Source organism: Ambystoma mexicanum, chromosome 8, assembly GCF_040938575.1.
Source record: "Ambystoma mexicanum isolate Mex_15411 chromosome 8, UKY_AmexF1_1, whole genome shotgun sequence".
Lineage (NCBI taxonomy): Eukaryota > Metazoa > Chordata > Amphibia > Caudata > Ambystomatidae > Ambystoma > Ambystoma mexicanum.
In genome coordinates this window covers 54,134,639-54,203,238 of record NC_090929.1, presented here as the reverse complement: position 1 = coordinate 54,203,238, position 68,600 = coordinate 54,134,639, and the positions used below count along the sequence as shown (strand labels likewise).

The window sequence follows — 68,600 nt, the reverse complement described above, 5'->3', positions numbered from 1 at the left end:
CGAGGCGGGGACTCTGCGTGCATCGGCACCACATGCCCGCAGAAGTGCAGGAACGTGCAAGTGTGAGACGACATGGCCGCAGAAGTGCAGGAACGTGCAAGTGTGAGACGTTAGGGCGAGGCGGGGACTCTGCGTGCATTGCCACCACATGCCCGCAGAAGTGCAGGAACGTGCAAGTGTGAGACGACATGCCCGCAGAAGTGCAGGAATGTGCAAGTGTGAGACGTTAGGGCGAGGCGGGGACTCTGCGTGCATCGGCACCACATGCCCGCAGAAGTGCAGGAACGTGCAAGTGTGAGACGTTAGGGCGAGGCGGGGACTCTGCGTGCATCGGCACCACATGCCCGCAGAAGCGCAGGAACGTGCAAGTGTGAGACGTTAGGGCGAGGCGGGGACTCTGCGTGCATTGCCACCACATGCCCGCAGAAGTGCAGGAACGTGCAAGTGTGAGACGACATGCCCGCAGAAGTGCAGGAACGTGCAAGTGTGAGACGTTAGGGCGAAGCGGGGACTCTGCGTGCATCCGCACCACATGCCCGCAGAAGTGCAGGAACGTGCAAGTGTGAGACGACATGCACGCAGAAGTGCAGGAACGTGCAAGTGTGAGAAGTTAGGGCGAGGCGGGGACTCTGCGTGCATTGCCATCACATGCCCGCAGAAGTGCAGGAACGTGCAAGTCTGAGACGTTAGGGCGAGGCGGGGACTCTGCGTGCATCGGCACCACATGCCCGCAGAAGCGCAGGAACGTGCAAGTGTGAGACGTTAGGGCGAGGCGGGGACTCTGCGTGCATCGGCACCACATGCCCGCAGAAGCGCAGGAACGTGCAAGTGTGAGACGTTAGGGCGAGGCGGGGACTCTGCGTGCATCGGCACCACATGCCCGCAGAAGCGCAGGAACGTGCAAGTGTGAGACGTTAGGGCGAGGCGGGGACTCTGCGTGCAACGGCACCACATGCCCGCAGAAGCGCAGGAACGTGCAAGTGTGAGACGTTAGGGCGAGGCGGGGACTCTGCGTGCATCGGCACCACATGCCCGCAGAAGTGCAGGAACGTGCAAGTGTGAGACGTTAGGGCGAGGCGGGGACTCTGCGTGCATCGGCACCACATGCCCGCAGAAATGCAGGAACGTGCAAGTGTGAGACGTTAGGGCGGGAACTCTGTGTGCATCGGCACCACATGCCCGCAGAAGTGCAGGAACGTGCAAGTCTGAGACGTTAGGGCGAGGCGGGGACTCTGCGTGCATCGGCACCACATGCCCGCAGAAGCGCAGGAACGTGCAAGTGTGAGACGTTAGGGCGAGGCGGGGACTCTGCGTGCATCGGCACCACATGCCTGCAGAAATGCAGGAACGTGCAAGTGTGAGACGTTAGGGCGGGAACTCTGCGTGCATCGGCACCACATGCCCGCAGAAGTGCAGGAACGTGCAAGTCTGAGACGTTAGGGCGAGGCGGGGACTCTGCATGCATCGGCACCACATGCCCGCAGAAGCGCAGGAACCTGCAAGTGTGAGACGTTAAGGCGAGGCGGGGACTCTGCGTGCATCGGCACCACATGTCCGCAGAAGCGCAGGAACGTGCAAATGTGAGACGTTAGGGCGAGGCGGGGACTCTGCGTGCATCGGCACCACATGCCCGCAGAAGTGCAGGAACGTGCAAGTCTGAGACGTTAGGGCGAGGCGGGGACTCTGCGTGCATCGGCACCACATGCCCGCAGAAGTGCAGGAACGTGCAAGTGTGAGACGTTAGGGCGAGGCGGGGACTCTGCGTGCATCGGCACCACATGCCCGCAGAAATGCAGGAACGTGCAAGTGTGAGACGTTAGGGCGGGAACTCTGCGTGCATCGGCACCACATGCCCGCAGAAGTGCAGGAACGTGCAAGTGTGAGACGTTAGGGCGAGGCGGGGGCTCTGCGTGCATCGGCACCACATGCCCGCAGAAGTGCAGGAACGTGCAAGTCTGAGACGTTAGGGCGAGGCGGGGACTCTGCGTGCATCGGCACCACATGCCCGCAGAAGTGCAGGAACGTGCAAGTGTGAGACGTTAGGGCGAGGCGGGGACTCTGCGTGCATCCGCACCACATGCCCGCAGAAGTGCAGGAACGTGCAAGTGTGAGACGACATGCACGCAGAAGTGCAGGAACGTGCAAGTGTGAGACGTTAGGGCGAGGCGGGGACTCTGCGTGCATTGCCATCACATGCCCGCAGAAGTGCAGGAACGTGCAAGTGTGAGACGTTAGGGCGAGGCGGGGACTCTGCGTGCATCGGCACCACATGCCCGCAGAAACGCAGGAACGTGCAAGTGTGAGACGTTAGGGCGAGGCGGGGACTCTGCGTGCATCGGCACCTGCTGTGCTGGGAAGTGTAGTTCGTGTGAAGAGAACAAGGATGCGAATGTGCATGTTGGCCCTGTAGGCACCTCAGTGGATGGTGCAATCCCTGCATCACATGTTCAAATGCCAGTGTGCATTTACAAGAAAGCATTCACATTGCCACTGAACTGCCACAGCAAACCCGTGCCACCACGAGATATCAGGGTACTTGTGCATGCCAATGGGACTTTGGTTTTACGCCTACAAGAAAATCTCATGCAGGATAGGAATGCAATGCTCTCCTGCGACCAGAGGAGGGCAGCAAAGCTGAGATAATGGCAGTAGAGCCAGTCCCAGGCGGAGCAGGACGATTAGGCGCGGCCAGTTCGGCGCAGGAGACAATTTGGCGCGCCCAATTCGGTGCTGCGACATTTGGGCGCGGGGATGTTTTTTTTGGGGGGGGGGGGGGATTTGTCATTGTTTTGCGTCGTTCAGTATTTTTTATTGTGAATTGCCCAAAAAAAATAATACAGCATTTGATATGATATGATAGTTTATTCATATAGCGCCATGAAACACATTGTGTATAGGCGCTATATAAATAAACTATCATATCATATCATATCAAATGCTTTATTATTATTTTTTTTCTTAGACTGTTCAATCATGGGAGTTAAATATGTAACTTTTGCTGCCCCAGGCACAAGGCCAGTTTGGTTTTGAGGTTAAGTTCCAAGCCTCACAATCTTGCAGGCCATGGTTCGTGGCTGGGCTAAAGCTTTTAATTTTATTCTATTTGCAAAATATCACATTATTTTTTTTTTCAAATAGAATAACATTAAAAGCTTTATCCCAGCCACGAACCATGGCCTGCAAGATTGTGAGGCTTGGAACTTAACCACAAGACCGAACTGGCCTTGTGCCTGGGGCAGCAAAAGTTACATATTTAACTCACATAATTGAACAGTCAAATAAAAAAAATAGTAATAAAGCATTTGGGAAAATCACAATAAAAAATACTACACTTCACGCCAGTCACTTGACCCCAAATTATTTTCAAATGCAACAAGTTGTCAGGCACAGTTCCTGTCAACGTGCTGCATTTGAAAATAATTATGCTTTTAAATTTGGCGTGAGGGAGTTTAGATGTGGCTGCAATGTCAGCCACGTCCAAACGTCCCTCGCGCTAAATCGGCGGCGCCAAAAAGGCTCCCGCGCCGAACCGGCCCGCGGCGAAATGGCTGCGCCAAAAGGGGGTGTACCCGTCCCAGGGAAGCAGATCACTCCGCGCCATAGAAAGCCCCTGCACAGAACGAGGCACACGCCTGTTGCCATGATAGGGTCCAGAGGGAGAGGAGGAGGGCCTAGCCTGCCAAGAAGAAGAAGTATCAGCGAGACTGAGAAAGGGAGGGGCGGGGGGATAGGCAATTTAGGCCAAAGATTGAGAGAAGGCAGGTTAAAGGGTCAGCCTACTACGAACCTGGGCCCAAAGACAGACAGGGGCCGACCCATGAACAAGCATTTGGTGCAAAGACAGCTAGAGGGAGGAGCTGAGGGGGGCGTCTAGCAAGGCAACTAGCACAAAAAAAACAAGTCTTTCAAACCTTTCAAACCTCAAGCACGGAAGGATTAAATCCTACCCAGAGGTACTCAGGCATGAAGAAAATGCCCACCAGTATTCACCTAGCAAAAGCCACGAGAGGGGTCCAGTACAAGGCTTGCACGGGCAGTTCCTGGATCGGTAGTCGCCGTGTCCAGTACATGGCTTGCCCAGGTGCTCCCTGTGTCCAGTACAGAGCTTGCCCAGGTAGTCATCATGTCCAGTACAGGGCTTGCCCAGGTGGACCCCGTGTCCAGTACAGAGCTTGCCCAGGTAGTCGCTGTATCCAGTACACGGCTTGCCCAGGTAGTCGCCGTGTCCAGTACAGATCTTGCCCAGGTAGTCGCCGTGTCGAGTACAGGGCTTGCCCAGGTAGTCACCGTGTCCAGTACACGGCTTGCCCAGGTGGACCCCTTGTCCAGTACAGAGCTTGCCCAGGTAGTCGCCGTGTACAGTACAGGGCTTGCCCAGGTAGTCGCCGTGTCCAGTTCAGGGCTTGCCCAGGTGGTCGCCGTGTCCAGTACAGATCTTGCCCAGGTAGTCGCCGTGTCCAGTACAGGTCTTGCTCAGGTAGTCGCTGTGTCCAGTACAGGGCTTGCCCAGGTAGTCACCGTGTCCAGTACAGGGCTGCCCAGGTAGTCGCTGTGTCCAGTACATGGCTTGCCCAGGTGGTCACCGTGTCCAGTACAGATCTTGCCCAGGTAGTCGCCGTGTCCAGTACATGGCTGCCCAGGTAGTCGCCGTGTCCAGTACAGGGCTTGCCCAGGTGGTTGCTGCGTCCAGTACAGGTCTTGCCCAGGTGGTCGCCGTGTCCAGTACAGGTCTTGCTCAGGTAGTCACCGTGTCCAGTACAGGGCTTGCCCAGGTAGTCGCCGTGTCCAGTACCGGGCTTGCCCAGGTAGTCGCCGTGCCCAGTACAGATCTTGCCCAGGTGGTCGCTGTGTCCAGTACAGGGCTTGCCCAGGTAGTTGCTGTGTCCAGTACAGGGTTTGCCCAGGTGGTCTCCGTGTCCAGTACAGAGCTTGCCAAAGTAGTCGTCGTGTCCAGTACAGGGCTTGCCCAGGTAGTTGCCGTGTCCAGTACAGATCTTGCCCAGGTAGTCGCTGTGTCCAGTACAGGGCTGCCCAGGTAGTCACTGTGTCCAGTACAGGGCTTGCCCAGGTAGTCGCCATGTCCAGTACAGGCCTGCCCAGGTAGTCGCCGTGTCCAGTACAGATCTTGCCCAGGTCGTCCCCGTGTCCAGTACAGGTCTTGCTCAGGTAATCGCCGTGTCCAGTACAGGGCTTGCCCAGGTAGTCACCGTGTCCAGTACAGAGCTGCCCAGGTAGTCGCTGTGTCCAGTACATGGCTTGCCCAGGTGGTCACCTTGTCCAGTACAGATCTTGTCCAAGTAGTCGCTGTGTCCAGTACCGGGCTGCCCAGGTAGTCGCCGTGTCCAGTACAGGGCTTGCCCAGGTGGTCGCTGTGTCCAGTACAGGTCTTGCCTAGGTAATTGCCGTGTCCAGTACAGGGCTTGCTCAGGTAGTCACCCTGTCCAGTACAGGGCTTGCCCAGGTAGTTGCTGTGTCCAGTACAGGGCTTGCCCAGATAGTCGCCGTGCCCAGTACAGATCTTGCCCAAGTAGTCGATGTGTCCAGTACAGGGCTTGCCCAGGTAGTCGCCGTGCCCAGTACAGATCTTGCCCAGGTGGTCCCTGTGTCCAGTACAGGGCTTGCCCAGGTAGTTGCTGTGTCCAGTACAGGGTTTGCCCAGGTGGTCCCCGTGTCCAGTACAGAGCTTGCCAAAGTAGTCGTCGTGTCCAGTACAGGGCTTGCCCAGGTAGTCGCCGTGTCCAGTACAGATCTTGCCCAGGTAGTCGCTGTGTCCAGTACAGGGCTGCCCAGGTAGTCACTGTGTCTAGTACAGGGCTTGCCCAGGTAGTCGCCATGTCCAGTACAGTCCTGCCCAGGTAGTCGCCGTTTCCAGTACAGTGCTTGCCCAGGTCGTCCCCGTGTCCAGTACAGATCTTGCCCAGGTCGTCCCCGTGTCCAGTACAGGTCTTGCTCAGGTAGTCGCCGTGTCCAGTACAGGGCTTGCCCAGGTAGTCACCGTGTCCAGTACAGAGCTACCCAGGTAGTCGCTATGTCCAGTACATGGCTTGCCCAGGTGGTCACCTTGTCCAGTACAGATCTTGTCCAAGTAGTCACCCTGTCCAGTACAGGGCTTGCCCAGGTAGTTGCCGTGTCCAGTACAGGGCTTGCCCAGGTAGTCGCCGTGCCCAGTACAGATCTTGCCCAAGTAGTCGCTATTTCCAGTACATTGCTGCCGAGGTAGTCGCCGTGTCCAGTACAGGGCTTGCCCAGGTGGTCGCTGTGTCCAGTACAGGTCTTGCTCAGGTAGTCGCTGTGTCCAGTACATTGCTGCCGAGGTAGTCGCTGTGTCCAGTACAGGGCTTGCCCAGGTGGTCGCTGTGTCCAGTACAGGTCTTGCTCAGGTTTTCACCGTGTACAGTACAGGTCTTGCTCAGGTAGTCACCGTGTACAGTACAGGGCTTGCCCAGGTAGTCGCCGTGCCCAGTACAGATCTTGCCCAGGTGGTCGCTGTGTCCAGTACAGGGCTTACACAGGTAGTTGCTGTGAGCCTGTCAACTCGTCCTAAAGTCCAGGACAAAGTCAATAAACCAAACCCCCAATCAAGGCAGAGACCCAGAGCAAGAACTAACCCCAAGATAATGGGACTGGGGAAGAAGTGAGCTGGACACTGCACCCCTTGGAGGTGTGTGACTGGGGAGACGGCCCTGAGCAGACACCCCAGAGATTGAAACATAGGCTGCGGGTGGACGCTGGACATTCAGTTTAGGATAAACACTGCATTTATCGTATCCCCTCCCCCTCTTCACACTGTTCTGCTGAGAGGCGTTCCCGTTCAGGTGTAACTCCAGCAAGTGCCTTTCAGAGCTATGGAACTATACAGCACAAGTGTCCTGTTGCGTTCCGACGATGTTCAGAACTTATCGTAGCACGAAACATTCAAATAAATCAAAATCACACAATGAGACGCGGGAGCCCGGGTCATACGATCTGCTTTCATTTATTGTCGGCGCCGAACTGCCGTCGGAGGCGGTAGCCCCGCCTCTTCCTCTTCTCGTGGCTACGCCACAACATTTTCACAAACAAGAAGAACGGACACAAACAATAACGGTGAACAACGTGTCCATAGAAATAGGACACAACATCTCCCCCCCACTTAAATGAGGAGCGCACGTTATTTCATTTCTTCTATCCACCTAGTGGGTCGGCGAATGGTCCTTTTGGACGGGCTTCTCCGTGGTGTCTTCTCCCAACGCACGGGTGTGTCGCTGTTGCTGGCGTCCGCATCTCGTACTTCCATCTGGTACTCTGACTCCACATCTGATGACTCATAGTCAGTCCTCGAGCGATCAGTGATCTGCTCGGAGTGTCCCTCAAAGTTCTTGAAAAATGATGAGTTTCTCGTAATGGTCCCTTTGGGACTGGCTGCTGTTATCATGGAGCCGTTGACGTGCGTCACTTCTAACGGTCAGGTCTGAACGCCGGGGTGTCCTTGGTGTTTTGTTCTTGCCTAACTAACACCACGTCGCCCACTTGAATGTGACAAGGCTTGGCCTGTCTCTTTTGATCAGTGTATGCTTTTGTCATGTCTTTGCTCCGCTTGTCTCTTTTGATGGCGTCACCAACGGCGGTTGGCGACGGTTGGGCATGGGGATTGTGAGGCAGTTGCGTTCGTATGATGCGCCCGAACATTAACGTGGACGGACACACCCCTGTGGTGCTGTGTGGAGTGTTCCGGTATTCACGTAGGAGGGTGCAGATGGCCTGCATGAATGAACGATTTGTGATAGAGCATACTTGGAGGGTTCTCTTGAGAGAGCTCATGAACTTCTCAGCCATTCTGTTTGCTTGTGGCCACAGTGGTGTGATTGTTCTATGCTGGAAGCCAAGGTGTTCCGCGAACATTGCAAAGTCATGACCACTGAATGGTGGGCCATTGTCTGACTTTACTATTGATGGTATGCCATAATCAGCAAAGGTCTTGTCCAAGGCAGGTATGACAGCTTGGGCACTTGTTGAGTGAATGAGATGTACCTCCGGGAACCGTGACATTTCGTCCACAATTACCAGCACATATTTCCCGTTTGCCAGGGGTCCAAACATGTCTACGGCCACTCGGTCCCACACTTGCGGAGGCATCTCTGACGGTTGGAGGGGTGCTGGGAATGTTCGGGGCCCCACCGCTTGCCAGGTGAGGCAGTTACCTGGGATCTGTTCCACTTGTTCATCCAGTTTCGGGAACCAGACCTTTGTTCTCAGTTGTCTCTTGGTGGACACTATTCCGCGGTGGCCAGCGTGAGCTATGTCCAATATTTGTTTCTGCAGGCTGGTGGGGATTACAATTCGGTTCTCTTTGAGAAGCAAACCTTCTGGAGACACGGATAATGTGTGACGTATCAGTTTGAAAACACGAAGTTGAGCCTTTTCTGCTTCTGTCAGTTCTTTGACATGCCACCGGCCCGTTCGCAGACACTCTTTTATAATGGGCATCAGCTTGTCTGCAGATGTGGCATCCACAAGTTGAGCAATGGAGACATGCTTTGGGAGTGCATTGTTGACTAAGAAGTTGATGTATTGGTTTGCTTTTGTGGACTGTCGTTCCACTTGAGCTGGTAGTGGGTATCTGGAGAGAAAATCAGCAGGGTTGTTCTCTTTCCCTGGGCGATGTATGATCTTGAAAGAATAATCTTGTAGACGCAGACCCCATCTGGCAATTCGGGGTGGCATTTTGGCAGTGGGTTTGCCATATATCGTGGTCAGCGCTTGGTGATCGGTCACGACGGTGAATGGGCGGCCATATGAGAAGAGATGGTAGTGCTCACACGCCCATACAACTGCGAGACTTTCCTTTTCAGGTTGCGAGTACGCGCATTCTGCCTTTGACAGACTCCGACTGGCATAGGCTACTATACGCTTGGGTGAATTGGGTGGTGCTCCCGGTCTGGATTGAGCTAAAATAGCACCCAGGCCTACGGGACTGGCGTCCACTGTGAGTTCCGTGTCGTAATCAGGGTCGTAGTAGGCCATGCACGACGCTGATGATATGCGTCGTTTGATTTCCTGGAATGCCTTTTCGCATTCTGTTGTCCATTCAAATTCCTGTTCTTTGCCGGCGAGAACCCTTAACGGGGTGCTCACTGACGCAAAGTCTTGAATATATCTCATGCAATAACTTGCCATGCCCAGAAATGATCGTATGCCCGATGATGAAGTGGGAGTGGGGGCATCCACCAGGGCTTGTACCTTCTCTGGATCTGGACGCATGCCCTTGTTTGAAAATATGTGTCCAAAGAACTTGAGTGTGGTCTTGTTAATCTCACATTTTTCCGGGTTGAGCGTGAGGTTGGCATTTTCTAGCGCCATGCAGACCCTTCTTAGCGTGTCATCGTGGCTTTCTTGGGAAGTGCCGAAAATGAGAATATCATCACTGTAATTCAAGCAGTGTGGAATGTGTTTGATTATTTGATGTATTTCAATCTGAAAAATTTCGGCCGCGGATGACACTCCAAAACTTAGTCTCTTGTACCTGAAGAGTCCTAAATGAGTTGAGAAAGTGGTTATATATCGTGATGACGGGTGAAGTTCAAGTTGATGGTAGCCTTTATTCAGGTCGAGCTTCGAGAAGATGGTGGCCCCATGTAGGAGGTGTATCATGTCAGTCATGCGTGGAGCCAGATGTCGCTCTCTTTCAATGGCTACATTTGGAGCACGCATGTCTACGCAGATGCGTATCTTGGAGGTGCCATCTTTCTTGGGTACCGGGACTATTGGTGAAACCCATGGAGTCGGGCCTGACGCTGGTTCGATTATGCCTTGTTGGAGTAGTGAGTGAATTTCATCTTCTACTTGCCGTTGTATATTGAGGGGAATGCCCCGATAATGTTGAGCAATGGGTTTTACTTGCTGATTGATGTGTAGTTTGATTTGCTTATCCTTTAAGCACCCTAGTCCTTTGAAGAGTGACGGAAATATCTTTTGTATCATGTCTTTGGCGCTGGAGGTGTATGCAGACATGATCTGATACATGATGCTAATTAGACCCATTTGTATCGCTGTACGGAAGCTTAGGATGCTTCCTCCCGGAACTTCACCTTTGATTACATATATTTTTACTTTCTGGCTCTGCTCCTTGTAGTGACATTGTGCGTTGAACATTCCTATGCAGTCTAGCGGTCTGTTGGACCCGTAGGGGTATATTAGCGTGTCGGCTTTCCTTAAGTCTTTCTTGATTTTCAACGATTTGTATATTATGTCATTGATGACATTCACAGTGGCGCCTGTGTCCGATGGCATGTAAGTATGCTCGTTTTCTTTCTCCACTGGATGAAGATGACCTGGTTGTCTGTCTCTCCTGAGGCGAATCATCCACATATCTGATCCTCTGTCTTGTTCTGCGGTGCGGGGAGTGATGTCTGCTCTCTCGGTGGTTAGACGTTTCTCTCTCTCTCCTTTCTTCACGCCTCCTCGAGGATGGCACGTATTCCTTGGCTGAGCTGCGAGAGCGCCTCCTCCCATGCGTGGGGCCTCGATGTGAGTATTTGCACGGGCTTTCCCGCCTGGAGCGTCCACCTTCTTGTCTCCCGGCTTCCCTTGTGCTTCCTGAGCCTTGGAGGAATTTGATGTTCTTGCAGACGGACTGGAAGTGGTTTTCCCCCCCGCATTTATCACATTGATGTCCAATCGCAGGGCATGGGCCTACATGGGGAAAACGGAAACCACATCGATAGCATTTCTTTTGTTCTGACGGGCCAACAGGCGTGCGGATGGGGCAGAGAGAGGCTGACTTGGCATTTTGCGTGATGGAGATATTGCCTAGAGACTCAGTTTGTAGGGTTAGTGCAGCGTCTGCTCTTGCAATTTGAAGGATCTCTTCCAGCGTCCTGCTCTTTTGTAGCAATTTTCTGCGAAAGTCAGGGGAACCGCACCCTGCGATGGCTTGTGATTTTAGTGCCTCTTCAGTGGAATATTTGTCAAAGTCGCAGTACTTGGCTCTTTTCCTTAGCCTCATGATAAAATTATCCATGCTTTCATCTTTGTCTTGCGTCATTGTGTGGAACACATGTCTCTCGTAGTCGACATTCCGTAAGGGTGCGAAATATGCATTTAATGAGTCAATTATGCCTTGAAAGGAGTTAGTGTTGGCCTCAGGCATTTCGAACACGATGTCCCGCACCACGGGACCCAGGGAGTGAAGCAGGATGCCTCTCAGACGGCGTTCTTCTCTCACACCCGAGGCATCGATGTAAATGTGGAGTTCTTTTAGCCAGCGAGCCCATCTGGGTGCCAGGCTGTTGGTATCAGTCATGTCAAAATGAGGGACTGCTTGTAGCTGCAGAGATTCAGAGGAATTGTCCTCTCCATTACTGGCTGCTCTCGGAGTGGAGCTGGCTTGGGGGCTCTGTAGGCCGCTGTCAGTATTGTCTGCCGACATGTTGGTAGATATGGCTGGGCTGCGCTGCTCGTGACTATGTGCGGTGGAGCTGCGCTGCTATGGCACTCTACTCACTGGAGTGGCGTGTGCTGAGGGTCCACCTCCACTTCCTTCATCAGCAGGGCCTCGCCGGCTGAACGTAGCAGCTAGCGGTGACCTGGTCTGCATGGGGCGTCATGAACAGCAGGCGGCCCTTATTTACTGTGCTGCGTAGCTTCCCTCCTGCTGCATGTGTGAGTTGGCGGGAGCTTTTCCTCCACCGCCACTACTGCATGGCGTGGCGCCGACGAAACGAAATGATGTGCTGTAGTGCCTGAGGCTGCGACGTTACTTCGCGGCCCACACGCGACGCTGGAGCTGCTTGCGGGTGGGCGTGGGCGGGTCGATGATGTGCTGCAGTGCCGGAGGCTGCGGCGTTACTTCGCGGCCCACACGCGACGCTGGGACTGCTTGCGGGTGGGCGTGGGTGAGTCGTCCTCGTCGCCAATGTTGAGTTCTGACGATGTTCGGAACTTATCGTAGCACGAAACATTCAAATAAATCAAAATCACACAATGAGACGCGGGAGCCCGGGTCATACGATCTGCTTTCTTTTATTGTCGGCGCCGAACTGCCGTCGGAGGCGGTAGCCCCGCCTCTTCCTCTTCTCGTGGCTACGCCACAACATTTTCACAAACAAGAAGAACGGACACAAACAATAACGGTGAACAACGTGTCCATAGAAATAGGACACAACATGTCCTTCCAAGGGACTCGTCGAAGGTGAAGGGTGCCAGAACCCCCCACCCACTCCCCCATCCGCCCCCCCCTCGCCCGCCCCCAATCCCCTGGAAACGGCTGCAGCCTGGACGCAGCTCCCCCAGCCTCCAGCAGGTGGCAGAAGCAGCCCGCCATGCTGACAGGCTGCGCAGAAAGTGCCACCTGGCTGCCAGGGGAAGGAAGGCTGTGCCCTGAACCCGCCGATGCCTGTTCATGGAGAGCCCGGCCCCATCAATGCACACCCACGTGCAGGGCCAACTCCCGCCTCCTCGAGCCCCATGCCCCCTGCAATGGCCTTCTCGGTGTAGCTCCAGGCTTCTGCTGGCGGGAGTACCCCAGCCACCCAGACTGGCAAGGGGGCATCCGGGCGGGGTGCTTTCAGGGAGCAGAAGGGGCCTGGGGTAGATATTGCCATGGGGAGCTGGCGTTCACTGCAGAGCGGGGGGCCCACTGTCGTGGCAAGCAGAAGCTGGGGGGAGGGGGGTGGGGGTGCGGGGTCCTGCAGCGGTGGTATAAGCCAGGATGGGGCGAAGGCGAGTGAGGGACTGGCACGGGTCGACTGTGAAAAGGTCTGCTGGGGGCTTTGCGAATTGTGAGGGTCTCTTTAGAGAGTGTATGAGGGTCGTGGCTCCACGGAGGTCCCTCACTCTGACACTAACCCATATTACTGGCACCAACTGCGTGGTGTCTGGGGCAGTGGTCGAAGTGAGCGGGAGCGGTCGGGAGCGGTGCTCCTCTACTTTTTTAAATTACCTTTTACAGCTCCTATACTTTTATTTTAAAAAGAAACCATTCCGGAACGGTTTCGTTTTAAAATAAAAGTGTAGGAAGAAGTTGAAACTTGCCCTTTCAGTGCACTGCACTGAAAGTTCCCTTAAACAACAGATGCAAGTGTTTGGTGGTGTGTATTGTGTGTGGGAGGGGACGTGATGATGGGGTTTGTGGGGAGGGGGTGCAGGCCAGCAGGGAACATAGTTCCACTACTTCTTTTCACACACTTCGATCACTGGTCTGGGGGGAACTAAACGAGTACATGCTGGAATATAGAATGGGAACATGTGTAATTTGAAGCCTAAAAGAATGCAAACTACGCAGCAGACGCTCTGGACTCCCAGCCAGGCCTCTTCGCTTGACCAATCTGTGTGATCCTGGGCAAATCATTCCTTTGACTGCCGACACCCGAGTACGTCAAGTGTGAGCAACATAAGCGCCTCATTGGCACAGATGTTATGTTATGTTAAAGGTACTTGTATAGCGCACCGTCACCAACGGAATTGGTCCCCAGGCACTCTGGCGGATCTGTAAACAGGGAGGACGGGTAGGGTTAGTCGGGAGGAGGAGAGAAGGAGAGTGGGAGAAGTGATGTGCTGTTGGTAGATTCAGCTCGGTATACACCGAGTGCTGGGCTTTGGTACTAGTATCGGATCGGGCGAGGCCTTGAGTGCTGTGGGTGATGTTTAGGTGTTGTTGATGTGGTGACGTAAAGTGCGTGCAGATTGCTGGGAGAGAGATGGTTGTGGGGCTTTGTGTGGGTTAAGTAAACAGAGGATTGAGGGTTGGGTTAATGGTGTCTGTATCCTGATTCAGGTGCTATGGTTCCGTTAGAGTTGTATATCTGTGGGATAGGTTGTTGCTGGTTCCTCGTAGGCCGAATAGCTTTGCTGGTGCTGCGCTGATCCAGCTGTATCATGGTGAGTATTGTTTCGTTTGGTAGGTGCGTCGGAACCTTATCTTCGGGTGTTGGACTAGGTAGGTAATATCTATTCTCAAGTTATGTAGTGTGACACTGGTCGGTCTAGGCTTTGAATGGTTCAGGGTCGGAGTGGTGTTGATGTGGCGTCCTAGTGCATCCGTCTTGGTGAGCTTGTGTATTCAGTTGTTCATTTCCTTCTGTCCTGACTGTCTTTCCGTTGGTTCTTTGGTTTCCGTGGGGTGGACAACCTTGGGGCTATTGTTTAGTTGTAGTTTTTTTGTGTGGTGGGGCATTGTGCTTCCTGCTGTGTATTGGTGGACTGTGTAGTAATGAAACATTCTGTTTCTCAACCACTGGATTGGGGCTCGTGGTGCAGTGCTTCCCTTCCCTCTCTATATTTTGTCCTTAGCGCTGGTAGAGATGGTTATAATTTAAGGTCATGGTCCTCTTGATGATTCGTCCTAGTGTTTGTGTCTTTGACTTGCAATGTTTATGGTCTTTGGTCGTATTGCGGCTGTCTCTCGTTCGGTCGTTTAGTATGTCGTGGGCTTTTTACCTTGGGTTTTTCCCCATTGATTGATCGGTGTGTATCAGGGTCTCTCTACGTTCATTGATGTTTTAGTTGTGTGTGTGCCCCTTTTTGCCGGTTTTTCTAGTTATGACATGAAGAGCCAGGTTTTGAGTCATTTCCTGAATAATAGGTGGTTTCTTTTGTTACTTATGTATTTTGGAAGGTCGTTCCAGGTTTTCGGGGCTTGGTGAGAGAAGGAGGATCCTCCAAGTTTTCTTTTGTTGTAGGTTTTCGGTTCCAGGTGGATGTCCATGCTTGATCTGAGCGTTCTTGTTGTTTGATATAGGCGCAGTTTGTCTCTTAGGAACTCAGCGCCTTCGTTGTGTACTGCTCTGTGCGTAATGCACATTGTTTTGAATTGTATTAATTGTTTTATTGGTAGCCAATGTAGTATTTTCAGCGCTGGTACAGTGTGTTCTCTTCGGGGTAGTTTCAGGAGTAGTCTGGCTGCCGCGTTTTTAATGCGTTGTAGTTTTTTTAAGAGTCGTTCAGGCATGCCTAGGTATAGGCTATTGACATAGTCTACTTTGGACATGACGAGGGCGATGATGGTGGTTCTTTTGTTGGCGAACGATAGGAACGGTAAGATCCTCTTTGCTGCTCGCAGGAGGAAGAAGCATTTCTTGAGGAGAGCGTTTACTTGTGGCTCTAGCGTGAGATTATCGTCCATTAGGACCCCAGGTTTTTTACAATCGGCGAGGGTGCTGGGGTTGCCCCGAGTTCCCTTGGCCAAGAGATGAATTGGTTTTCTCCTCCATTTTTTGTAACTATCATTATTTCAGTTTTGCCTGGGTTAATTTTGAGGGAGTTGGAGTTCATCCAGAAGAATACATTGCGGAGGCAGTTTTCTAGGGTTGAGTCTATTTCCGGGTTGTCTTGTATTTTGAAGATTATTTGTGTATCGTCAGCATAGTTGTAGCAGGTGAGGCCGTGGCTTTTGATGATTCTGATCAGTAGATACAGGTAGATGTTGAATAGTAGCGGGGAGAAGGATGATCCTTGTGGTACTCCACAGGTGGAATCTCTCGGGCTGGATTTGAAGGGTTTCATCCATACGGTTTCCATTCGGTTTGTTAGGAAAGATTTGATCCATAGTAGGGCTGTGTCTGTTATTCCAAGTCCTTCTAATCTCGTTATGATGGTGTCCTGGTTGACTGTGTCGAATGCTGCCGATAGGTCTAGGAGTATCAAGGCAGTGCTGTTGTCCGAGTCTGCGTTGATTTTTAGATCGTCCCATATTGAGAGTAGAGCTGATTCCATTCCTCTAAGTGGTCTGAAGCCAACTTGTGCCTGGTTGTCACGACCCTCACCCAGAACCCCCTCTGGCAAACCCATTGGCCAGGTGGAGTCAGGACTCGGGCCCCTAGAGCCTGGAATCCTCTTCAAAAGCCCTCATGGGGCCAGTCCTGGCGCCTATGGCGCCAGGCTCATACACCATGAAAAACAATGTGCTTGGGAACTACTTTATTGTATTAGATTAGTGTTTTGGGATATGTGTCGGTACAACTTCTTCTGTTGGCGACCAAGATGGGTTTGATTTGGCCTCTCAGCCGTGTCGCATCCTATGTGGCATTCGTTGGAGGAACCAATCCCCTACCTCCTTGGTTACTAATATGAATAGATAATCTGCCACTCAAGAATTGCGCCACACTTGTTAGTTCAATATTTTCAAAAGAACATTTCTTTTTATTCCTTATTTGCCCTTTGAATTCTTGTTGACACGTGTTTCGGCTACTCAAGAGCCTTTCTCAAAACAGAACAGGGCTTTATTAGGTACATATCTTCTATGTATTATGCTCAAACATGAATATATTATTGTGTGTCGAATGTAGATTTACTGCAACCCATTAGAGGGAACAATACTGTAGTCTGTAATACATGATAGAATCATTATAGAAATAATACAAATGAGAATTTGTGTTTAATATTGAAACCTTAAATATAAAATGTGGATTTATGTATGAGGAATTATTTTAAACAATATATTTTTTCTGTTTCTCTGTTTGTTATTTTACTTATTATCCACTATTATTATTTTTTATCTTTTATTGTTCTCTTATCACTTATATTGTTTTGTATTTATTATGAATTTGATGCACATTTTGATGTAATTATTTGTATTGCGATGTACTGCATTTGTGAATTATCTATTACTTTTATTTATTTTCCAAAATATATGTGATTTAATATTGCATAACCCCCCACCCCCCCCCCTTTCCTACTTCTTTCTTTTCTTCGTTACCTTCCTTTCCTTACCCAAACCTTTTTGAATACATAAATGTTTTTGAACATTATATAATAATTGTGCCAATAGAATAAGATATGTACCTAATAAAGCCCTGTTCTGTTTTGAGAAAGGCTCTTGAGTAGCCGAAACACGTGTCAACAAGAATTCAAAGGGCAAATAAGGAATAAAAAGAAATGTTCTTTTGAAAATATTGAACTAACAAGTGTGGCGCAATTCTTGAGTGGCAGATTATCTATTCATATTAGTAACCAAGGAGGTAGGGGATTGGTTCCTCCAACGAATGCCACATAGGATGCGACACGGCTGAGAGGCCAAATCAAACCCATCTTGGTCGCCAACAGAAGAAGTTGTACCGACACATATCCCAAAACACTAATCTGTTTCAAAATACAGGTACAACAGTTTGCAGACCCAAGGACACTAAGAATAAATGGCGGAATATATGTTGAATCGGGAGGAGGATGCGAGTAAATTATTTACTCCAAAAGGCAGTATGGAACATGGTTTCTCTAACCCTGGTATAAAGAGAACGGAAGATCTACGATACAAATTCATTAAACTCGAACGAACATCTAGAAAAGAAATAGATAAGTATTGGGAATTGATATCATTGAAAAATTATATTAGCAAGAAACAAATACCAAGAGGCTTAAGAATACTTATATTTCCAGACTTAGCCAAGGATGAAGATCGAGATCTGGCAGAGGAATGGGAACAAAATTTGAATGCCAGTTCGGATAACATGATTAGGATCTTAATCCAACATGCAGAAAGAGAACACGTACGAGCAACGGAACAGATTGACATAATCACCAAAGAAATTGCTGAAACCCAAGCGCTTGAAGCAACTAAGGAAAAAAACTACAAAAAAATGTATGAAATATTAAAAATCTATCAGGATGAAATCAAACTAAGAAAATTGCGAAAAAAGCCAACATGGAGGCATCCACATAGCTTGGTACCTAAGAACCAAGATATGCGGTCTAGTGTTTTGGGTGTGGTAGCCTAGAGACTACTTTACCTGGACTATTTTGTTGGGGCTATTTAAACCACACCCGAGCAAGACAACACGCTTCGCGTTACTTTGCAGCTTGCAACGTGACGCTCACCGTGTCCAGCTATTCCCTCCAACCTCGGAGAAGCAGAACCTGCAAGGAGACAAAAGGAACATCATTAGCAGCAGCATCTCACCTGCAGTCTTCATCTTTAAACACTCGCAGCTACTGAGAACAGCTTCCTCGAATCTGCACGGCTCCCGGACAGAACGACCTGAAAGAGAAAGACAGAGGCAACATTAAAGAAAGCAGTAGAGACATTTACAAATTATGAACTGCTCAAAAGGCTTACCTGGCTGGTCGCCTCTTGGCTGGCACCACTCTGGACATTCCACTCACGCTGAAGAACACCGTGACCTACAAGGAATGAAAACACAGGTTAGCAAAGGCAAGACTTTGCAGCGCTGCGCATAGCGCTTACTTACCGCATCATGGCGCTCTTAATGCGCCATCATTTACCAGCGGGGTTCAACCAAGCCAGTTCGCCGCGCTGAAGCTCCGCATACTTAAGGGAGAAAAAAGAGACATTTTAAACAAAGAAAGGCATGCAGGATAGCAACAAAACTAAAGAACAGCAATAAAATCTACCTGAACAATATCAAATGTGCCGCGTCAGTGAAGTAACTGGACCGCACTCACCCATGAAAGACAACGCGCCCCTACAAAGAAGGCAGGACGGAGAGCACGCCTAATTCTACCACAAGGTGAGGAGAGGGCGCCAGAGGGACTGAAATCATACGGGGGTGGAGGGAGGATACTTACCCCAGTCAGTCAGTCTTGAACACAGTACTCCTGTATTTTCAGGCAGAACCTTCCCGCAGACCACATCAGGGCAAAGCATGAGAAGGATACCAGTGAGTGATCCGGCTTGGTGGCGTCCCTGTGGATACCAGGTGACCGTAACACTGGTGTAGTAGGCCGTGCTCTTCTATAAACTCTTGGTTTGTTTTGTATATCTACGTTTCGAGCAGCTTGGCTGTGTACAGGATGTTGGAGATGGGTCTGTAGTTGGAGAGGTCCTCTACATTTCCCGCTCTATCTTTGAGTAGTGGCCTGAATTATGCAGTTTTGTGGCACTTTCCCAGTTGTGATGGATTGGTTGAGGACGTTCCTGTGAAATTCCATGGGTGTTCCTTGTTTAAGAATCAATTTGTATATGTCTAGTGGGCAGGGGTCTTCAGGGGACCCTGAGTTATTGCTTTCATTCACCAGTTTGATGAATGTCTCCACTGATATTTCTGGAAAGCTTCGTAGTTTGTTTGGGTGTTCCTCCTTGATGTAGGTAGGGGTTGTGGTCTGATCAGACGGTCTGCTTTGTATGGTTTGTTGGATGTTGGTGATTTTGTTTTTGAAGTGGTCTGCAAGGTCATTGCAAAGTTTTGAGGATGGAGTTGGTGTGTTGTTACATCCCAGAGGGTTTTTGATTTCGTTTATGATTTTGAAGAGTTCTTTTTGGGTGTTTGGTGCTTCGAAGATTCGGTTGTCGTAGTGTTTCCTCTTTGCTTTTTGTATTTCCTTTTTGTATGCCCGGTTGTGTTATAGGGATTTCAGTTTGTTTGCAGCGTCATTTTGTTTTCTCCAATCAAGTTCTAGTCTTCGTTTTTTTCTTTTCATGGTGCACAGTAGTGGGGTGAACCATTTTGCCATAGACCTTTTATTAGAAGAAGCAAAGGGTTTCTCTTTGGCGATGTTGTCTATAGAAGTTATAATCCAGGAATGCAGCAGGGTTACCTTTTTGTCCAGGTCATCTCCTTTCATGAATGTTGGGTGTGGTTTAGCTCCAGGAGTTCATGCAGGTTAGAGTTTGATGGTTCTCCAATTTCTTTTCATGGTGTTCGTTGTTTTGTCCGGTTGACTGTTTGTTGGGGTGGTCATTTTGATTACGAAGGGGATGATGAGGTGGTCGCTTCAGGGTATTTGTATTGGGGTGCTGTGGTGAGGAGTAGTTTGTTCGCGAAGATTGCGTGAAGTGTATGCCCTGCCGAGTGGGTTGCTCCTTTGACTAGTTGTTGTAGGTTAATTGCTGCTAGTTCGCTGGTTAGCGATTTTTGGATTGTTGTTGTTTCTCCTTCGAACCAGATGTTGAAGTCTCTGAGGACTATCAGGTGATTGTGTTTGATGGCTACGACAGTGATTGCTTCTGTGAAGGCGTCTACAAAAGTTGCATCGTAGGTTGGTGGTCTATATATTAGTATGAATTTCAAGTTTGTTTTGGCTTACTGCTAGACGTATGATTAGGGATTTGCATTTATCGATGTTTAGTGGATCTTCGAATTTGATATCTAGGTGTTCCTTATGAATGATTGCCAGTCCTCCCCCTCTTTTGGTTTTTCTGTTTGCTTGGACGCATTTGAAGTATTCAGGCAGGCAGTTGTTGAGGGTGATCTTGTAGTTGTCATCTAGCCAAGTTTCTGTTACAAACAGGATGTCGATCCCTCCGTCGCAGAGCAGATCGTATATCTCGGTGGCATGTTTGGATATTGACCTTGCATTGATGAGGTTGCAGTGGATCTTTTTGGTGTGGTTTTGCTTGTTAGTTATTCCTTGTTTTGGTTTGTGATTGTTTGGTTGCGGTGCATCGTTATTGGCATGGATTGGGGGTGGATGAGGATGGTACACAGATGGTTCACGCGCTCACAGGCTGCAGAGAAACAGCCCTCTGGCTGCCATGCAATGAATCCACCCTGTGGATTTAGCCACTCAGGAATGGGTGAGGAACATGGCTGGTATCTGTGACATGCAATTCTAGATAGAGGGCAGAGTAAAATCAAAACGCGAGGAGTGCCAAGCTTTGCATTGCATATGGCGACTACTATTGCTCTGTGCAGGCTTCCAAACTTTACATTTGTAATCTGTCTGCCTCATTAAAGAAGACGGGTGCTATTTACAAGGGAGCCTTGGCACAGTCTGCGCTGCACGGCCAGGCCACGTCCCCTCCAAGCTGAAACACCAGCAGCCCAGCCATGTTTGGGTCTGAATGGTGGGCCTGCAGGTCGGACCAGACGGATCACAGGGGTGTGAGTCCATGATTGATTTAGAAATGGCGGCTCCTCCTCTGCACTGCTGCACACCGGCTGAAATAATGATGGCACAGCAGGCTGCCCAAAGCAATGCCAGTGTTTATGCTTAATTAAAGCCTTCCAACCACTAGTTTCCAGGTGTAATCTGCGCCGTCCACGTGTGTAACACGTGCAGGCTCTTCACACGTCCGATATGGCTATAATGACAGATGTCTCCAGCTACCTACACCCAGTGCTTTAAGTGGGGTAAGAAATTGAGGGTGTGCCCTGATTTGAGGGCGTGACTTGCATGACGGGCATGTCCTAAGCTACGATGGGCGTGGCCTAAAGAAGGAGGTGGATTTCAGTATTTTGCTAAAATAATGTGGTTTTCATTTTCGGGGAAATTCCACTGCACCAAAAGTTGTGTGGGAAAAAAGTTTCCTGAAGTTTTTCAATGCAGACGCCAAATATATGCCATCAAAGTCAACACTAGAAAGAACATATTTACAAAGAAAAACACATCTATAAGAGCAAATGAAAGCCCCAGGCAATTCGGGAGTGCTTAATTTGTGGGGGGGTGGCAGCAGTGTGCCCACCCGCAGTGGAGTTCGGTATCTCCCAATTCGAGGTACAAATCTGTGTATACAGACCAGACCAAGGGGGACACGTCTTTTTGCATATTTGGTTTTGGGCCATGACTGAAAAAGCGCGAGACGACCTGTCCCACTGTCCTGGGTTGAAGCTAATGCACCTAACGTCACTGGAAGCAAAATGTGACCCTTTGCCTGGCAGTGGGAGGGGCAGTGAGTGGCATGGGATGGACACCAGCACTAAGCTCTCGCCCCCATCCAAACGCTCTCACTGGGAGAAATGTATTTAACAATCAACTGCAGTTTAAATACATTTTGCATTACTTTTTTTTACCCAAAACCTGGCAGGTTCCTCGGAAGGCGTTGAGTAATGGATACATTTTCATCTTGAAATAAACACATGGTTTTGTTTTCTGAGGAAACATTGTCGATAATGAGAATTGTTTGGTCAGTGGCGCGGCTTGCCAACTTTCTGTCAGAAAGGCGCCTCGGCCTCGTGATCTGATCTGCAGATCACTGAGTCCAAGGCATCTTTGGCCGTCGGCGAAGCAGGGGGCTCAGCTGCAGAGCAGACTAGACCACCGAATCCCCAGGTTCTCCTGGGACTGTCTGCAACTTCCTCTCGTGACCCTCCCACGAGGGTTGTAAGGGTCGCGAGAGGAAGTTACAGTTTGGGGACACTGTGAGTGACAGAAGTGCCAGCCAGCCACAGGGTCATTCCGCGCTGTGGCTGACAAACACTTCTGCCCGTCACAGCTGACTTACCTGCCTGCCTGAGTTGGTCATGGCGGGCGCACCTCCCATCGCGGCCAATGGAAAATGTGTCCCACCATGGCGTGGTGGGACCGGGGGCCCTGGCTCAGCCACACTTTTTGTAGACTGCCAAGGCCTAGCCCCGGCCCACTTAAACTACAGCCTTCACCCCTGCAAAACCAAAACATCTCTTGCTGTTGGGTGCCTCTCTGCTGCTGGTGCCACTGGGCCTTGTGGCGCCTTGTCAATTTCAAGTCATTGAGGCAATGCTTTCTGTCCCTTTCATGAAGGGGATGGGTCAGGGCGAGAAGTACAGGCGTAAAGTCCATAGAGACACAGGACCCAGCTATGGTACCCAGTAACCACCTATTAAAATAATGCACCTCTGATCTCTGGCCCACATGTTCTGGTGCTGCAATCCAACACCCTCTGCCAAGGTGATAGTTACTTTATCAAGATGAGTCCTTCGAGGATAGGTGCCGAGAACATGGGGCAAAGGGGGCGATTGCCCCTTTACTCATTGAATAACAGTGGCAGGATTGTTATTTTGCCCGTGTAGTGATTCTGCGGGTATTTGTCTGGTGCAACCAAAAATGTAAACAAAACAAAATAACGGATTAGGCGGAGTGGTCAGCTGAATCACTGAGTGAGGCAGGGCTTCTGGTTCCACGCCTGCTAGATGCCAGGCTTGGGCAGGGCTTCTGGTTCCACTCCAGCTAGGTGCCGGCTTGGGCAGGGCTTCTGGTTCCACTCTAGCTGGGTGCCGGCTTGGGCAGGGCTTCTGGTTCCACGCCTGCTGGATGCCGGCTTGCACAGGGCTTAGGGTTCCACGCCTGCTGGATGCCAGGCTTGGGCAGGGCTTCTGGTTCCACGCCTGCTGGAGTCCAGGCTTGGGCAGGGCTTCTGGTTCCACTCCTGCTGGGTGCCGGCTTGGGCAGGGATTCTGGTTCCACTCCTGCTGGGTGCCGGCTTGGGCAGGGCTTCTGGTTCCACTCCTGCTGGGTGCCAGCTTGGGCAGGGCTTCTGGTTCCACTCCTGCTGGGTGCCGGCTTGTGCAGGGCTTCAGGTTCCACGCCTGCTGGTTGCCGGCTCAGGCAGGGCTTCTGGTTCCATGGTTTGGGTCTATTTGACCTAAGATGTCCACGTGTTGGACCTGAAGGGTAGTCTAACACCCGAATCTTCCCTATAATATTTGGTTGTGTTTTGTTGCCTTTATAACATATGAAGACTGCCTTCCAAGTGAAACATTATTTTCAGATGTTTATAAGATGAGAGCAGAGTTCTACCATTGTTATCACATTTTCTGAAGGGCCGGTACATGGTGATAGATACATTTGCATAAATAATATTCGACAATCACACAAATGCCTAAAGATTAGCCAAATAGCAAATTCTAGTTTTTAGGAGTGCAGATGAATTTGGAAAAGGGTTGCTGACTCTGACAGTTCTAGATAGTACAGTTTCTCAGAGACGTCCATATTCTAGGACGTCAGGTGTAACAGTTGGGGCATACAGGTTACTGTTGATGAGCATAGTATACATTAGTGCAGTTCCAAATCCAAAAGGAGAAGGGGAGCAAGGTACAGGGGTCTGGGCAGAAGATGGATTAGAAATTAGAAAACTCTGTGCCAGACTACAGTCTGATCTCTCCACAGAACAAGAGGAAAGACATGATATTTGATCACTCTACGTTTGGAGTTTAGAAAAAGTGTAGAAGAATTCACGCGTTAGGATATAGGAGAATTCTCTGAATAACTCTGGTCCATTTATCAAATGTTAATTATACCCACTTACATACACCATTGGTCCATGGTATAAACGTTATGGCACCAACCAGGAACCTGTGGGATTTTTAAGAACATCTGCCCTCCATAGGAACTGAATAAAGTGGAAAATAATGTTTCACTTGTAAGGCAGTCTTCATATGCTATAAAGGCAACAAAACACAACCAAATATTGTTCTCTTTGAGAAAAAAAAACTAAATAATCTGAATCTAAATGTGGGATCTCTATTTGACCTAAAACATTTGATCAAATTTATTTGACCTTTATTTTGGTCTAAAATGCGGGGGCACACCTCCAGCAAGACCCCCAATCCCCCTTAACCTAATCTATACCCTTACCCAATATTACATGGACGCGGTAGCGTCCATGTAGTTATGGTTAAATTGGTGTTTCCATAGGAAGAGCATTTTTTGGGTGGCTTATAACTTCGCTCCCTCTGGACGAATCCTCACCAAACTTTGCAAAAAAAGTATATGGCCCACTCTGAATTCCTTTGCAAGGTTTGGTGAGGATTTGTCCAGGGGGGGGAAAGTTATAGGGGGGTCCCAAAACTTGTGTTTTTTCCTATAGACATAATGGGAAAAAACTTTGCGCACGGCCACAGGCCAAACCGCTGGACGGATTTACACCAAATTTGCGGCAGGAGCGGGGGCTTGGTTCCGAAAGCGTGCTTTTGCAAATTTGGTGTAAATCCGTCCAGTAGTTTTTTATAAAATGACCAAAATGTAAGGCAAAAAAATTAGTGATATCTGTGTTCGCTTCGCGGACGGACTTCCCTGTTCGCTCCGCGGACAGCACCCCGATGGGCCCATGGCCTTGCGTCATGTCCGCGGACATGCGACGTGTTCGCTGATTGGACGGCGAGAGGTGTGGAGAGCGTCTGATTTTCTGCGGCGCCCGCCATCTTGTATTCGCCGTCGACCGCGTACAGCGCGGTGAAACATGGATAAAAAATTGTATTTAGTGCCGTGTGTTGGTGTGTAAGAGTGTTTGGGGAGGGTGGGGGAGTATGAGATAGGTTCAATTTTTTGTTTTTTTATGTGCTAGACGTTTTTGTTGCGTTTAATTTGTCCGTGGAGAACACGGCTGTTCTGACATTTTGTAAATAAACTAAATGGTGGGGTGTTTAGAGGACGGAGTATGTGTCATTTTTGTTCGCAAGGAAGGTAAAAATGAGCTATGAACACTCGCAGTGTACTTAATTGTTCGTAAATACACAAACTGGGGGTGTCCTCAGGATGCTGTCCGTATTGTAATCTGTCTAGTTGAATGTGTTCTAAGAACACTCGCGGTGTCCCGAAATGGTTGCAATTACACAAAATGGGGATGTTCTGAGAACGTTGTTTGTATTGTTCGTTGTCAGGGTGAAAGTGTTTTAAGACCACTCCTTTTGTCCGCTAATAGTACAATTTCCTATGGGCGTCAACCGACTTTTTGCCCACTAAAGAAACGATAAATCTGGCTGCTGTGCGCCGACATTATGTGATAATCCTATGACTGGCGCTATTGACCTGGCTGACTTGCTTTTGCGACACTAAATCATATCTCCCGCCCCTAAGCCTGATATTATCAAAGCATTCATATTCCCCGCCTCTCTCAGTGACGTTACAGGGTGCGTCATCAAACGCGCCCAGTCCTCTGCAGTCCTAAGTGACTTTACACAGAACCCGGAAGACAACACATATTATGTCACAACACAGCGCGCCACAATTCGGAATATGAAACAGTGATTTAAAAGCAAACAGCAAGAATGTACATATTGTAAAGTACATTTATTTGACATCAAATGTTTAGAGAATATTCAGCAATTTGCATTTGTCTTTGTTGTCGATCCGCAAAAGTTCATGTTGAGGCACGCGATGTTCCTTTGCGGTACAGAGGGTGTTAGATCAGCTTACAACTCAGTGCGCCACAATTCGGAATATGAAACTGTGGTTTAAAAGTAAACAGCAGGATTGTACATTTGGTAAAGTACATTTATTTCACATTAAATGTTTAGTGAATATTCAGCGATTTGCTATTGTCTTTGCTGTCGATCAGCAAAAGTTTATTTTGAACCACGCGTTGTTCCTTTGCGGTAGATAGGCTGTTGGTTTATGATAAAAGCAGTAAATGGTCGCTCTGCTAATCGGAAGGTTGCTCCAACAACGAGCCATTAGACCACCCTATTGGTTGGTATGTTGTTTGTAGCCGCTAGTACTGTGTAAGGGCATATTGGTCCTTGGCGATTGTCCCATAAAATGGTGAGGGTCATGAAGTTGCATATTTGGACCTGCACCTGCTGGCAGTTGAAGACCCCATCCGCTGGAGTCTGTAAATCGTGACATAGGCAAAATGGGGCCACATACCTGTTTTAAAAAACATAAATTAGTCTCACCAGCCGATCTTCATTAAAAATCATCATTTTATTTATTAGGGCGTGAAACTATTTGCTATCAAAGATAGTGCAACGGAGTATGTTAATAATAAAATAATAATATTTTCCCATTCATATAGCGCTAAGAACCGTGAGGTATCTAAGCGGTGCTTATTATTTACCACGGTGTGTGGTGCTCATTTATCGACCACGGAAGGATGAAAGACTGAGTTTGGCCTTGCCGGGATTCGAACTTGCGTTAGCAAGCTGTGCACGGATGTCAAAGCGAGAGTTGTACTCGCTGTGCCACTTGACAGGCTACAGTGAAGTGGCACAGCGAGTAGAGCGCTTGACCGCCTATAGACCGGTTAAATTATTTCTATTAACCCACCCTGTGTCGTCTGCCTTTTTCAGAGCCCTCTAAACGACAGGGGATCAATTCAGTGGTGATAGTGCACGGTAGAAAACATTATGCCACTTTCAACTAACAAGTTCAATTTGAGCGGTCTTGAATGCTACGCTATTTTAATTATATTTGGTATAAAATAATCTAAAGGGTTACTTACAGTACAATTGCAATTTCCATTGTCTACGAGTAGTGCAGTCCCAAAATACGACTCCGCGTGTGCGAACGATCTTTCGTATAGTGATATAATATATAAAAGTGGTTTCGTTTCAGAAATTTCATCCTTATCTTCTCTTACGTTTTAGCAACACTCCTTCAAGAGAAGTCTTTCATCACAATCTCTGTCTGTCAAGGTCAAAACACAATACAACCTTATAGTCCGCTTCGTGAGCCTCTCCGGGGCCCGAGAAAAAAATAGAAGCAGCTGACCTTCACTGTGAACGAGCATAAATTCTTACTTTGCAACATTCTGTGTAAAGCCATCTGTGAGAAGTTGGTTTTTGCACGCCATGTTTGTATATTGTTTGCGTGATATTAAAAAAAGTTTGTTTAAGGGACGTTATGGTTCTAAGTACAGCCAAAAGACCCCTGAAAATCGCAAGATATGGTAAGCTATGAAAAATAACTCACGCCACCACCGTGCACTGCTAAGACTAACACCCAGGACATCAATGATGACATCGCAAATTTCATTGATGAAATCACTGATGACATCACATGTGTATATACTTTTCATGGAATTTGTGTACTAGGGATTTTTATTATAATGTTGCGAAAAAAGTGTCAAGGATATTGCAATAAATATCATACCGTTATTAGTGCTTTGAACGATGCATTGATATAAATAGCATTGTATTATGGGATTCTATCTAGTATACTGAGCTACTAAAGGAGAAACATAGCATTGTGTGCAGAGTACAAGATGAAAGTATAATATTTGTAATGTTAATATGTTGAATAATGAAATGATAATTGTCCTGTAATGTTCGAAAATTCACAAAATGGGGGTGTTCTGAGGACGTTATTCGTATTGTGTGATTGCTTAGCTGTATGCAATGAGGGAATGGCACAGAGGGTAAAGTGGACACCGTCCCTGGACACCGCGGCTGTTCGTGGACAGGGCGTGCTACATCCGGGTTTTTCCAGGGAATCCAACATGGAAAGAAGACTGTACAGATCAGCCAATCAGATGTTGAGGTTGTGGATTTGTGTTGAAAGAAACTGTGTGTGGTGAAGATGGCAGAAGTAGAGAAAGTCAGGGTGTTGGTGCTTGGAGATATGTTTGTGTATGGTTTACAACAGTACGCTCAATGCAGGCATGTTGCAAAGAACTTTGATGTGAAAGGAGTGGAGGTGGTGTGGAGCACTGTGCCTGATTGCAATGTACAGGGAATTGTACAGGTTTGTGAGGATATGGCCACGATGAACAGTCCGCATGTGGTAGTTTTGCACTATGGTGCTTTCCATTTGGGCAACGTCAGTGCCCCTACTTTGTTGGCTGATTTGTAACGCTTGGTTCAAGCCGTAATGAAGATCCTTCCAAATGCGAAAGTAATTTTTTCTGGATTACTACCTAGGGCAATATGGGACAATAGTTAAGTTTTTTGTCCTCAGCAAAACATTGCTAGGTGTGTCATCAACCGAGGCATGTGTGCCTTCATGCTTAGAGCTGGTATGTTCTTCTGTAATAACGAGAATATTGATGCCAGTAATGCTGTTAATTTTAAAGAAGATGGCTTTCTTTATCTTTTACGGGAAATGCCTTTCTATTTTGGAATGTAAGGGTTGCTTTGGAGAAGGTTATGTGAAGATTTTAGGAGTAAAGTAAGAAAAAAAAACAAGAAAAAAAATACAAAATAACAGGTGTCTGTCAAGCATCTGTAAAAAAACAAAAAAAAACGGCTCTTTTCAGAGCCAACTTCAAAGGGGAAATGAGGCACACTATTTAAATTTACATTCACCACGCTCAGATTTTCGATATGTCCGCAGACATGGCGGTAGTCCGCGGACATGAAAATCACTACGAGGGGGTTAGTATGTTCTATGTTACATGTATATGAAGTCAGGGATATTATGGTTAAGTTGTGCTACTAAAAACCTATGAAATTCAGTGAAAAAACTTTGTTAAAGGGACGTTATGGTTAAGTTGCACAACTAAAAACCTATGAAATTCAGTAAAAAAACTTTGTTAAAGGGACGTTATGGTTAAGTTGCGCTACTAAAAACCTATGAAATTCAGTGAAAAAACTTTGTTAAAGGGACGTTATGGTTCAAAGTAAAACCGAAAAACCCCTGAAATTCAGCAGTTATGGTAACATAAGCAACCATAACTCGCGCCACCGTGCACTGCTAACACTTACACCCAGGACATCAAAGATGACATCACAAATGTCATTGATGACATCATTGATGACATCACATGGCTGGCTCTCCCTTTTTATCCTTTACTGATATATCTAAGCCACATAGTTTTCTTCAGTAACAGTCAGGAAGTAAAAATTGAAAAGGTACTATAATTGTAGACTTAGGGTCAAGTCATATCATATGAAACATATACATAGCGGAAGACATAGGCTTGAAAGAGAGCAATCCTTTCTGTGCATGAAGATAATCATTAGGGTTATCAGCACTTTCTCATAGTTTTATTTTTATTACTCTACCTTCCCTGTATATGCTCATATTTGTATACATTATACTCACTCTCCTTTCCTTTGGGTGCAGTCACATCATGTGATACACATACATACAGTAAGTAGCAGCTTTGAAACAGAGCAATAGTTTCTCTGCATAAAGACAATCAGTTAGGTTATGAACTCTTTCTGCTACTACTTCTGCTTTTTTGTTTACTTCACTGTCCCTGTATATATTTGTATGTGTTGTTGTCTCTTTGTGTTTTGTCTGTAATAATTATGTATTAAGTGGGTTTTATTATCTACTTATTACATGTTTCACAGTACGCAAAACTCTAATAAGAAAGCAGTTATCATTTCAGTATTCAACATGGCAAGATTATGAATATGGCACCTTCATCATGTATGCTGCAAACACTGCCTATGTTTCTGCATGAGTAGCTTAGTATACTGGATAGAACTTCATAATAGAATGCTATTTATATCAATGCATTGCTTAATGCACTAATTAGCTCATGATATTTATCCCAATGATCCTTGACAGTTTTTGGTCAGCATTATAAGAATCCCTTGTACAGAGTTTTTATGAAAAGTAAATGCACATGTGATGTCATCAGTGATTTCATCAATGACATTTGTGATGTCATCTTTGATGTCCTGGGTGTTAGTGTTTGCAGTGCACGGTGGCGCGAGTTATGGTTGCTTATGTTACCATAACTGCAGAATTTCAGGGGTTTTTCGTATTTACTTTGAACCATAACGTCCCTTTAACAAAGTTTTTTCACTGAATTGCATAGGTTTTTAGTAGCGCAACTTAACCATAATGTCCCTTTAACAAAGTTTTTTTACTGAATATATATATATATATATTAAATGTGACCAAAAAAGTCAAAAGAATTTGATCAAATGTTTCAAATGTTTTTAGGTCAATTATGCTAATAACGGTTCCACGCCTGCTGGGTGCCAGCTTCGGCAGGGCTTCTGGATCCACTCCTGCTGGGTGCAGGTTTGTGCAGGCCTTCTGGATGCACTCCTCCTGGGCGCCGGCTTGGGCAGGGCTTCTGGTTCCATGCCTGCTGGGTGCAGGCTTGGGCAGGGCTTCTGGATCCACTCCTCCTGGGCGCTGGCTTGGGCAGGGCTTCTGGATCCACTCCTCATGGGCGCCGGCCTGCGCAGCGCTTCTGGTTCCACGCCTGCTGGGTGCTGGCTTGGACAGGGCTTCTAGATCCACTCCTCCTGGGCACCAGCTTGGGCTGGGCTTCTGGATCCACTGCTGCTGGGGGTCCCGCTTGGGCAGGGCTTCTAAATCCACTCCTGCTGGGGGCCGGCTTGGGCAGGGCTTCTGGTTTCTCTCCTGCTGGATGCCGGCTTGGGAAGGGCTTCTGATTTCTCTCCTGCTGGATGCAGGCTTGGGCAGGGCTTCTGGTTCCACTGCTGCTAGGTGCCGGCTCGGCAGGGCTTCTGGATACACTGCTGCTGGGTACCAGCATGGATAGGGCTTCTGGTTCCACGCCTGCTGTGGGCGGCTTGGTAAGGGCTTCTGGATCCACTGCTGCTGGGTGCCGGCTCGGGCAGTGCTTCTGGCTCCACTCCTGCTGGGTGCAGGCTTGGGAAGGGCTTCTGGTTTTTCTCCTGCTGGATGCAGGCTTTGGCAGGGCTTCTGGTTCCACCTCTGCTGAGTGCAGGCTTGGGCAGGGCTTCTGGTTCCACTGCTACTGGGCGCAGGCTTGGGCAGGGCTTCTGGCTCCACTTCTGCTGGGCGCCGGATTGGGCAGGGCTTCTGGATCCACTGTTTCTGGGCACCGGGCTTCTGGTTCCACGCCTGCTGGGTACCCGCTTGGGCAGGGCTCCTGGATCCACTGCTGCTGGGCGCCGGCTTGGCCAGGGCTTCTAGATCCACTGCTGCTGGGTGCCGGCTTGGGCAGGGCTTCTGGTTCCACTCCTGCTGGGCGCCCGCTTGGCCAGGGCTTCTAGATCCACTGCTGCTGGGTGCCGGCTTGGGCAGAGCTTCTGGTTCCACTGCTGCTGGGTGCTGGCCTACGCTGGGCTTCTGGTTCCACACCTGCTGAGTGCCGGCTTGGCCAGGGCTTCTGGATCCACTACTGCTGGGTGCCGGCTTGGGAAGGGATTCTGGTTCCACTCCTACTGGGCGCTGGCTTGGGCAGGGCTTCTGGTTCCACTCCTGCTTGGGGCGGGCTTGGGCAGGCTGGATCCACTGCTGCTGGGTGTCGGCTTGGGCAGGCTGGATCCACTGCTGCTGTGTGACGGCTTGGGCAGGGCTTCTAGTTCCACTGCTGCTTATCGCCGGCTAGCACATGGCTTCTGGTTCCACTCCTGCTGAGTGCCGGCTTGGCCAGGGCTTCTGGTTCCACTGCTGCTGGGTGCCGGCTTGGGAAGGGATTCTGGTTCCACTCCTGCTGGGTGCCGGCTTGGCCAGGGATTCTTGTTCCACTCCTACTGGGCGCTGGCTTGGGCAGAGCTTCTGGTTCCACTCCTGCTGGAGGCCGGCTTGGGCAGGGCTTCTGGTTCCACTCCTGCTGGGTGCCGGCTTGGAAAGGGATTCTGGTTCCACTCCTACTGGGCACTGGCTTGGGCAGGGCTTCTGGTTCCACATCTGCTGAGGGCCCCGCTTGGGCAGGGCTTCTAGATCCACTCCTGCTGGGTACCGGCTTGGCCAGGGCTTCTGGTTCCACACCTGCTGGGTACCGGCTTGGCCAGGGCTTCTTGTTCCACGACTGCTGGGTACCGGCTTGGCCAAGGCTTCTGGATCCACTGCTGCTGGGTGCCGGCTTGGGCAGGGCTTCTGGCTCCACTCCTGCTGCGGGCAGCGGCTTGGGTAGAGCTTCTCGTTCCACTCCTGCTGCGGGCACCAGCTTGGGCAGGGCTTCTGGTTCCACTCCTGCTGGGGGCTGGCTTGGGCAGGGCTTCTGGTTCCACAGCTGCTGGGTGCCGGCTTGGGCAGTGCTTCTGGTTCCACTCCTGCTGGGGGCTGGCTTGGCCAGTGCTTCTGGTTCCACACCTGCTGGGTACCGGCTTGGCCAGGGCTTCTGGTTCCACACCTGCTGGGTACCGGCTTGGCCAAGGCTTCTGGATCCACTGCTGCTGGGTGCCGGCTTGGGCAGGGCTTCTGGGACCACTCCTGCTGCAGGCATCGACTTGGGCAGGGCTTCTGGTTCCACTCCTGCTGCGGGCACCAGCTTGGGCAGGGCTTCTGGTTCCACTCCTGCTGGGGGCTGGCTTGGGCAGGGCTTCTGGTTCCACTGCTGCTGGGTGTCGGCTTTGGAATGGATTCTGGTTCCACTCCTACTGGGCGCTGGCTTGGGAAGGGCTTCTGGTTCCACACCTGCTGGGGGCCTCGCTTGGGCAGGGCTTCTAGATCCACTCCTGCTGGGTGCCGGCTTGGCCAAGGCTTCTGGATCCACTGCTGCTGGGTGCCGGCTTGGGCAGGGCTTCTGGGACCACTCCTGCTGCGGGTATCGACTTGGGCAGGGCTTCTGGTTCCACTCCTGCTGCGGGCACCAGCTTGGGCAGGGCTTCTGGTTCCACTCCTGCTGGGGGCTGGCTTGGGCAGGGCTTCTGGTTCCACTGCTGCTGGGTGTCGGCTTTTGAATGGATTCTGGATCCACTCCTCCTGGGCGCTTGTTTGGGCAGAGCTTCTGGTTCCACTGCTGCTGGGTTCCGGCTTGCGCAGAGCTTCTGGTTCCATTCCTGCTGAGTGCCGGCTTGGCCAGGGCTTCTGGACCCACTCCTGCTGGGTGCCGGCTTGGCCAGGGATTCTTGTTCCACTCCTACTGGGCGCTGGCTTGGGCAGAGCTTCTGGTTCCACTCCTGCTGCGGGCCGGCTTGGGCATGGCTTCTCGTTCCACTCCTGCTGGGTGCCAGCTTGGGAAGGGATTCTGGTTCCACTCCTGCTGGGTGCCGGCTTGGCCAGGGATTCTTGTTCCACTCCTACTGGGCGCTGGCTTGGGCAGAGCTTCTGGTTCCACTCCTGCTGGTTGTCGGCTTGGGAAGGGATTCTGGTTCCACTCCTACTGGGTACTGGCTTGGGCAGGGCTTCTGGTTCCACATCTGCTGAGGACCCCGCTTGGGCAGGGCTTCTAGATCCACTCCTGCTGGGTGCCGGCTTGGCCAGGGCTTCTGGTTACACACCTGCTGGGTACCGGCTTGGCCAGGGCTTCTTGTTCCACGCCTGCTGGGTACAGGCTTGGCCAAGGCTTCTGGATCCACTGCTGCTGGGTGCCGGCTTGGGCAGGGCTTCTGGCTCCACTCCTGCTGTGGGCAGCGGCTTGGGTAGGGCTTCCCGTTCCACTCCTGCTGCGGGCACCAGCTTCGGCAGGGCTTCTGGTTCCACTCCTGCTGGGGGCTGGCTTGGGCAGGGCTTCTGGTTCCACTGCTGCTGGGTGCCAGCTTGGGCAGTGCTTCTGGTTCCACTCCTGCTGGGGGCTGGCTTGGCCAGGGCTTCTGGTTCCACACCTGCTGGGTACCGGCTTGGCCAGGGCGTCTGGTTCCACACCTGCTGGGTACCGGCTTAGCCAAGGCTTCTGGATCCACTGCTGCTGGGTGCCAGCTTGGGCAGGGCTTCTGGCACCACTCCTGCTGCGGGCATCGACTTGGGCAGGGCTTCTGGTTCCACTCCTGCTGCGGGCACCAGCTTGGGAAGGGCTTCTGGTTCCACTTCTGCTGGGGGCTGACTTGGGCAGGGCTTCTGGTTCCACTGCTGCTGGGGGCTGGCTTTGGAATGGATTCTGGTTCCACTCCTACTGGGTGCTGGCTTGGGCAGGGCTTCTGGTTCCACACCTGCTGGGGGCCTCGCTGGGGCAGGGCTTCTAGATCCACTCCTGCTGGGTGCCGGCTTGGCCAGGGCTTCTGGTTCCACGCCTGCTGGGTACCGGCTTGGCCAGGGCTTCTGATACCACGCCTGCTGGGTACTGGCTTGGGCAGGGCTTCTAGATCCACTCCTGCTGGGTGCCGGTTTTGCCAGGGCTTCTGGTTCCACGCCTGCTGGGTAGCGGCTTGACCAGGGATGCTGGTTCCACACCTGCTGGATGCCGGCTTGGGCAGTGCTTCTGGTTCCACTCCTGCTGGGTACCGGCTTGGCCAGCGCTTCTGGATCCACTCCTGCTGGGTGCTGGCTTGGCCAGGGATCCTTGTCCCACTCCTACTGGGCGCTGGCTTGGGCAGGGCTTCTGGTTCCACTCCTGCTGGGGTCCGGCTTGGGCAGGGCTTCTGGTACCACTCCTGCTGGGTGCCGGCTTTGGAAGGGATTCTGGTTCCACTCCTACTGGGCGCTGACTTGGGCAGGGCTTCTGGTTCCACACCTGCTGAGGGCCCCGCTTGGCCAGGGCTTCTAGATCCACTCCTGCTGGGTGCCGGCTTGGCCAGGGCTTCTGGTTCCACACCTGCTGGGTACCGACTTGGCCAGGGCTTCTGGTTCCACGCCTGCTGGGTACCGGCTTGGCCAAGGCTTCTGGATCCACTGCTGCTGGGTGCCACCTTGGGCAGGGCTTCTGGCTCCACTCCTGCTCCGGGCACAGACTTGGGGAGGGCTTCTCGTTCCACTCCTGTTGCGGACACCAGCTTGGGCAGGGCTTCTGGTTCCACTCCTGCTCGGGGCTGGCTTGGGCAGGGCTTCTGGTTCCACTACTGCTGGGTGCCGGCTTGGGCAGTGCTTCTGGTTCCACTCCTGCTGGGGGCTGGCTTGGCCAGGGCTTCTGGTTCCACGCCTGCTGGGTACCGGCTTGGCCAGGGCTTCTGGTTTCACACCTGCTGGGTACCGGCTTGGCCAAGGCTTCTGGATCCACTGCTGCTGGGTGCCAGCTTGGGCAGGGCTTCTGGCTCCACTCCTGCTCCGGGCACAGACTTGGGGAGGGCTTCTCGTTCCACTCCTGTTGCGGGCACCAGCTTGGGCAGGGCTTCTGGTTCCACTCCTGCTCGGGGCTGGCTTGGGCAGGGCTTCTGGTTCCACTACTGCTGGGTGCCGGCTTGGGCAGTGCTTCTGGTTCCACGCCTGCTGGGTACCGGCTTGGCCAGGGCTTCTGATACCACGCCTGCTGGGTACTGGCTTGGGCAGGGCTTCTAGATCCACTCCTGCTGGGTGCCGGTTTTGCCAGGGCTTCTGGTTCCACGCCTGCTGGGTAGCGGCTTGACCAGGGATGCTGGTTCCACACCTGCTGGATGCCGGCTTGGGCAGTGCTTCTGGTTCCACTCCTGCTGGGTACCGGCTTGGCCAGCGCTTCTGGATCCACTCCTGCTGGGTGCTGGCTTGGCCAGGGATCCTTGTTCCACTCCTACTGGGCGCTGGCTTGGGCAGGGCTTCTGGTTCCACTCCTGCTGGGGTCCGGCTTGGGCAGGGCTTCTGGTACCACTCCTGCTGGGTGCCGGCTTGGGAAGGGATTCTGGTTCCACTCCTACTGGGCGCTGACTTGGGCAGGGCTTCTGGTTCCACACCTGCTGAGGGCCCCGCTTGGCCAGGGCTTCTAGATCCACTCCTGCTGGGTGCCGGCTTGGCCAGGGCTTCTGGTTCCACACCTGCTGGGTACCGACTTGGCCAGGGCTTCTGGTTCCACGCCTGCTGGGTACCGGCTTGGCCAAGGCTTCTGGATCCACTGCTGCTGGGTGCCAGCTTGGGCAGGGCTTCTGGCTCCACTCCTGCTCCGGGCACAGACTTAGGGAGGGCTTCTCGTTCCACTCCTGTTGCGGGCACCAGCTTGGGCAGGGCTTCTGGTTCCACTCCTGCTCGGGGCTGGCTTGGGCAGGGCTTCTGGTTCCACTACTGCTGGGTGCCGGCTTGGGCAGTGCTTCTGGTTCCACTCCTGCTGGGGGCTGGCTTGGCCAGGGCTTCTGGTTCCACGCCTGCTGGGTACCGGCTTGGCCAGGGCTTCTGGTTTCACACCTGCTGGGTACCGGCTTGGCCAAGGCTTCTGGATCCACTGCTGCTGGGTGCCGGCTTTGGCAGGGCTCTGGCTCCACTCCTGCTGCGGGCACCGACTTGGGCAGGGCTTCTGGTTCCACGCCTGCTGTGGGCACCAACTTGGGCAGGGCTTCTGGTTCCACTCCTGCTGGGGGCTGGCTTGGGCAGGGCTTCTGGTTCCACTGCTCCTGGGTGCCGGCTTGGACAGTGCTTCTGGTTCCACACCTGCTGGGTACCCCGCTTGGGCAGGCCTTCTCGATCCACTCCTGCTGGGTGCCGGCTTGGCCAGGGCTTCTGGTTCCACGCCTGCTGGGTACCGGCTTGGCCAGGGCATCTGGTACCACGCCTGCTGGGTACTGGCTTGGGCAGGGCTTCTAGATCCACTCCTGCTGGGTGCCGGCTTGGCCAGGGCTTCTGGTTCCACACATGCTGGGTACCGGTTGGCCAGGGATTCTGGTTCCACACCTGCTGGATGCCGGCTTGGGCAGTGCTTCTTGTTCCACCCCTTCTGGGTGCCGGCTTGGCCAGGGCTTCTGGTTCCATGCCTGCTGGGTACCGGCTTGGCCATGGCTTCTTGTTCCACACCTGCTGGGTACCGGCTTGGCCAAGGCTTCTGGATCCACTGATGCTGGGTGCCGGCTTGGGCAGGACTTCTGGCTCCACTCCTGCTGTGGGCACCGGCTTGGGCAGGGCTTCTGGTTCCACTCCTGTTGCGGGCACCAGCTCGGGCAGGGCTTCTGGTTCCACTCCTGCTGCGGACACCGGCTTGGGCAGGGCTTCTGGTTCCACTCCTGCTGCGGGCACCAGCTTGGGCAGGGCTTCTGGTTCCACTGCTGCTGGGTGCCAGCTTGGGCAGTGCTTCTGGTTCCACTCCTGCTGGGTACCGGCTTGGCCAGCGCTTCTGGATCCACTCCTGCTGGGTGCTGGCTTGGCCAGGGATTCTTGTTAAACTCCTACTGGGCGCTGGCTTGGGCAGGGCTTCTGGTTCCACTCCTGCTGGGGGCCGGCTTGGGCAGGGCTTCTGGTTCCACTCCTGCTGGGTGCCGGCTTGGGAAGGGATTCTGGTTCCACTCCTACTGGGCGCTGGCTTGGGCAGGGCTTCTGGTTCCACACCTGCTGAGGGCCCCGCTTGGCCAGGGCTTCTAGATCCACTCCTGCTGGGTGCCGGCTTGGCCAGGGCTTCTGGTTCCACACCTGCTGGGTACCGACTTGGCCAGGGCTTCTGGTTCCACGCCTGCTGGGTACCGGCTTGGCCAAGGCTTCTGGATCCACTGCTGCTGGGTGCCAGCTTGGGCAGGGCTTCTGGCTCCACTCCTGCTGCGGGCACTGGCTTAGGGAGGGCTTCTCGTTCCACTCCTGCTGCGGGCACCAGCTTGGGCAGGGCTTCTGGTTCCACTCCTGCTCGGGGCTGGCTTGGGCAGGGCTTCTGGTTCCACTACTGCTGGGTGCCGGCTTGGGCAGTGCTTCTGGTTCCACTCCTGCTGGGGGCTGGCTTGGCCAGGGCTTCTGGTTCCACGCCTGCTGGGTACCGGCTTGGCCAGGGCTTCTGGTTTCGCACCTGCTGGGTACCGGCTTGGCCAAGGCTTCTGGATCCACTGCTGCTGGGTGCCGGCTTGGGCAGGGCTCTGGCTCCACTCCTGCTGCGGGCACCGACTTGGGCAGGGCTTCTGGTTCCACTCCTGCTGTGGGCACCAGCTTGGGCAGGGCTTCTGGTTCCACTCCTGCTGGGGGTGGCTTGGGCAGGGCTTCTGGTTCGACTGCTGCTGGGTGCCGGCTTGGACAGTGCTTCTGGTTTCACACCTGCTGGGGACCCCGCTTGGGCAGGGCTTCTAGATCCAGTCCTGCTGGGTGCCGGCTTGGCCAGGGCTTCTGGTTCCATGCCTGCTGGGTACCGGCTTGGCCAGGGCATCTGGTACCACGCCTGCTGGGTACCGGCTTGGGCAGGGCTGCTAGATCCACTCCTGCTGGGTGCCGGCTTGGCCAGGGCTTCTGGTTCCACTGCTGCTGGGTACCGGCTTGGCCAGGGATTCTGGTTCCACACCTGCTGGATGCCGGCTTGGGCAGTGCTTCTTGTTCCACTCCTGCTGGGTGCTGGCTTGGCCAGGGCTTCTGGTTCCACGCCTGCTGGGTACCGGCTTGGCCAGGGCTTCTGGTTCCACGCCTGCTGGGTGCCGGCTAGCGCAGGGCTTCTGGTTCCACTCCTGCTGGGTGCCGGCTTGGGAAGGGATTCGTGTTCCACTCCTACTGGGTACTGGCTTGGGCAGGGCTTCTGGTTCCACATCTGCTGAGGGCCCCGCTTGGGCAGGGCTTCTAGATCCACTCCTGCTGGGTGCTGGCTTGGCCAGGGCTTCTGGTTCCACGCCTGCTGGGTACCGGCTTGGCTAGGGCTTCTGGTTCCACTCCTGCTGGGTGCCGGCTTGGGAAGGGATTCTGGTTCCACTCCTACTGGGTACTGGCTTGGGCAGGGCTTCTGGTTCCACATCTGCTGAGGGCCCCGCTTGGGCAGGGCTTCTAGATCCACTCCTGCTGGGTGCCGGCTTGGCCAGGGCTTCTGGTTACACACCTGCTGGGTACCGGCTTGGCCAGGGCTTCTTGTTCCACGCCTGCTGGGTACCGGCTTGGCCAAGGCTTCTGGATCCACTGCTGCTGGGTGCCGGCTTGGGCAGGGCTTCTGGCTCCACTCCTGCTGCGGGCAGCGGCTTGGGTAGGGCTTCTCGTTCCACTCCTGCTGCGGGCACCAGCTTGGGCAGGGCTTCTGGTTCCACTCCTGCTGCGGGCACCGGCTTGGGTAGGGCTTCTCGTTCCACTCCTGCTGGGGGCTGGCTTGGCCAGGGCTTCTGGTTCCACACCTGCTGGGTAACGGCTTGGCCAAGGCTTCTGGATCCACTGCTGCTGGGTGCCAGCTTGGGCATGGCTTCTGGCACCACTCCTGCTGCGGGCAACGACTTGGGCAGGGCTTCTGGTTCCACTCCTGCTGCGGACACCGGCTTGGGCAGGGCTTCTGGTTCCACTCCTGCTGCGGGCACCAGCTTGGGCAGGGCTTCTGGTTCCACTGCTGCTGGGTGCCAGCTTGGGCAGTGCTTCTGGTTCCACTCCTGCTGGGTACCGGCTTGGCCAGCGCTTCTGGATCCACTCCTGCTGGGTGCTGGCTTGGCCAGGAATTCTTGTTCCACTCCTACTGGGCGCTGGCTTGGGCAGGGCTTCTGGTTCCACTCCTGCTGGGGGCCGGCTTGGGCAGGGCTTCTGGTTCCACTCCTGCTGGGTGCCGGCTTGGGAAGGGATTCTGGTTCCACTCCTACTGGGCGCTGGCTTGGGCAGGGCTTCTGTTTCCACACCTACTGAGGGCCCCGCTTCGCCAGGGCTTCTAGATCCACCCCTGCTGGGTGCCGGCTTGGCCAGGGCTTCTGGTTCCACACCTGCTGGGTACCGACTTGGCCAGGGCTTCTGGTTCCACGCCTGCTGGGTACCGGCTTGGCCAAGGCTTCTGGATCCACTGCTGCTGGGTGCCAGCTTGGGCAGGGCTTCTGGCTCCACTCCTGCTGCGGGCACTGGCTTGGGGAGGGCTTCTCGTTCCACTCCTGCTGCGGGCACCAGCTTGGGCAGGGCTTCTGGTTCCACTCCTGCTCGGGGCTGGCTTGGGCAGGGCTTCTGGTTCCACTACTGCTGGGTGCCGGCTTGGGCAGTGCTTCTGGTTCCACTCCTGCTGGGGGCTGGCTTGGCCAGGGCTTCTGGTTCCACGCCTGCTGGGTACCGGCTTGGCCAGGGCTTCTGGTTTCGCACCTGCTGGGTACCGGCTTGGCCAAGGCTTCTGGAACCACTGCTGCTGGGTGCCGGCTTGGGCAGGGCTCTGGCTCCACTCCTGCTGCGGGCACCGACTTGGGCAGGGCTTCTGGTTCCACTCCTGCTGTGGGCACCAGCTTGGGCAGGGCTTCTGGTTCCACTCCTGCTGGGGGTGGCTTGGGCAGGGCTTCTGGTTCCACTGCTGCTGGGTGCCGGCTTGGACAGTGCTTCTGGTTCCACACCTGCTGGGGACCCCACTTGGGCAGGGCTTCTAGATCCAGTCCTGCTGGGTGCCGGCTTGGCCAGGGCTTCTGGTTCCATGCCTGCTGGGTACCGGCTTGGCCAGGGCATCTGGTACCACGCCTGCTGGGTACCGGCTTGGGCAGGGCTGCTAGATCCACTCCTGCTGGGTGCCGGCTTGGCCAGGGCTTCTGGTTCCACTGCTGCTGGGTACCGGCTTGGCCAGGGATTCTGGTTCCACACCTGCTGGATGCCGGCTTGGGCAGTGCTTCTTGTTCCACTCCTGCTGGGTGCTGGCTTGGCCAGGGCTTCTGGTTCCACGCCTGTTGGGTACCGGCTTGGCCAGGGCTTCTGGTTCCACGCCTGCTGGGTGCAGGCTAGCGCAGGGCTTCTGGTTCCACTCCTGCTGGGTGCCGGCTTGGGAAGGGATTCGGGTTCCACTCCTACTGGGTACTGGCTTGGGCAGAGCTTCTGGTTCCACATCTGCTGAGGGCCCCGCTTGGGCAGGGCTTCTAGATCCACTCCTGCTGGGTGCTGGCTTGGCCAGGGCTTCTGGTTCCACGCCTGCTGGGTACCAGCTTGGCCAGGGCTTCTGGTTCCACTCCTGCTGGGTGCCGGCTTGGGAAGGGATTCTGGTTCCACTCCTACTGGGTACTGGCTTGGGCAGGGCTTCTGGTTCCACATCTGCTGAGGGCCCCGCTTGGGCAGGGCTTCTAGATCCACTCCTGCTGGGTGCCGGCTTGGCCAGGGCTTCTGGTTACACACCTGCTGGGTACCGGCTTGGCCAGGGCTTCTTGTTCCACGCCTGCTGGGTACCGGCTTGGCCAAGGCTTCTGGATCCACTGCTGCTGGGTGCCGGCTTGGGCAGGGCTTCTGGCTCCACTCCTGCTGCGGGCACCGGCTTGGGTAGGGCTTCTCGTTCCACTCCTGCTGCGGGCACCAGCTTGGGCAGGGCTTCTGGTTCCACTCCTGCTGGGGGCTGGCTTGGGCAGGGCTTCTGGTTCCACTGCTGCTGGGTGCCGGCTTGGGAAGTGCTTCTGGTTCCACTCCTGCTGGGGGCTGGCTTGGCCAGGGCTTCTGGTTCCACACCTGCTGGGTACCGGCTTGGCCAAGGCTTCTGGATCCACTGCTGCTGGGTGCCAGCTTGGGCATGGCTTCTGGCACCACTCCTGCTGCGGGCAACGACTTGGGCAGGGCTTCTGGTTCTACTCCTGCTGTGGGCACCAGCTTGGGCAGGGCTTCTGGTTCCACACCTGCTGGGGGCCCGCTTGGGCAGGGCTTCTAGATCCACTCCTTCTGGGTATCGGCTTGGCCAGGGCTGCTGGTTCCACGCCTGCTGGCTACCGGCTTGGGCAGGGCTTCTAGATCCACTCCTGATGGGTGCTGGCTTGGCCAGGGCTTCTGGTTCCACGCCTGCTGGGTACCGGCTGTGCCAGGGCTTCTGGTTCCACGCCTGCTGGGTACCAGCTTGGCCAAGGCTACTGGATCCACTGCTGCTGGGTGCTGGCTTGGGCAGGGCTTCTGGATCCACTCCTGCTGCGGGCACCGGCTTGGGCAGGGCTTCTGGTTCCACTCCTGCTGCGGGCACCAGCTTGGGCAGGGCTTCTGGTTCCACTCCTGCTACGGGCTGGCTTGGCCAGGGCTCTGGATCCACTGCTGCTGGGTGCCGGCTTGGGAAGGGATTCTGGTTCCACTCCTACTGGGCGCTGGCTTGGGCAGGGCTTCTGTTTCCACACCTGCTGAGGGCCCCGCTTGGCCAGGGCTTCTAGATCCACTCCTGCTGGGTGCCGGCTTGGCCAGGGCTTCTGGTTCCACACCTGCTGGGTACCGACTTGGCCAGGGTTTCTGGTTCCACGCCTGCTGGGTACCGGCTTGGCCAAGGCTTCTGGATCCACTGCTGCTGGGTGCCAGCTTGGGCAGGGCTTCTGGCTCCACTCCTGCTGCAGGCACTGGCTTGGGGAGGGCTTCTCGTTCCACTCCTGCTGCGGGCACCAGCTTGGGCAGGGCTTCTGGTTCCACTCCTGCTCGGGGCTGGCTTGGGCAGGGCTTCTGGTTCCACTACTGCTGGGTGCCGGCTTGGGCAGTGCTTCTGGTTCCACTCCTGCTGGGGGCTGGCTTGGCCAGGGCTTCTGGTTCCACGCCTGCTGGGTACCGGCTTGGCCAGGGCTTCTGGTTTCGCACCTGCTGGGTACCGGCTTGGCCAAGGCTTCTGGATCCACTGCTGCTGGGTGCCGGCTTGGGCAGGGCTCTGGCTCCACTCCTGCTGCGGGCACCGACTTGGGCAGGGCTTCTGGTTCCACTCCTGCTGTGGGCACCAGCTTGGGCAGGGCTTCTGGTTCCACTCCTGCTGGGGGTGGCTTGGGCAGGGCTTCTGGTTCCACTGCTGCTGGGTGCCGGCTTGGACAGTGCTTCTGGTTCCACACCTGCTGGGGACCCCGCTTGGGCAGGGCTTCTAGATCCAGTCCTGCTGGGTGCCGGCTTGGCCAGGGCTTCTGGTTCCATGCCTGCTGGGTACCGGCTTGGCCAGGGCATCTGGTACCACGCCTGCTGGGTACCGGCTTGGGCAGGGCTGCTAGATCCACTCCTGCTGGGTGCCGGCTTGGCCAGGGCTTCTGGTTCCACTGCTGCTGGGTACCGGCTTGGCCAGGGATTCTGGTTCCACACCTGCTGGATGCCGGCTTGGGCAGTGCTTCTTGTTCCACTCCTGCTGGGTGCTGGCTTGGCCAGGGCTTCTGGTTCCACGCCTGCTGGGTACCGGCTTGGCCAGGGCTTCTGGTTCCACGCCTGCTGGGTGCCGGCTAGCGCAGGGCTTCTGGTTCCACTCCTGCTGGGTGCCGGCTTGGGAAGGGATTCTGGTTCCACTCCTACTGGGTACTGGCTTGGGCAGAGCTTCTGGTTCCACATCTGCTGAGGGCCCCGCTTGGGCAGGGCTTCTAGATCCACTCCTGCTGGGTGCTGGCTTGGCCAGGGCTTCTGGTTCCACGCCTGCTGGGTACCAGCTTGGCCAGGGCTTCTGGTTCCACTCCTGCTGGGTGCCGGCTTGGGAAGGGATTCTGGTTCCACTCCTACTGGGTACTGGCTTGGGCAGGGCTTCTGGTTCCACATCTGCTGAGGGCCCCGCTTGGGCAGGGCTTCTAGATCCACTCCTGCTGGGTGCCGGCTTGGCCAGGGCTTCTGGTTACACACCTGCTGGGTACCGGCTTGGCCAGGGCTTCTTGTTCCACGCCTGCTGGGTACCGGCTTGGCCAAGGCTTCTGGATCCACTGCTGCTGGGTGCCGGCTTGGGCAGGGCTTCTGGCTCCACTCCTGCTGCGGGCACCGGCTTGGGTAGGGCTTCTCGTTCCACTCCTGCTGCGGGCACCAGCTTGGGCAGGGCTTCTGGTTCCACTCCTGCTGGGGGCTGGCTTGGGCGGGGCTTCTGGTTCCACTGCTGCTGGGTGCCGGCTTGGGAAGTGCTTCTGGTTCCACTCCTGCTGGGGGCTGGCTTGGCCAGGGCTTCTGGTTCCACACCTGCTGGGTACCGGCTTGGCCAAGGCTTCTGGATCCACTGCTGCTGGGTGCCAGCTTGGGCATGGCTTCTGGCACCACTCCTGCTGCGGGCAACGACTTGGGCAGGGCTTCTGGTTCCACTCCTGCTGTGGGCACCAGCTTGGGCAGGGCTTCTGGTTCCACACCTGCTGGGGGCCCGCTTGGGCAGGGCTTCTAGATCCACTCCTTCTGGGTATCGGCTTGGCCAGGGCTGCTGGTTCCACGCCTGCTGGCTACCGGCTTGGGCAGGGCTTCTAGATCCACTCCTGATGGGTGCCGGCTTGGCCAGGGCTTCTGGTTCCACGCCTGCTGGGTACCGGCTGTGCCAGGGCTTCTGGTTCCACGCCTGCTGGGTACCAGCTTGGCCAAGGCTACTGGATCCACTGCTGCTGGGTGCTGGCTTGGGCAGGGCTTCTGGATCCACTCCTGCTGCGGGCACCGGCTTGGGCAGGGCTTCTGGTTCCACTCCTGCTGTGGGCACCAGCTTGGGCAGGGCTTCTGGTTCCACTCCTGCTGCGGGCTGGCTTGGCCAGGGCTCTGGATCCACTGCTGTTGGGTGCCGGCTTGGCCAATGCTTCTGGATCCACTTCTGCTGGGTGGTACCAGCTTGGCCAGGGCTTCTGGATCCACTCCTGCTGAGTGCCGGCTTGGCCACGCTTCTGGATCCACTCCTGCTGGGTGCCGGCTTGGGCAGGGTTCCTGGATCCACTCCTCCTGGGCGCCGTCTTGGGCAGGGCTTCTGGTTCCACTGTTGCTGGGTGCCAGCTTGGCCAGGGCTTCTGGATCCACTCCTGCTGGGTGCCAGCTTGGCCAGGGCTTTTAGATCCACTGCTGCTGGGTGCCGGCTTGGCCAGGCTTCTGGATCCACTCCTGCTGGGTGGTACCAGCTTGGCCAGGGCTTCTGGATCCACTCCTGCCGAGTGCACCAGCTTGGGCAGGGCTTCTGGTTCCACTCCTGCTTCGGGCTGGCTTGGCCACAGCTCTGGATCCACTGCTGCTGGGTGCCGGCTTGGCCAGGGCTTCTCGATCCACTCCTGCTGGGTGGTACCAGCTTGGCCAGGGCTTCTGGACCCACTCCTGCTGAGTGCCGGCTTGGCCAGGGCTTCTGGATCCACTGCTGCTGGGTGCCGGCTTGGGCAGGGCTTCTGGTTCCACGCCTGCTGGGTACCGACTTGGCCAAGGCTTCTGGATCCACTGCTGCTGGTTGCTGGCTTGGCCAGGGCTTCTGGATCCACTCCTGCTGAGTGCTGGCTTGGGCAGGGCTTCTAGATCCACTCCTGATTGGTGCCGGCTTGGGAAGGCATTCTGGTTCCACTCCTACTGGGCGCTGGCTTGGGCAGGGCTTCTGGATCCACTGCTGCTGGGTGCCGGCTTGGGCAGGGCTTCTGGATCCACTGTTGATGGGTGCCGGCTTGGGAAGTGCTTCTGGTTCCACTCCTGCTGGGGGCTGGCTTGGCCAGGGCTTCTGGTTCCACACCTGCTGGGTACCGGCTTGGCCAAGGCTTCTGGATCCACTGCTGCTGGGTGCCAGCTTGGGCATGGCTTCTGGCACCACTCCTGCTGTGGGCAACGACTTGGGCAGGGCTTCTGGTTCCACTCCTGCTGTGGGCACCAGCTTGGGCAGGGCTTCTGGTTCCACACCTGCTGGGGGCCCGCTTGGGCAGGGCTTCTAGATCCACTCCTTCTGGGTATCGGCTTGGCCAGGGCTGCTGGTTCCACGCCTGCTGGCTACCGGCTTGGGCAGGGCTTCTAGATCCACTCCTGATGGGTGCCGGCTTGGCCAGGGCTTCTGGTTCCACGCCTGCTGGGTACCGGCTGTGCCAGGGCTTCTGGTTCCACGCCTGCTGGGTACCAGCTTGGCCAAGGCTACTGGATCCACTGCTGCTGGGTGCTGGCTTGGGCAGGGCTTCTGGATCCACTCCTGCTGCGGGCACCGGCTTGGGCAGGGCTTCTGGTTCCACTCCTGCTGCGGGCACCAGCTTGGGCAGGGCTTCTGGTTCCACTCCTGCTGCGGGCTGGCTTGGCCAGGGCTCTGGATCCACTGCTGTTGGGTGCCGGCTTGGCCAATGCTTCTGGATCCACTTCTGCTGGGTGGTACCAGCTTGGCCAGGGCTTCTGGATCCACTCCTGCTGAGTGCCGGCTTGGCCACGCTTCTGGATCCACTCCTGCTGGGTGCCGGCTTGGGCAGGGTTCCTGGATCCACTCCTCCTGGGCGCCGTCTTGGGCAGGGCTTCTGGTTCCACTGTTGCTGGGTGCCAGCTTGGCCAGGGCTTCTGGATCCACTCCTGCTGGGCGCCAGCTTGGCCAGGGCTTCTAGATCCACTGCTGCTGGGTGCCGGCTTGGCCAGGCTTCTGGATCCACTCCTGCTGGGTGGTACCAGCTTGGCCAGGGCTTCTGGATCCACTCCTGCCGAGTGCACCAGCTTGGGCAGGGCTTCTGGTTCCACTCCTGCTTCGGGCTGGCTTGGCCACAGCTCTGGATCCACTGCTGCTGGGTGCCGGCTTGGCCAGGGCTTCTCGATCCACTCCTGCTGGGTGGTACCAGCTTGGCCAGGGCTTCTGGACCCACTCCTGCTGAGTTCCGGCTTGGCCAGGGCTTCTGGATCCACTGCTGCTGGGTGCCGGCTTGGGCAGGGCTTCTGGTTCCACGCCTGCTGGGTACCGACTTGGCCAAGGCTTCTGGATCCACTGCTGCTGGTTGCTGGCTTGGCCAGGGCTTCTGGATCCACTCCTGCTGAGTGCTGGCTTGGGCAGGGCTTCTAGATCCACTCCTGATTGGTGCCGGCTTGGGAAGGCATTCTGGTTCCACTCCTACTGGGCGCTGGCTTGGGCAGGGCTTCTGGATCCACTGCTGCTGGGTGCCGGCTTGGGCAGGGCTTCTGGATCCACTGTTGATGGGTGCCGGCTTGGCCAGGGCTTCTGGTTCCACTGCTGCTCGGTGCCGGCTTGGGCAGGGCTTCTGGTTCCACTCCTGCTGGGCACCAGCTTGGCCCGGGTTTCTGGATCCACTGCTGCTGGGTACCGGCTTGGCCAGCGCTTCTGGATCCACTCCTGCTGGGTGCTGGCTTAGCCAGGGATCCTTGTCCCACTCCTACTGGGCGCTGGCTTGGGCAGGGCTTCTGGTTCCACTCCTGCTGGGGTCCGGCTTGGGCAGGGCTTCTGGTACCACTCCTGCTGGGTGCCGGCTTTGGAAGGGATTCTGGTTCCACTCCTACTGGGCGCTGACTTGGGCAGGGCTTCTGGTTCCACACCTGCTGAGGGCCCCGCTTGGCCAGGGCTTCTAGATCCACTCCTGCTGGGTGCCGGCTTGGCCAGGGCTTCTGGTTCCACACCTGCTGGGTACCGACTTGGCCAGGGCTTCTGGTTCCACGCCTGCTGGGTACCGGCTTGGCCAAGGCTTCTGGATCCACTGCTGCTGGGTGCCAGCTTGGGCAGGGCTTCTGGCTCCACTCCTGCTCCGGGCACAGACTTGGGGAGGGCTTCTCGTTCCACTCCTGTTGCGGGCACCAGCTTGGGCAGGGCTTCTGGTTCCACTCCTGCTCGGGGCTGGCTTGGGCAGGGCTTCTGGTTCCACTACTGCTGGGTGTCGGCTTGGGAAGTGCTTCTGGTTCCACTCCTGCTGGGGGCTGGCTTGGCCAGGGCTTCTGGTTCCACGCCTGCTGGGTACCGGCTTGGCCAGGGCTTCTGGTTTCACACCTGCTGGGTACCGGCTTGGCCAAGGCTTCTGGATCCACTGCTGCTGGGTGCCAGCTTGGGCAGGGCTTCTGGCTCCACTCCTGCTCCGGGCACAGACTTGGGGAGGGCTTCTCGTTCCACTCCTGTTGCGGGCACCAGCTTGGGCAGGGCTTCTGGTTCCACTCCTGCTCGGGGCTGGCTTGGGCAGGGCTTCTGGTTCCACTACTGCTGGGTGCCGGCTTGGGCAGTGCTTCTGGTTCCACGCCTGCTGGGTACCGGCTTGGCCAGGGCTTCTGATACCACGCCTGCTGGGTACTGGCTTGGGCAGGGCTTCTAGATCCACTCCTGCTGGGTGCCGGTTTTGCCAGGGCTTCTGGTTCCACGCCTGCTGGGTAGCGGCTTGACCAGGGATGCTGGTTCCACACCTGCTGGATGCCGGCTTGGGCAGTGCTTCTGGTTCCACTCCTGCTGGGTACCGGCTTGGCCAGCGCTTCTGGATCCACTCCTGCTGGGTGCTGGCTTGGCCAGGGATCCTTGTTCCACTCCTACTGGGCGCTGGCTTGGGCAGGGCTTCTGGTTCCACTCCTGCTGGGGTCCGGCTTGGGCAGGGCTTCTGGTACCACTCCTGCTGGGTGCCGGCTTGGGAAGGGATTCTGGTTCCACTCCTACTGGGCGCTGACTTGGGCAGGGCTTCTGGTTCCACACCTGCTGAGGGCCCCGCTTGGCCAGGGCTTCTAGATCCACTCCTGCTGGGTGCCGGCTTGGCCAGGGCTTCTGGTTCCACACCTGCTGGGTACCGACTTGGCCAGGGCTTCTGGTTCCACGCCTGCTGGGTACCGGCTTGGCCAAGGCTTCTGGATCCACTGCTGCTGGGTGCCAGCTTGGGCAGGGCTTCTGGCTCCACTCCTGCTCCGGGCACAGACTTGGGGAGGGCTTCTCGTTCCACTCCTGTTGCGGGCACCAGCTTGGGCAGGGCTTCTGGTTCCACTCCTGCTCGGGGCTGGCTTGGGCAGGGCTTCTGGTTCCACTACTGCTGGGTGCCGGCTTGGGCAGTGCTTCTGGTTCCACTCCTGCTGGGGGCTGGCTTGGCCAGGGCTTCTGGTTCCACGCCTGCTGGGTACCGGCTTGGCCAGGGCTTCTGGTTTCACACCTGCTGGGTAACGGCTTGGCCAAGGCTTCTGGATCCACTGCTGCTGGGTGCCGGCTTTGGCAGGGCTCTGGCTCCACTCCTGCTGCGGGCACCGACTTGGGCAGGGCTTCTGGTTCCACGCCTGCTGTGGGCACCAACTTGGGCAGGGCTTCTGGTTCCACTCCTGCTGGGGGCTGGCTTGGGCAGGGCTTCTGGTTCCACTGCTCCTGGGTGCCGGCTTGGACAGTGCTTCTGGTTCCACACCTGCTGGGTACCCCACTTGGGCAGGGCTTCTCGATCCACTCCTGCTGGGTGCCGGCTTGGCCAGGGCTTCTGGTTCCACGCCTGCTGGGTACCGGCTTGGCCAGGGCATCTGGTACCACGCCTGCTGGGTACCGGCTTGGGCAGGGCTTCTAGATCCACTCCTGCTGGGTGCCGGCTTGGCCAGGGCTTCTGGTTCCACACATGCTGGGTACCGGTTGGCCAGGGATTCTGGTTCCACACCTGCTGGATGCCGGCTTGGGCAGTGCTTCTTGTTCCACCCCTTCTGGGTGCTGGCTTGGCCAGGGCTTCTGGTTCCATGCCTGCTGGGTACCGGCTTGGCCATGGCTTCTTGTTCCACACCTGCTGGGTACCGGCTTGGCCAAGGCTTCTGGATCCACTGATGCTGGGTGCCGGCTTGGGCAGGACTTCTGGCTCCACTCCTGCTGTGGGCACCGGCTTGGGCAGGGCTTCTGGTTCCACTCCTGTTGCGGGCACCAGCTCGGGCAGGGCTTCTGGTTCCACTCCTGCTGCGGACACCGGCTTGGGCAGGGCTTCTGGTTCCACTCCTGCTGCGGGCACCAGCTTGGGCAGGGCTTCTGGTTCCACTGCTGCTGGGTGCCAGCTTGGGCAGTGCTTCTGGTTCCACTCCTGCTGGGTACCGGCTTGGCCAGCGCTTCTGGATCCACTCCTGCTGGGTGCTGGCTTGGCCAGGGATTCTTGTTCCACTCCTACTGGGCGCTGGCTTGGGCAGGGCTTCTGGTTCCACTCCTGCTGGGGGCCGGCTTGGGCAGGGCTTCTGGTTCCACTCCTGCTGGGTGCCGGCTTGGGAAGGGATTCTGGTTCCACTCCTACTGGGCGCTGGCTTGGGCAGGGCTTCTGGTTCCACACCTGCTGAGGGCCCCGCTTGGCCAGGGCTTCTAGATCCACTCCTGCTGGGTGCCGGCTTGGCCAGGGCTTCTGGTTCCACACCTGCTGGGTACCGACTTGGCCAGGGCTTCTGGTTCCACGCCTGCTGGGTACCGGCTTGGCCAAGGCTTCTGGATCCACTGCTGCTGGGTGCCAGCTTGGGCAGGGCTTCTGGCTCCACTCCTGCTGCGGGCACTGGCTTAGGGAGGGCTTCTCGTTCCACTCCTGCTGCGGGCACCAGCTTGGGCAGGGCTTCTGGTTCCACTCCTGCTCGGGGCTGGCTTGGGCAGGGCTTCTGGTTCCACTACTGCTGGGTGCCGGCTTGGGCAGTGCTTCTGGTTCCACTCCTGCTGGGGGCTGGCTTGGCCAGGGCTTCTGGTTCCACGCCTGCTGGGTACCGGCTTGGCCAGGGCTTCTGGTTTCGCACCTGCTGGGTACCGGCTTGGCCAAGGCTTCTGGATCCACTGCTGCTGGGTGCCGGCTTGGGCAGGGCTCTGGCTCCACTCCTGCTGCGGGCACCGACTTGGGCAGGGCTTCTGGTTCCACTCCTGCTGTGGGCACCAGCTTGGGCAGGGCTTCTGGTTCCACTCCTGCTGGGGGTGGCTTAGGCAGGGCTTCTGGTTCGACTGCTGCTGGGTGCCGGCTTGGACAGTGCTTCTGGTTTCACACCTGCTGGGGACCCCGCTTGGGCAGGGCTTCTAGATCCAGTCCTGCTGGGTGCCGGCTTGGCCAGGGCTTCTGGTTCCATGCCTGCTGGGTACCGGCTTGGCCAGGGCATCTGGTACCACGCCTGCTGGGTACCGGCTTGGGCAGGGCTGCTAGATCCACTCCTGCTGGGTGCCGGCTTGGCCAGGGCTTCTGGTTCCACTGCTGCTGGGTACCGGCTTGGCCAGGGATTCTGGTTCCACACCTGCTGGATGCCGGCTTGGGCAGTGCTTCTTGTTCCACTCCTGCTGGGTGCTGGCTTGGCCAGGGCTTCTGGTTCCACGCCTGCTGGGTACCGGCTTGGCCAGGGCTTCTGGTTCCATGCCTGCTGGGTGCCGGCTAGCGCAGGGCTTCTGGTTCCACTCCTGCTGGGTGCCGGCTTGGGAAGGGATTCTGGTTCCACTCCTACTGGGTACTGGCTTGGGCAGGGCTTCTGGTTCCACATCTGCTGAGGGCCCCGCTTGGGCAGGGCTTCTAGATCCACTCCTGCTGGGTGCTGGCTTGGCCAGGGCTTCTGGTTCCACGCCTGCTGGGTACCGGCTTGGCTAGGGCTTCTGGTTCCACTCCTGCTGGGTGCCGGCTTGGGAAGGGATTCTGGTTCCACTCCTACTGGGTACTGGCTTGGGCAGGGCTTCTGGTTCCACATCTGCTGAGGGCCCCGCTTGGGCAGGGCTTCTAGATCCACTCCTGCTGGGTGCCGGCTTGGCCAGGGCTTCTGGTTACACACCTGCTGGGTACCGGCTTGGCCAGGGCTTCTTGTTCCACGCCTGCTGGGTACCGGCTTGGCCAAGGCTTCTGGATCCACTGCTGCTGGGTGCCGGCTTGGGCAGGGCTTCTGGCTCCACTCCTGCTGCGGGCAGCGGCTTGGGTAGGGCTTCTCGTTCCACTCCTGCTGCGGGCACCAGCTTGGGCAGGGCTTCTGGTTCCACTCCTGCTGCGGGCACCGGCTTGGGTAGGGCTTCTCGTTCCACTCCTGCTGGGGGCTGGCTTGGCCAGGGCTTCTGGTTCCACACCTGCTGGGTAACGGCTTGGCCAAGGCTTCTGGATCCACTGCTGCTGGGTGCCAGCTTGGGCATGGCTTCTGGCACCACTCCTGCTGCGGGCAACGACTTGGGCAGGGCTTCTGGTTCCACTCCTGCTGCGGACACCGGCTTGGGCAGGGCTTCTGGTTCCACTCCTGCTGCGGGCACCAGCTTGGGCAGGGCTTCTGGTTCCACTGCTGCTGGGTGCCAGCTTGGGCAGTGCTTCTGGTTCCACTCCTGCTGGGTACCGGCTTGGCCAGCGCTTCTGGATCCACTCCTGCTGGGTGCTGGCTTGGCCAGGAATTCTTGTTCCACTCCTACTGGGCGCTGGCTTGGGCAGGGCTTCTGGTTCCACTCCTGCTGGGGGCCGGCTTGGGCAGGGCTTCTGGTTCCACTCCTGCTGGGTGCCGGCTTGGGAAGGGATTCTGGTTCCACTCCTACTGGGCGCTGGCTTGGGCAGGGCTTCTGTTTCCACGCCTGCTGGGTACCGGCTTGGCCAAGGCTTCTGGATCCACTGCTGCTGGGTGCCAGCTTGGGCAGGGCTTCTGGCTTCACTCCTGCTGCGGGCACTGGCTTGGGGAGGGCTTCTCGTTCCACTCCTGCTGCGGGCACCAGCTTGGGCAGGGCTTCTGGTTCCACTCCTGCTCGGGGCTGGCTTGGGCAGGGCTTCTGGTTCCACTACTGCTGGGTGCCGGCTTGGGCAGTGCTTCTGGTTCCACTCCTGCTGGGGGCTGGCTTGGCCAGGGCTTCTGGTTCCACGCCTGCTGGGTACCGGCTTGGCCAGGGCTTCTGGTTTCGCACCTGCTGGGTACCGGCTTGGCCAAGGCTTCTGGAACCACTGCTGCTGGGTGCCGGCTTGGGCAGGGCTCTGGCTCCACTCCTGCTGCGGGCACCGACTTGGGCAGGGCTTCTGGTTCCACTCCTGCTGTGGGCACCAGCTTGGGCAGGGCTTCTGGTTCCACTCCTGCTGGGGGTGGCTTGGGCAGGGCTTCTGGTTCCACTGCTGCTGGGTGCCGGCTTGGACAGTGCTTCTGGTTCCACACCTGCTGGGGACCCCACTTGGGCAGGGCTTCTAGATCCAGTCCTGCTGGGTGCCGGCTTGGCCAGGGCTTCTGGTTCCATGCCTGCTGGGTACCGGCTTGGCCAGGGCATCTGGTACCACGCCTGCTGGGTACCGGCTTGGGCAGGGCTGCTAGATCCACTCCTGCTGGGTGCCGGCTTGGCCAGGGCTTCTGGTTCCACTGCTGCTGGGTACCGGCTTGGCCAGGGATTCTGGTTCCACACCTGCTGGATGCCGGCTTGGGCAGTGCTTCTTGTTCCACTCCTGCTGGGTGCTGGCTTGGCCAGGGCTTCTGGTTCCACGCCTGCTGGGTACCGGCTTGGCCAGGGCTTCTGGTTCCACGCCTGCTGGGTGCCGGCTAGCGCAGGGCTTCTGGTTCCACTCCTGCTGGGTGCCGGCTTGGGAAGGGATTCTGGTTCCACTCCTACTGGGTACTGGCTTGGGCAGAGCTTCTGGTTCCACATCTGCTGAGGGCCCCGCTTGGGCAGGGCTTCTAGATCCACTCCTGCTGGGTGCTGGCTTGGCCAGGGCTTCTGGTTCCACGCCTGCTGGGTACCAGCTTGGCCAGGGCTTCTGGTTCCACTCCTGCTGGGTGCCGGCTTGGGAAGGGATTCTGGTTCCACTCCTACTGGGTACTGGCTTGGGCAGGGCTTCTGGTTCCACATCTGCTGAGGGCCCCGCTTGGGCAGGGCTTCTAGATCCACTCCTGCTGGGTGCCGGCTTGGCCAGGGCTTCTGGTTACACACCTGCTGGGTACCGGCTTGGCCAGGGCTTCTTGTTCCACGCCTGCTGGGTACCGGCTTGGCCAAGGCTTCTGGATCCACTGCTGCTGGGTGCCGGCTTGGGCAGGGCTTCTGGCTCCACTCCTGCTGCGGGCACCGGCTTGGGTAGGGCTTCTCGTTCCACTCCTGCTGCGGGCACCAGCTTGGGCAGGGCTTCTGGTTCCACTCCTGCTGGGGGCTGGCTTGGGCAGGGCTTCTGGTTCCACTGCTGCTGGGTGCCGGCTTGGGAAGTGCTTCTGGTTCCACTCCTGCTGGGTGCCGGCTTGGGAAGGGATTCTGGTTCCACTCCTACTGGGTACTGGCTTGGGCAGGGCTTCTGGTTCCACATCTGCTGAGGGCCCCGCTTGGGCAGGGCTTCTAGATCCACTCCTGCTGGGTGCCGGCTTGGCCAGGGCTTCTGGTTACACACCTGCTGGGTACCGGCTTGGCCAGGGCTTCTTGTTCCACGCCTGCTGGGTACCGGCTTGGCCAAGGCTTCTGGATCCACTGCTGCTGGGTGCCGGCTTGGGCAGGGCTTCTGGCTCCACTCCTGCTGCGGGCACCGGCTTGGGTAGGGCTTCTCGTTCCACTCCTGCTGCGGGCAACGACTTGGGCAGGGCTTCTGGTTCTACTCCTGCTGTGGGCACCAGCTTGGGCAGGGCTTCTGGTTCCACACCTGCTGGGGGCCCGCTTGGGCAGGGCTTCTAGATCCACTCCTTCTGGGTATCGGCTTGGCCAGGGCTGCTGGTTCCACGCCTGCTGGCTACCGGCTTGGGCAGGGCTTCTAGATCCACTCCTGATGGGTGCCGGCTTGGCCAGGGCTTCTGGTTCCACGCCTGCTGGGTACCGGCTGTGCCAGGGCTTCTGGTTCCACGCCTGCTGGGTACCAGCTTGGCCAAGGCTACTGGATCCACTGCTGCTGGGTGCTGGCTTGGGCAGGGCTTCTGGATCCACTCCTGCTGCGGGCACCGGCTTGGGCAGGGCTTCTGGTTCCACTCCTGCTGCGGGCACCAGCTTGGGTAGGGCTTCTGGTTCCACTCCTGCTGCGGGCTGGCTTGGCCAGGGCTCTGGATCCACTGCTGCTGGGTGCCGGCTTGGGAAGGGATTCTGGTTCCACTCCTACTGGGCGCTGGCTTGGGCAGGGCTTCTGTTTCCACACCTGCTGAGGGCCCCGCTTGGCCAGGGCTTCTAGATCCACTCCTGCTGGGTGCCGGCTTGGCCAGGGCTTCTGGTTCCACACCTGCTGGGTACCGACTTGGCCAGGGCTTCTGGTTCCACGCCTGCTGGGTACCGGCTTGGCCAAGGCTTCTGGATCCACTGCTGCTGGGTGCCAGCTTGGGCAGGGCTTCTGGCTCCACTCCTGCTGCGGGCACTGGCTAGGGGAGGGCTTCTCGTTCCACTCCTGCTGCGGGCACCAGCTTGGGCAGGGCTTCTGGTTCCACTCCTGCTCGGGGCTGGCTTGGGCAGGGCTTCTGGTTCCACTACTGCTGGGTGCCGGCTTGGGCAGTGCTTCTGGTTCCACTCCTGCTGGGGGCTGGCTTGGCCAGGGCTTCTGGTTCCACGCCTGCTGGGTACCGGCTTGGCCAGGGCTTCTGGTTTCGCACCTGTTGGGTACCGGCTTGGCCAAGGCTTCTGGATCCACTGCTGCTGGGTGCCGGCTTGGGCAGGGCTCTGGCTCCACTCCTGCTGCGGGCACCGACTTGGGCAGGGCTTCTGGTTCCACTCCTGCTGTGGGCACCAGCTTGGGCAGGGCTTCTGGTTCCACTCCTGCTGGGGGTGGCTTGGGCAGGGCTTCTGGTTCCACTGCTGCTGGGTGCCGGCTTGGACAGTGCTTCTGGTTCCACACCTGCTGGGGACCCCGCTTGGGCAGGGCTTCTAGATCCAGTCCTGCTGGGTGCCGGCTTGGCCAGGGCTTCTGGTTCCATGCCTGCTGGGTACCGGCTTGGCCAGGGCATCTGGTACCACGCCTGCTGGGTACCGGCTTGGGCAGGGCTGCTAGATCCACTCCTGCTGGGTGCCGGCTTGGCCAGGGCTTCTGTTTCCACTGCTGCTGGGTACCGGCTTGGCCAGGGATTCTGGTTCCACACCTGCTGGATGCCGGCTTGGGCAGTGCTTCTTGTTCCACTCCTGCTGGGTGCTGGCTTGGCCAGGGCTTCTGGTTCCACGCCTGCTGGGTACCGGCTTGGCCAGGGCTTCTGGTTCCACGCCTGCTGGGTGCCGGCTAGCGCAGGGCTTCTGGTTCCACTCCTGCTGGGTGCCGGCTTGGGAAGGGATTCTGGTTCCACTCCTACTGGGCGCTGGCTTGGGCAGGGCTTCTGGTTCCACACCTGCTGAGGGCCCCGCTTGGCCAGGGCTTCTAGATCCACTCCTGCTGGGTGCCGGCTTGGCCAGGGCTTCTGGTTCCACACCTGCTGGGTACCGACTTGGCCAGGGCTTCTGGTTCCACGCCTGCTGGGTACCGGCTTGGCCAAGGCTTCTGGATCCACTGCTGCTGGGTGCCAGCTTGGGCAGGGCTTCTGGCTCCACTCCTGCTGCGGGCACTGGCTTAGGGAGGGCTTCTCGTTCCACTCCTGCTGCGGGCACCAGCTTGGGCAGGGCTTCTGGTTCCACTCCTGCTCGGGGCTGGCTTGGGCAGGGCTTCTGGTTCCACTACTGCTGGGTGCCGGCTTGGGCAGTGCTTCTGGTTCCACTCCTGCTGGGGGCTGGCTTGGCCAGGGCTTCTGGTTCCACGCCTGCTGGGTACCGGCTTGGCCAGGGCTTCTGGTTTCGCACCTGCTGGGTACCGGCTTGGCCAAGGCTTCTGGATCCACTGCTGCTGGGTGCCGGCTTGGGCAGGGCTCTGGCTCCACTCCTGCTGCGGGCACCGACTTGGGCAGGGCTTCTGGTTCCACTCCTGCTGTGGGCACCAGCTTGGGCAGGGCTTCTGGTTCCACTCCTGCTGGGGGTGGCTTGGGCAGGGTTTCTGGTTCGACTGCTGCTGGGTGCCGGCTTGGACAGTGCTTCTGGTTTCACACCTGCTGGGGACCCCGCTTGGGCAGGGCTTCTAGATCCAGTCCTGCTGGGTGCCGGCTTGGCCAGGGCTTCTGGTTCCATGCCTGCTGGGTACCGGCTTGGCCAGGGCATCTGGTACCACGCCTGCTGGGTACCGGCTTGGGCAGGGCTGCTAGATCCACTCCTGCTGGGTGCCGGCTTGGCCAGGGCTTCTGGTTCCACTGCTGCTGGGTACCGGCTTGGCCAGGGATTCTGGTTCCACACCTGCTGGATGCCGGCTTGGGCAGTGCTTCTTGTTCCACTCCTGCTGGGTGCTGGCTTGGCCAGGGCTTCTGGTTCCACGCCTGCTGGGTACCGGCTTGGCCAGGGCTTCTGGTTCCACGCCTGCTGGGTGCCGGCTAGCGCAGGGCTTCTGGTTCCACTCCTGCTGGGTGCCGGCTTGGGAAGGGATTCTGGTTCCACTCCTACTGGGTACTGGCTTGGGCAGGGCTTCTGGTTCCACATCTGCTGAGGGCCCCGCTTGGGCAGGGCTTCTAGATCCACTCCTGCTGGGTGCTGGCTTGGCCAGGGCTTCTGGTTCCACGCCTGCTGGGTACCGGCTTGGCTAGGGCTTCTGGTTCCACTCCTGCTGGGTGCCGGCTTGGGAAGGGATTCTGGTTCCACTCCTACTGGGTACTGGCTTGGGCAGGGCTTCTGGTTCCACATCTGCTGAGGGCCCCGCTTGGGCAGGGCTTCTAGATCCACTCCTGCTGGGTGCCGGCTTGGCCAGGGCTTCTGGTTACACACCTGCTGGGTACCGGCTTGGCCAGGGCTTCTTGTTCCACGCCTGCTGGGTACCGGCTTGGCCAAGGCTTCTGGATCCACTGCTGATGGGTGCCGGCTTGGGCAGGGCTTCTGGCTCCACTCCTGCTGCGGGCAGCGGCTTGGGTAGGGCTTCTCGTTCCACTCCTGCTGCGGGCACCAGCTTGGGCAGGGCTTCTGGTTCCACTCCTGCTGCGGGCACCGGCTTGGGTAGGGCTTCTCGTTCCACTCCTGCTGGGGGCTGGCTTGGCCAGGGCTTCTGGTTCCACACCTGCTGGGTAACGGCTTGGCCAAGGCTTCTGGATCCACTGCTGCTGGGTGCCAGCTTGGGCATGGCTTCTGGCACCACTCCTGCTGCGGGCAACGACTTGGGCAGGGCTTCTGGTTCCACTCCTGCTGCGGACACCGGCTTGGGCAGGGCTTCTGGTTCCACTCCTGCTGCGGGCACCAGCTTGGGCAGGGCTTCTGGTTCCACTGCTGCTGGGTGCCAGCTTGGGCAGTGCTTCTGGTTCCACTCCTGCTGGGTACCGGCTTGGCCAGCGCTTCTGGATCCACTCCTGCTGGGTGCTGGCTTGGCCAGGAATTCTTGTTCCACTCCTACTGGGCGCTGGCTTGGGCAGGGCTTCTGGTTCCACTCCTGCTGGGGGCCGGCTTGGGCAGGGCTTCTGGTTCCACTCCTGCTGGGTGCCGGCTTGGGAAGGGATTCTGGTTCCACTCCTACTGGGCGCTGGCTTGGGCAGGGCTTCTGTTTCCACGCCTGCTGGGTACCGGCTTGGCCAAGGCTTCTGGATCCACTGCTGCTGGGTGCCAGCTTGGGCAGGGCTTCTGGCTCCACTCCTGCTGCGGGCACTGGCTTGGGGAGGGCTTCTCGTTCCACTCCTGCTGCGGGCACCAGCTTGGGCAGGGCTTCTGGTTCCACTCCTGCTCGGGGCTGGCTTGGGCAGGGCTTCTGGTTCCACTACTGCTGGGTGCCGGCTTGGGCAGTGCTTCTGGTTCCACTCCTGCTGGGGGCTGGCTTGGCCAGGGCTTCTGGTTCCACGCCTGCTGGGTACCGGCTTGGCCAGGGCTTCTGGTTTCGCACCTGCTGGGTACCGGCTTGGCCAAGGCTTCTGGAACCACTGCTGCTGGGTGCCGGCTTGGGCAGGGCTCTGGCTCCACTCCTGCTGCGGGCACCGACTTGGGCAGGGCTTCTGGTTCCACTCCTGCTGTGGGCACCAGCTTGGGCAGGGCTTCTGGTTCCACTCCTGCTGGGGGTGGCTTGGGCAGGGCTTCTGGTTCCACTGCTGCTGGGTGCCGGCTTGGACAGTGCTTCTGGTTCCACACCTGCTGGGGACCCCACTTGGGCAGGGCTTCTAGATCCAGTCCTGCTGGGTGCCGGCTTGGCCAGGGCTTCTGGTTCCATGCCTGCTGGGTACCGGCTTGGCCAGGGCATCTGGTACCACGCCTGCTGGGTACCGGCTTGGGCAGGGCTGCTAGATCCACTCCTGCTGGGTGCCGGCTTGGCCAGGGCTTCTGGTTCCACTGCTGCTGGGTACCGGCTTGGCCAGGGATTCTGGTTCCACACCTGCTGGATGCCGGCTTGGGCAGTGCTTCTTGTTCCACTCCTGCTGGGTGCTGGCTTGGCCAGGGCTTCTGGTTCCACGCCTGCTGGGTACCGGCTTGGCCAGGGCTTCTGGTTCCACGCCTGCTGGGTGCCGGCTAGCGCAGGGCTTCTGGTTCCACTCCTGCTGGGTGCCGGCTTGGGAAGGGATTCTGGTTCCACTCCTACTGGGTACTGGCTTGGGCAGAGCTTCTGGTTCCACATCTGCTGAGGGCCCCGCTTGGGCAGGGCTTCTAGATCCACTCCTGCTGGGTGCTGGCTTGGCCAGGGCTTCTGGTTCCACGCCTGCTGGGTACCAGCTTGGCCAGGGCTTCTGGTTCCACTCCTGCTGGGTGCCGGCTTGGGAAGGGATTCTGGTTCCACTCCTACTGGGTACTGGCTTGGGCAGGGCTTCTGGTTCCACATCTGCTGAGGGCCCCGCTTGGGCAGGGCTTCTAGATCCACTCCTGCTGGGTGCCGGCTTGGCCAGGGCTTCTGGTTACACACCTGCTGGGTACCGGCTTGGCCAGGGCTTCTTGTTCCACGCCTGCTGGGTACCGGCTTGGCCAAGGCTTCTGGATCCACTGCTGCTGGGTGCCGGCTTGGGCAGGGCTTCTGGCTCCACTCCTGCTGCGGGCACCGGCTTGGGTAGGGCTTCTCGTTCCACTCCTGCTGCGGGCACCAGCTTGGGCAGGGCTTCTGGTTCCACTCCTGCTGGGGGCTGGCTTGGGCAGGGCTTCTGGTTCCACTGCTGCTGGGTGCCGGCTTGGGAAGTGCTTCTGGTTCCACTCCTGCTGGGGGCTGGCTTGGCCAGGGCTTCTGGTTCCACACCTGCTGGGTACCGGCTTGGCCAAGGCTTCTGGATCCACTGCTGCTGGGTGCCAGCTTGGGCATGGCTTCTGGCACCACTCCTGCTGCGGGCAACGACTTGGGCAGGGCTTCTGGTTCTACTCCTGCTGTGGGCACCAGCTTGGGCAGGGCTTCTGGTTCCACACCTGCTGGGGGCCCGCTTGGGCAGGGCTTCTAGATCCACTCCTTCTGGGTATCGGCTTGGCCAGGGCTGCTGGTTCCACGCCTGCTGGCTACCGGCTTGGGCAGGGCTTCTAGATCCACTCCTGATGGGTGCCGGCTTGGCCAGGGCTTCTGGTTCCACGCCTGCTGGGTACCGGCTGTGCCAGGGCTTCTGGTTCCACGCCTGCTGGGTACCAGCTTGGCCAAGGCTACTGGATCCACTGCTGCTGGGTGCTGGCTTGGGCAGGGCTTCTGGATCCACTCCTGCTGCGGGCACCGGCTTGGGCAGGGCTTCTGGTTCCACTCCTGCTGCGGGCACCAGCTTGGGCAGGGCTTCTGGTTCCACTCCTGCTGCGGGCTGGCTTGGCCAGGGCTCTGGATCCACTGCTGCTGGGTGCCGGCTTGGGAAGGGATTCTGGTTCCACTCCTACTGGGCGCTGGCTTGGGCAGGGCTTCTGTTTCCACACCTGCTGAGGGCCCCGCTTGGCCAGGGCTTCTAGATCCACTCCTGCTGGGTGCCGGCTTGGCCAGGGCTTCTGGTTCCACACCTGCTGGGTACCGACTTGGCCAGGGCTTCTGGTTCCACGCCTGCTGGGTACCGGCTTGGCCAAGGCTTCTGGATCCACTGCTGCTGGGTGCCAGCTTGGGCAGGGCTTCTGGCTCCACTCCTGCTGCGGGCACTGGCTTGGGGAGGGCTTCTCGTTCCACTCCTGCTGCGGGCACCAGCTTGGGCAGGGCTTCTGGTTCCACTCCTGCTCGGGGCTGGCTTGGGCAGGGCTTCTGGTTCCACTACTGCTGGGTGCCGGCTTGGGCAGTGCTTCTGGTTCCACTCCTGCTGGGGGCTGGCTTGGCCAGGGCTTCTGGTTCCACGCCTGCTGGGTACCGGCTTGGCCAGGGCTTCTGGTTTCGCACCTGTTGGGTACCGGCTTGGCCAAGGCTTCTGGATCTACTGCTGCTGGGTGCCGGCTTGGGCAGGGCTCTGGCTCCACTCCTGCTGCGGGCACCGACTTGGGCAGGGCTTCTGGTTCCACTCCTGCTGTGGGCACCAGCTTGGGCAGGGCTTCTGGTTCCACTCCTGCTGGGGGTGGCTTGGGCAGGGCTTCTGGTTCCACTGCTGCTGGGTGCCGGCTTGGACAGTGCTTCTGGTTCCACACCTGCTGGGGACCCCGCTTGGGCAGGGCTTCTAGATCCAGTCCTGCTGGGTGCCGGCTTGGCCAGGGCTTCTGGTTCCCTGCCTGCTGGGTACCGGCTTGGCCAGGGCATCTGGTACCACGCCTGCTGGGTACCGGCTTGGGCAGGGCTGCTAGATCCACTCCTGCTGGGTGCCGGCTTGGCCAGGGCTTCTGGTTCCACTGCTGCTGGGTACCGGCTTGGCCAGGGATTCTGGTTCCACACCTGCTGGATGCCGGCTTGGGCAGTGCTTCTTGTTCCACTCCTGCTGGGTGCTGGCTTGGCCAGGGCTTCTGGTTCCACGCCTGCTGGGTACCGGCTTGGCCAGGGCTTCTGGTTCCACGCCTGCTGGGTGCCGGCTAGCGCAGGGCTTCTGGTTCCACTCCTGCTGGGTGCCGGCTTGGGAAGGGATTCTGGTTCCACTCCTACTGGGTACTGGCTTGGGCAGAGCTTCTGGTTCCACATCTGCTGAGGGCCCCGCTTGGGCAGGGCTTCTAGATCCACTCCTGCTGGGTGCTGGCTTGGCCAGGGCTTCTGGTTCCACGCCTGCTGGGTACCAGCTTGGCCAGGGCTTCTGGTTCCACTCCTGCTGGGTGCCGGCTTGGGAAGGGATTCTGGTTCCACTCCTACTGGGTACTGGCTTGGGCAGGGCTTCTGGTTCCACATCTGCTGAGGGCCCCGCTTGGGCAGGGCTTCTAGATCCACTCCTGCTGGGTGCCGGCTTGGCCAGGGCTTCTGGTTACACACCTGCTGGGTACCGGCTTGGCCAGGGCTTCTTGTTCCACGCCTGCTGGGTACCGGCTTGGCCAAGGCTTCTGGATCCACTGCTGCTGGGTGCCGGCTTGGGCAGGGCTTCTGGCTCCACTCCTGCTGCGGGCACTGGCTTGGGGAGGGCTTCTCGTTCCACTCCTGCTGCGGGCACCAGCTTGGGCAGGGCTTCTGGTTCCACTCCTGCTGGGGGCTGGCTTGGGCAGGGCTTCTTGTTCCACTGCTGCTGGGTGCCGGCTTGGGCAGTGCTTCTGGTTCCACTCCTGCTGGGGGCTGGCTTGGCCAGGGCTTCTGGTTCCACGCCTGCTGGATGCCGGCTTGGCCAGGGCTTCTGGTTTCACACCTGCTGGGTACCGGCTTGGCCAAGGCTTCTGGATCCACTGCTGCTGGGTGCCGGCTTGGGCAGGGCTCTGGCTCCACTCCTGCTGCGGGCACCGACTTGGGCAGGGCTTCTGGTTCCACTCCTGCTGTGGGTACCAGCTTGGGCAGGGCTTCTGGTTCCACTCCTGCTGGGGGCTGGCTTGGGCAGGGCTTCTTGTTCCACTGCTGCTGGGTGCCGGCTTGGACAGTGCTTCTGGTTCCACACCTGCTGGGGGCTGGCTGGGCCAGGGCTTCTGGTTCCACGCCTGCTGGGTACCGGCTTGGACATGGCTTCTGGCTCCTCTTCTGCACCCTGCAGGCTTTTTGAAGTGTTAGCACGCATTTTGCAAAATGAGCCAATACTGCCTCATCAATGGACCCTCTGATCCATGACTGGATGGTTGGACAGGCCGAAGGTGCTGGGAGTACTGGCGGGAAGCAGGGAATGCTAAAGCAGAATGCTGTAAAGACAGCTCAGCAGGTGCAGGTTAGGCGAATGCTGCTGAGATGTTACATGTTTAGACATCCTGTAACGCCCATGGCTTTTTTACAATTCCTGCACCAAAATGTGCTGTAGAAAGTGTTGTTTCGACCTGGGGCTGGATACTGCTCCGCTTCCCTTGGTGTGGGAATTTCTGCCCCTACGGCGCCCATGCCCTCACTCAGGAAGGGGTGTGGTAAAGTAAGGTAGGCACCCCCTGCGAGAGGCATCCTCGGGAAGAACCACACGCTTCTGAAAGAAGGCCTTGCCATTTCTGCGCGGCTTGGGTCAATGCGAAGTCTGTGGATGTATTGCCATCTGGTGGCTTGATCTGGTATGTCACTGCTCCCTTCTATTCAATGATCTGCTTCTTTCTTTTCTTGACCGCCATCATGTTGAGTTGAGGCGCCTTGCAGCGCTAGTTACAGAAGCGCTATGTGAACAGTTGAACTGGGTTTCAGGGCTGGCTGAAGAGCTATCAGGGCACTAGGGGCCCCATTTCAACGTGATGTTTGGGGGCCCAATACCTACATGGGACAAACAGTCTGAGGTACCCATGGGTGCTTACATGCTGATTATTAGGGGAGAGGCAGCCACAGGGAAGATGGAACACTAAGGGCCCAATTCATGGAATATTTGCACTGCGGACAAAACCCTTGGTTCATGGAACCGAGCAAAGTCAGCGCATAGTCATTTTTGCAGTTCAAACTGACTTTTCCCGGACTTTGCACGCCAAAAATACACTTTGCACAGTTCCATGAATCAGGGTTTGTGTCGGCAGTGCAAAGTCACTTTTCAGCAGTGCAAATTCACTTTGAACCGGGTAGAGAGTCCATGAATCGGGCCCTAAATGTCCACTGAAAACCTGTTTAAGAGCGAATAGGGAGATGAAACCGGGAGTAAAACCAGGGCCGTCACGAGGGGGCGGGGGTGGCGGGAAGGCCAAACTGCCCTGGGCGTAGCCCTTGTGGGGGGCCTTGTGTCACCCTCTTCTGAGTAGGTGGCAGCACAGTCCACCAGGAGTGCAATGAAACCTACATTTCGGGGCGTGGGGCTAACTGGTTATGGGTGGGGTAAACTTACAGGCTCCGCCCCGTCTGTTCTGCCTGAAGGGTTGTCTGGCGGGGTGCCCATATATCCTATGCCCCTTTCCCCACCCGTCCCTCTCCTACCAACCATCACACCCATCACCGCGCACCCTCTACCCGCCAGAATCAGCTCCTTGGTCCAGCATCACACATATAAATTATACACAATTACAGATTCACTCACTTAAACATCCCATTCACCATATACTCACTCATTTACATGCACGCTCAGCCCCCCATACATTAAACACTTATTCACACACACTCATTTATACATACTCCTTGCACACATGCTTACATACATAATGAGCTAACATGCAACACCCTTTCACACTGCTAGTTTCAGGAAAGGCTTCTCTGCCTAACAAAAAGCAAGTGTGCTCATCAGCCCCCTCCGGTCAGATGTGAAAGAACACATAACGTTGTTATATGTTCGCCTGCATCCGTGGGGAGGGGGCTGATGTATGCATTTGATTTTTCTAAGGCAGTGCATCGATGGAAGCCTTGCCTGAAACTAGCAGCTTTAAAGTTTTGCTGCGTTTGTGCAAATAAATATTTCTGCACGAACACAGTAACATTTTAAAGCCGCCGGTTATAGGAAAGGCTTCTCTCCCTTCGCTGAGTAACAAAAAGCCCCGCTCCATAGGTCAAATTTCAGGCAGGGGCTGAAGCCCGGCCAGCTCAATGGCTTTGCGTGCCTACAGTCTACCTGTGTCCTTGAATCACACAGGGGACTGTGCTGTCTGCTCTTTGCCCCTGCAATGAATTTGCTGTTTGTTGGTAAGACGTCTGGCTCTGCAACAAATAGCAAAATGATGTGAGACAGCAGGGCTCAGAAGTGAGCTCTGCTGCCTCCCGTTATTCAGCTGCCAACATGGACTTGCTGAATGACAACACAGGACCAGGGATGTCATTTGGGGGTCGCCAGAACTTGCGACCTCTGTGGTCTCCCTTGCGACATTTAATAAAAAAAATGTTTTTTGGTTTTTTTTTTATGGTAATGCAAGCTCCTGGGTTGTGGCCAGCATCATGTGTCTCTTTACTTCTGGAGTGGCTGGCTTCTTGTTCAGGCCCCTTAAAAAAGAAGAAAAATAAGAACAGGAGGGCCACAAGTCTAACACTTTCAGCACCGACCCTAAATAAGAAAGAATAGGAATGCCAAAAAATGTGTTTTCTGGAATTCTAGACAATAATTGCTGGACTCATTAAAGGTTTATTTCAGGCACACTTCAGGGGTGAGTCACTGATTTAGTCTGTTCTTAAACGCCTCAACTCAGACTTTCATCCTTCTGAGGACGATAAATGGGTACCAACACAGGTTGGGTGATATTGGTTGTATATTTTTTTTTATAAAATAACACATCATCATCATTTGGTCATGGACGTCTGCTTGCATTCACAGTAATTTGGTAATATGGGCCTATACACACTGATCTTAACGATACATATGGCGATCCATTCTTGTATGAAATGTACATCACATTATAGTGATATCGTAACCATATTTTTCATAGTGTACAATGCTATGTGATGCCACTTCCTCTTTTGTCAACGGGTGAAAGGTCATGTTCCATCGCTTCCCGTGAAATCATTTCGGGGTGGGGTCAAATGACATCACTTCCTGTGATGTCATCAGGGGGGTCAAGGGTCGTGTGATGTAATTTCCGCTACCCCTGGCATTTTGGTGAAATGACGTCCCTGGACAGGACTCCTCTACCGTCAGTCAGTGAACATGCTCAGGCAGCATGTCTACGTGTTGGAGTGAAGGGAGGGCCACCCGGTCTCCCGTGGCTGCGCAGGTGCTTTTGAAGGATGCATGGAGGTAAGATAAGTGTTTTTTATTTTAAATTAAATGTGTATATATGTGTATTTAAATTAAATGAGTATGTATATGTATATGAATGCATGCATGCATGTTGGTGTTTATGTTTGTGTCAATGCTATGTTTGGTTTTATGTATGCGTGCATGCGAGGAGTTGTGTGACTGGTGGATGAATGCATGGGTGAAAGTGTTGTATGTGAGTGTGTGTGCCAGTCCCCACCCCTACATTTAGTAGCCCTGCCGGAAACTTAATTAAGGGGTGGGGTCATAGCATCAGAGGTGCACCTAGGCTAAAATGTTATGGGGGAGAGGGATGGGACTAACACTTAAAATGTTGGGAGAGGTGCTAAATTCAGAAACTATGCGGTAGGGGCCAACTTACATATGTGGGGGCACCTTGTGAAAACAAAATCAAAATATCGAGGCTGAGTACCCCAAAAGGAAACACACCGAACACGGGTTATAAAGGAACATACAAAGTACTTTATTTTATACTGAATCCAGTCACTAAGAACAGAGCAAAAAAATCTGATAGCTATCTGCCCTCAGTACAACACAACGAACTCCAGCGTGGTTCAATGTGTTCAGTGAGAGACGCTGTACATTAGAATGCATTGGCTTTTTATACTTTTTGTGAGCATGATGTCCAGCCCCACTTCGGGTTAATATTCCACTAATACATCACCGATCTAGGGTTCATGCCAAGACTCGCACATCCGCATATAACTGGTTTGCTTTTAATACATATATCAACAAGCCTATACGGCAACTGTGTATTCTGGGATTTTCCATGACGTCTTCTTAAACATTAATACAATGTAGTTAAACAAGTGTTCTACGTTCAGTATTTGAATACATTGTCTTTATCGTATACTCGTGGATTAGTTTCATTGCACGAGTAATCTCTTACACAAAGGTCAGTGAAAGACAAGGGCCCTCATTACGACCCTGGCGGAAAGCGACTGACCGGAGCGCCACAGCGTAAATAGCGTTTCCGCCATTGCACGAAGGAGCAAAGTGCGGCCCATTCCGACCCATCGGGCACGAGCACCACGGCATGGCGGAAGTGCAAAGTCCGCGATGGCGGAAATGACCCCAAAACGGCCCACACCGCCGCCGTACGGCGCCCCAGGTGCAATACCGCCACCCCTCTTAGCGGTCACCGCAGTGTGCGCCTACCGGAAAGTACGGTGGCCGGAAATATACGGAAACGGAAGTTAAAACATGGGCCCGGAACGGGAAACATCCCGGCGTACACCTATAAATACACTAAAACCACACAACCACTAAAATCACTACCCTGAAACACACCCCAACCCGTCAACCACCCTAGCGAAACCAAGAAAAATGGGAAAAGTAGCGAAGAAAGCGTGCGACCGCAAGCGGCAGGTCCACTTCTCCCGTGAGGAACTCACCCTGCTAACAGAGACCCTCCAGGAGAATGCTGCCGTCGTCTTCTCCACGCAAATGACCAGGACGGCACTTGCAAACAAGAAGGCCATATGGGCCCTGGTGGCACAGCGGGTAAGTGCGGTGGGGACCGCACCCCGCACCCCACAGCAATGCCGCAAGCGATGGGACGACCTGCGGATACGCGTCCGCAGCATACTCTCTGCCAACCGCAACATTGCCACAGCCACCGGGGGAGGTCCTGAATCACCCATCAAGTTGACCCCCTGGGAAGAAATCTGTGCCTCCACCATCGGAATGGAGAGCATAGAGGGAGTCGGAGGGATGGAGAAAGGAGTGCAGACATCCGAAGATACAGGTAGGTGGGCCAGGAAAAACTATGCCAAATCCACACAGTCCATCCATGTGAAGTACCATGCGTCCACATAGTGCAACAGAAACACATGTCCAGGAGAACGTCCACACACATCGGCCTGATAGCGCACGTTAAAACCCACAATAAATACATAAATAATTAAAAACCCCTAATACACGCACTACACGTGCAGCAGGCACACCCTAACTGCAGGCTGCCAAACAACTGCACCCTCACTCCACACACAAATCAAAGCACCTCCAAGGGCCCGGCCCAAATCACCCTCAGGTACCACCCCAATGCATGTGACACAATGCAATTCCAATTCCCACAGACCCACCAATAACCCTCGCCCTCCTCTACTCCACCACAGGGTCCGATCCAAACGACGAGCTACAGGACACCCCTACCAGCACACCTGCAAAGAGGGCCAAGACCAACGGCCAGAGACCCTCCACCTCAGCTGCACGCATCAAGACACGGCAGCAGCACAAATCAGGTGGCAGCACAGAGGAGGGAACATCAACAGGCACCCCAGCAGCCAGCATGCCCACGACACCACCACCACAGGTCCCCCCAATGGATGCCACAGAAGGCACTGCCTCCGGTGGCAGCAGCACCATAGGTGACACCCCATTGATGGCAGCATGCTCCGACACAGAAAACGGGGATGCCGAAGTCAGATCCATCCATGACCTGTCCCAATCCCCCTGTCTGTCCCATCCCGTACAACATGAGGATACCACGCAGGGGCACCCACAAGACGACGACTGGCCATCCCCCACAAGCCCTGTGGCAATGCAACATGAGGACAACAGCCCCTCCGTGACACCCCCGCAAATGGCCTTGGCCCAGCAGAGGCAACAGTCCCTCGACCAGTTGATCGAACAACAGCAGCAACTGGCCACGCTCCTCAAGGACCATGCTGATGAATGTGGGGGCACTAAGGCAGACATAGAAACATCAACTGAGACACTTAGGGCACAAATCGAGAGTAGCACCGAGAGCCTGAGAGTCCAAATGGAGAGAAGCACCGAGAGCCTCAGGGGGTAACTGCATGCGACGGCCAAGGACGTATGTGCCGAACTTGCCGCAGTGCGCCGTGTGCTCACTGAGCTCTCGCAAACCCTTAGGGACATGCATGGACGTGAGCAGGCAGACACATCATCCGTTGCAAGCTCCGTCCAGGGCAGCCCCCAACGTAGATCTGGAAGGAACCTGCGCTCCACAGGCAGGGGTGCCCCTGATGCCCGCAGAGGGGGCCTGCAATAGCGACAGCCCACTGACAATGAGCATCTTTGGACACTGGTGTTCGGGGGGGAGGTAGGGGGGTGGAGGGGGTGTGTTGGGCTCACTTGGGTGGCGGGTCGATAGGGTGTTCAACATGACATCACATATGCCATAAAAAGTGCACGATCAACCAATGAGATGTGTGGACATTGATCTTTGTGTACTAGGCCATCATAGGCGTACAGTCCATATTGTGCATGTCCCAGACACACGCAGTGCCACGAGTCCCGTGTCCATG

The 68,600-nt window shown here is 56.1% G+C and overlaps 4 protein-coding genes across 4 annotated transcripts; all 4 read right to left on the bottom strand.

Annotated features, from left to right (window-relative positions):
• Window positions 1-11,823: 11,823 nt before the first annotated feature.
• On the bottom strand, window positions 11,824-32,961 carry LOC138471431 (protein piccolo-like). Its single transcript, XM_069609066.1, has 3 exons — window positions 31,714-32,961; window positions 30,136-31,512; window positions 11,824-11,919 (listed from the first exon to the last, which is right to left on the bottom strand). The coding sequence occupies exons 1-3, from the start codon at window positions 32,959-32,961 to the stop codon at window positions 11,824-11,826; spliced, it is 2,721 nt and encodes a 906-aa protein (XP_069465167.1).
• Window positions 32,962-39,822: 6,861 nt separating this feature from the next.
• On the bottom strand, window positions 39,823-41,337 carry LOC138471430 (putative uncharacterized protein DDB_G0290521). The gene has a single exon (XM_069609065.1). It carries the CDS (start codon window positions 41,335-41,337, stop codon window positions 39,823-39,825), a length of 1,515 nt encoding a protein of 504 aa, XP_069465166.1.
• Window positions 41,338-41,663: 326 nt separating this feature from the next.
• On the bottom strand, window positions 41,664-57,362 carry LOC138471429 (serine/arginine repetitive matrix protein 2-like). Its single transcript, XM_069609064.1, has 6 exons — window positions 57,014-57,362; window positions 51,121-52,014; window positions 48,176-49,913; window positions 45,446-46,779; window positions 43,372-45,354; window positions 41,664-42,649 (listed from the first exon to the last, which is right to left on the bottom strand). The coding sequence occupies exons 1-6, from the start codon at window positions 57,360-57,362 to the stop codon at window positions 41,664-41,666; spliced, it is 7,284 nt and encodes a 2,427-aa protein (XP_069465165.1).
• Window positions 57,363-57,986: 624 nt separating this feature from the next.
• Window positions 57,987-59,501, bottom strand: LOC138471428 (putative uncharacterized protein DDB_G0290521). The gene has a single exon (XM_069609063.1). It carries the CDS (start codon window positions 59,499-59,501, stop codon window positions 57,987-57,989), a length of 1,515 nt encoding a protein of 504 aa, XP_069465164.1.
• Window positions 59,502-68,600: the final 9,099 nt, after the last annotated feature.

Excerpts from the sequence above, each read along its gene's own strand:
- LOC138471431 (XM_069609066.1), bottom strand. The coding sequence starts at position 32,961 with ATGGAACCAGAAGCTCTGCGCAAGCCGGAACCCAGCAGCAGTGGAACC. Across the intron at positions 31,513-31,713 it reads TCTGCCCAAGCCAGCGCCCA|CAGCAGTGGATCCAGCCTGC; the intron begins GTAGGAGTGGAA and ends GCCGTCACACAG. Across the intron at positions 11,920-30,135 it reads AAATTCTTTTGACTTTTTTG|TTCCGAACATCGTCAGAACT; the intron begins GTCACATTTAAT and ends TGCTACGATAAG.
- LOC138471430 (XM_069609065.1), bottom strand. The coding sequence starts at position 41,337 with ATGCCCAAGCTGGCACCCAGCAGCAGTGGATCCAGAAGCCTTGGCCAA.
- LOC138471429 (XM_069609064.1), bottom strand. The coding sequence starts at position 57,362 with ATGCCCAAGCTGGCACCCAGCAGCAGTGGATCCAGAAGCCTTGGCCAA. Across the intron at positions 52,015-57,013 it reads GCCAAGCCGGTACCCAGCAG|GAGTGGAACGAGAAGCCCTC; the intron begins GTGTGTAACCAG and ends TGCCCGCAGCAG. Across the intron at positions 42,650-43,371 it reads GCCAAGCCGGTACCCAGCAG|GACTGGATCTAGAAGCCCTG; the intron begins GTGTGTAACCAG and ends GGCACCCAGCAG.
- LOC138471428 (XM_069609063.1), bottom strand. The coding sequence starts at position 59,501 with ATGCCCAAGCTGGCACCCAGCAGCAGTGGATCCAGAAGCCTTGGCCAA.